The sequence below is a fragment of the Epinephelus fuscoguttatus genome, linkage group LG9, assembly GCF_011397635.1.
Source record: "Epinephelus fuscoguttatus linkage group LG9, E.fuscoguttatus.final_Chr_v1".
NCBI lineage: Eukaryota > Metazoa > Chordata > Actinopteri > Perciformes > Serranidae > Epinephelus > Epinephelus fuscoguttatus.
This window is the reverse complement of record NC_064760.1, coordinates 39,794,336-39,866,424: the sequence shown is the minus strand read 5'-3', so window position 1 is coordinate 39,866,424 and position 72,089 is coordinate 39,794,336.

Below are 72,089 nucleotides of genomic sequence, written 5' to 3'. Positions count from 1 at the left end.
TAATTCATTTGATTGATTTTGATTTGAAAGTTTATTTTGAACATTAAAAAAAGAAAAGAAAGCAACAACAACAGACAATGAAAAGATTGTTCAAAAAGGAGTGGAAAGAAGTCGAAATGTCATAAGAAAGAAACTGATAATTTGCAGACACTTAATAGCACCATTAATTAGTGCCAACATTTTGTTTTGTTGGAGGAAATGGTCCCTGTTAAAGATAATGGGCCTAACTGACAGCTTTGCTGCTGGAAATGTGGAAATTAGCCTATCATGTCTACACTTCATGGTGTTTGAGGGATTTTCCTTTTTGTTTTTTAAAGAGGGAGACTAGGTATATTTCTGCACAGCTGTTGATTTCTAACAGAGCTCAATATCAGGATGATTTTATTCAGATTATCAATTTGGTGTTGATATGATTTAATTGTGGCATCAGCTTCAAGCTTTATTGTAGAATATATAACGTTATGACAAAGAAGACCAATTTATCAGACGCAATGATGTTAGACGATAATTGTAATACACGCAATTCATCTGCGCAGCATTGATTTCATGGGATTCAACGGTATGATCAGTGTCAGACGTACAGGTACAGGTACTGTAGCTGCTTGAACCAGTGATGAGTCATTTAACCTACACATCATTTTATTTGCTACCTTGTTTTGTCTTGATTTTTCCCTCTCTCCTCCTCTATTTCTTCTTTCCTGACCCGTTTTATTCTTCTTCTCTATTATGTGATTTCATTGATGTTTTGACAGGGGAATTTCTTTGATAAGCTTTTAGTGGCTTCTGACCTCTCCTGCACTTTTCTTTTTTTAATCTTGTAAATGTTATACTGTCTGTTTTTAACATTATGTGCAAATAAACTAATCTAAACTAAAACTAAACATTATTCATCCCGTTATGCGTTGCCACGCATGTTTCCTCCTCCTGCTAATCTCTGATCCTCAGATGAGAAATACTTTTTTCCCCTCACATACGGCACTCTGTGAGGACGCTCAGTGACGCTCAGTGACGCTGTGCTTCTCTCATGATTGTGATTGGTCCGCTGCGTGCGCGTTCACGGCTCTTGATAAAGCAACACTGGGTTGAGTTACCGAGTTGATATCCAGCGCCGTGGTACCGATTATCCTGATTGCCATTGTTAGGGTTAGTCAACCCAGGATAGGTCTGGGTAACCCAGGAAAGGTTGATCTCGCTTCGTGATACAGGCCCCCAGGTGACAGTCCTCTGTCGTTTTCAAAACACACTTGTGTCACGCACTCCAAAAGAAACTTGTTGAAACTTTAAACAATAATTTACTGTACAAAACGGGGGAAACAAACGTTGACGAAAACGGTTCCATAATTCATATTAAATTCAAAAGATAACGAAAAAACAGCTGCAAGTTAGAGGGAATAGTGATAAAGTGGTAAAACTTGGCATTGATCCGCAGCCTCAGACGGATGCGCTCAAGCCTGCCATGCGCACAAGCGCCGTTGGTAGGCTATACTATATTTTCACATTTTAACAATGCAATTTAAAAGTTTTGATTTTTATTGATGACCTACATTTACCAACAACAAAAAGACTACATTTAGCACCAAAACAATATGTAAAAAAAGTAAATAAAAAAACGAATATCGAAAACCAAATTTTCATAACGAATACCATAGAAATGAATATTCGAATATCCGAATATTTGGGTACAGCCCTAATCGTCAGTGGTGGTACAGGACAGGTAGCCATTCCAGAGTCAGGGAGCAGCAAAAGAAAAAAGCTCAGCTTTGGCACCTTTGCCTTTTGAGGCATGACTGAGGGAGTAGGAGGAGTTGTTGAGAGGGAAAGGATGTGGAATTAGCAAATCTGTAATGTATTTTGGAGCTTATCCATTTTGGCCTTTTAAAACAAATAACAGAATTTTAATATCAATTCTGTATTTCAGTGCTAAGCGGTGCAGGGGAACCAGAACAGAACTGATGTGTTGCCATGTCTTTGTTCCAGTTAAGTTGCCAGCAGCTGTATTTTGGTCCATTCGGAGCCTAGACAGGATGGAATGGGTCACCCCAGTGTACAGGGAATTACAATAAGCAATCAAGCCAAGAAGTGATGAAAGCATGGATGACTGTTTCCAGTCCTGAGGACATAATCAGTTGTACAAGCTGTGACTAATTACCCTAAACCTAATGTCCATTATGACCAATACAAGAATAATAACTCCTGATCCACTTTGGAAAGAAGAAGGGTGGAGATGGTGTGCTAGTTGAAGAAACAATAATCTCATGTGTTTCTAATGTTAAAAATGATAAATGTTTGGATATATCACAGAAAAGCCATGTTGGCGCTGACACATTGGTTCCTTTTTCAAGAAAAAAGCTGATATCAAGTGTTAATTTTGTTGACGAAAACTATGAAGAAAGTTTTTCATCAACCTTTTTTTCCATGATGAAACTGACATGATGTTGAGCTAAAAATAGATCTTGATCTTAAAAACTAAGACAAAATGTGTTTCAGTTTTTGCTGATGACACGTAATGAAAATGTTTGTGGAGGATTATTAGACAATGAAAGCTGTGCTTGTATTTTTCTTCAAATGCTGCATGAGCAACAGGCCGGCAAACTCCAGTTAATAGCCGGTGCCAGGATGTTTTGCTAGCCAGCAAAAACACTTTCACTGCAGCAGCGCCAGTCGTTGGTGCAAGTTGTGAGCTGTAACTGAGCAGTTAATAATCAGCCATGTGTGTCTGACTGTGGATGGTGGAAGAGTTGAATGGATTCGTGGAGTTAGTTGCAGCGGTGGCTGTTAGCAGAAGCTCCCCTTGTTAGCTGATGAACAGCAGCAGAGCAAGCAGCGGCCTGCTGCCTGTCTTCAGAGCTGATCCCCGCTGGACTCCACTCAGTGCCAGACTGTCTCAGGAAGGTTTATGGTTTGATTCTGTTTGACAGGCAGGTAGGAGGCTCAGATATCTGTGATTGTAGCTGTGCTGTAAGTAAACCGTCTGAACTCGGCAGAGTTTTCTCCTGTATCTGAAAGTTTAGTTGTAGAATTCTTTCTTAATGTTGCAGATTAAGAAAAATTCAGGCTTTGATGTAGTTATTTTCCTGCTTCCTTACAGTGAGATTGATAATTCAGGGTTTACAATGAACCTGGGTACAAGTCCTAGTTGTCTCAGATTGGTTATTTGTGGTGTCAAAGTTTTTTAAGAGCACAAATATATAGATGTTAGGCCTTAACTCAAGATCACAAAGTGTGTGCTCGTAAGTCACCTCTTAAACTTGTCAGAAATTGCTGGAGAAATGACAGTGTGCAAGTGTGTAGAAATGATTTGTAGTTGTAGAAAAAAATTGTCTAAATTAAATTTTTATACAACCTGTCACCTTAATTCTAATTTCTAACACATGAATTAGCCTTACTGGATTAGTTTAAAGATTAAAAAAAGAAAGAAAGAAACATATAGAAAACATAATGACTAAAAGTTGACTAAAATGACATGAATTTTTGTAGACTAAAACTATAAAGGATAATAATGACTATAATGTGATTAAAACTAATAAACATTTTAATCTCAAGACTAAGACTAAAATACACTGTATCCTTATTAATCCCTAGGAGGCATTCTCCCCCAATGGTCAAATATAAGCCTGCACCTTAAGTTTAAACCAAACATCAGCTGATTGATATCAGTTCTACAGCAATTTATGAAACATTAATTGGTTTCTAACAGCTTCGAACCACTGTTGGATTTATTTATCTGTGTTCAGACGCTATAACTACATGCAGCATATTGCCAGAATATCAGGCCAGGCATTCCACATATGTCTGAAGCATAAATGCATTAATTAAAACCAAAATATGTAGTGATAATTAATGAGCTTCAAGATGCTCCAAAAATATGCATCCTAAACACATGACTTGGCACAAAAGATGAAGGAGAGTGATGTCTCTCAACTTTGGCTATCAGAAATAATCAGTTTTATATTAAATAACAGATTTTAATTTGAATTAAATCCACCTCAGGGCACCATCTACCAAAATGGAAAAAAATGAAAGCCTATTAATTAATTCAGTCTCAATTCTGAAGGTTCTTGACTCGTGGACAGTGACCATAATGCAGCATACATTCACAGACCATATAATAAGGCTCTTTATGTATGGGAAGTTTAGTAAACTAATTACACATACAACTACTAACTGCTAACATACAAATGAATAGATGTGATGATGAATGAACACAATAAATACAGCAATGAACACCAAACACACCAGATAAATAACCGGAGATATCTTGGCAATCTCTAAGGGGATGAAAACTTTGAATTGACCAATTAAATTTAATGAATGCACCGTTCAGCTGCTGAGACTTTGGGAAGCACAAGGGAAAAGTAATGCAATTCAATATTATTTCTACTTTAATGGGAGATCCTACTTATGACTTCTACTTAAGATTCAGCTGCTGGTTACACAACCCACCAGCCAGGATAAATGTTGTCATTGTATGAGTCTTTAAACCACAGGTACGTTACATTTGCATGTTATGATGTAGCAGATACTTAAGTTTTCACAACATTGTCATTGATGTGTGGTTATGTTTAGGCACAAAAACCACTTGGTCATGGTTTGGAAAAGACCATGTTTTGGCTTAAAATACCCAGTTTTGTGGGCACTATGCCTGCTGAAAACGCAGTGATATCTACAGTAGGTACAAAACAATCACTTTTTGTTCCAGTATTACCAGTAGACAAACAGCCACAGGTTGCTAAAAAACATTAATGTTGGGTTCCTAAAAAGCAGCTGGAAACACAGCATTGACATGAGAAATCACAACAGGCTTTGTTGTTTGTTGTTTTCCAACACTGGTCTGCAGCCTTTTGCCGAGGTGACAAGCCATATATGTTTGTCTTCAATTTTACCATACTCCTTGTTTTCAAGTGCCTCTTTGGAACAGCAGCTCTTTTTACACAGATGACATGATATAGTGTTGCTACAAAGTCCCTTCTTTATGCCTGCTTTGCATTTTACACAGAACCAAACAAATTGCATCATCATTGCACTCCAATGTGTGATTTTAAATAGCGGCATCGCAGAACCAAAAGAGGTGTGAAGTCAAATGCAACAGTGTTGGCCTCTCAAGTGACATACACTGGGACGGTAAGAAGCTTCTGGACCTCGTTGTTTTTAGTTTTGTGGACATGTTTGGCTCTCTTTTAGTTAGCAGCTAACTGCTACTTACTGCTTTCTGAATCTCCCAAGATGGTAATAGACCTGCATTTGTATAGCGCCTTTCTAGTCATCTGACCACTCACAGCGCTATTTACACTACGAGTCACATTCACCTAGTCACAAACACATTCATACACTGGTGACCCAGGCTACCATACAAGGTGCCACCTGCTTTTTTAGTTTTTAACACACTCACACACCGATGGAAGCATCGGGAGCAATTTGGGGTTTAGTATTTTGCTCAAGGATACTTCACCATGCAGACTGGAGGAGCCACGGATCAAACCACTGATCTTCCGATTAGTGGCTCTACCTCTGAGCCACAGCCGCTCAGATGGGTTGCATGTACAGCAGGTTGTTAAAATGTCACACCTGTCCTGCCCATGGTCCCGTCCTATTGGCTGTCCTACTCATACAGACACTGTTTTGGCGCTGTTACTTCCTCCTGTGGCGTCTCAAAGGCAAGACAACTCTGTCCCCCATTCCGCAATCGTACCTTATATACAGAACAGCAAGGTGGCATAAAGGCATGATATTCCCAACTTGAACAGGCAGTGTAAAAGGGGCTAGAGTTACAAGGTGGAAAAAAGAGGCAGCCACTTCTTATCTGGAGCTCGTGGGCATCCTCTTGCATTCTCAGGTCTCTCCCACGTTGCTGGAGTGATGGCAGCAGTGTTTAACAGATATGGTTGAATTCTGAGATTTTGTTTTCGGGGTTTCTTTCTTTCTTTCAAATTTGGCTGAATGCTGGCATAGATTCAGTAAAATTCTGGGCCCATCTGCATAGGCAATGGGTCAGAAGAGTAGAAAAGCAGCAGAGAAGAGATCTTGAGGAGTAATGAGAGCAACAAGATGATCTTTGGCCTTCCTCTTACTTCATAGTCTTCAGTCAAGAAGGTGCAGGGTCTGAGGCCAAATAGTGAGAATCTTCGATCAATGAAAGTCACCTATCTGATTCTTTACCTTTTAACCTTCTTTTACAGAAAAAATATAGTCCGTTTCACATCTATGATTCTTTCATATTTGAATGTTTGGCTTCCTCAGTTGCTGAAAGATATCTTCCACTGATATCTTCCACTGAATAAAACCTGATCCAACCAAATAAATGAATTACAGAGACACATAGATAATAAAAGATGAATATAGATCATGTTTATGACACATGAGGTCTGGAGGATCTCCTCTCAGACCTGGATCAGGACATCAGTGAGCTCCTAGACAGTCTTGGCGGTGCCGGATGCACCAATACATAACGTTCCATAGGTGCACAACTGGATTAAGGTCAGGGGAACGACAGGACCAGTCAATGGCATCAATGCCTTTGTCATCCAGGAACTGCCTACACACTCTAGGCTGCGGCTATAGGAGCGCTGCGGCGCTTCTGCAGGTGGAGCAGCTTATATTGATTTGAATGGCCACGATTAGCTCCAGCACCCGCGCATTGGCCAGCTCGCGCACGCGACGGATCCAGTGGGTTGCCATAAATGGGACTGTCCCAGAGGCATTCAACGACACAACTTCTTTTTGAAGCTGTGTAAAATGCTCTGATTCAGGGTGCCGTACTTGAAAATCGTGAGAGAGGGAAGCAGTAATTTGTGTCTGTTTGTGCGTAATTAATTTGAGTCTTACCTTTTGTTTTCTTTTCGTATTGCGTATTTTGTATTGTTTTGCATATCTGTAACTGTGTATGTGAGTGAGAGAGAGTTTTAAAAGAATATTTTGTCTGCACATGATTTAAAATCATAAAATAGCCCTGCAGAGGCAGATCAGTACGTTAGTCATTTTTCTTTTGATTACTGAGATGTTTAACCACTAATACTTAGCCGTATTTTAAGTGTAACCCTTCACCATAACATACAACTAGTGTTTTTATCAGTAAAAATCAGGGCTGGACTGGCATTTTTGGCCATGGTGGTGGCCCACTATGATTGGTGATATGCCATACGTACACACTGCGCTGTTACCAAAATTAAAATAAATCTCAGTTGTACTCTACGTGCCCTGGAAGAGAGTACCAAGGCTAGAAAATCATTGTGCTCATTCACTTCTCATATATCCATCAGTGGTTTATCCATCAGTGTACGTTAGTAGGCTGTACCTATTTGAATATGTATTGAAAACTGAAATAAAAAAAAACACAAATACATGTTACCTTGGGGTCTGTGTCTGTGTTAAAGGAATGTGAACAACAGGACAGGTGAAGTAGTATACTTTGATGAGTACAGTGTTATCATAGCTGAAGAACTATCATCCCTTTGACTCTGAGAAAATTCTCAGGACAGCCAGCTTGTTTTAAATTCCTGGTTATCACCTTCCACAGAAATGAGCTTTTGTCCTTCCTGGGCCACCTTAGTTTCACTGAGAAAATAGTTCCTCAGGGCTGCTCTCTTATTTTTCCATTATTAGATGTGACCTTCTCTCAGCCTCCCTTTGCTGATTCATTTTTTTTAATGACAAAGGTCGATTTCTGTTTTTTCTTTTCAACAGTTGAAATAGCACATTTATTTTCTTTTTTTTTACGTTGACTTTCATAATGTGGAGGCAGAGTGGTGTTTTCATGGATGCAGTCTGGTTAAAGTAGAGAGTCTTTTACTTTCTGGCCTTGTGAGCTCTCAGTACTTAAGCATTCTTCTGCCCTGATCACAATTAATCCCATCTCTGCTGCACGTTGCATTCAAGGTCATCTGTGGAAAAAGGGGCATATCAGTTAGCTGAGACGTGAAAACATTGTTTACTAAGTATTAACCACAGGTGTTAATTTGTGCTCCCTGTGTGGCCTTACACCCAGTTGTCATTAATAATTTTACAGAGTTGTAGTATTGTATTTGAAGAAAATGTTATGTAACTTTGGATTTTAAATGGAATCATTTATTTGTGAAGGGTGCTTCATGTTGAAGGTCATTGTTACAATGTTTGCTCTGTAAGTTTCTGTCATAAATAATACAAGCCTAGAGGAGATACTTTGCAGGGATCATGAATATTAATATTGGTGTATCTCATTAATCCATTGTGAATCAGAGGCATGTCCCTGCTTCCACGTTAACCTCTCCTTTAATACATGGGTTGTTTGTGGGTGCAACAGGTGCAGTCCATCTCCTTCCAAGTATTCTGGGGATCACAGTAAATAGCTTGATCCCACAAAGCATTTTAGCATTTAGTATTTTAGCCAGACCCAGCATGCACCTGTTATTCACATTGATGTTTGATTTGGGTCACTTAGTATGCGTGAGGGCTGGTGCATTAAGTTAGTGATCGATGTATTTTTTTGTTTTTACCAAGATGATACAAAAATGGTAAACTCAACCACAAACCTGCTAATCTTGCAAACTACCAGACCAGTCACTAATATTTTGTGTGCATTTTATGACTGTATGCTCAAGGATCTCTGGTGGTTGGACAAAACCTTTTTTACTGACTGTTTTATACCATCATTGACTGCTGACTCCTCACTCCTTTTAACTGGTCAGTAGTGGCCAAAAACCCACAAAATCATGTAGCAGAGCATAGAGTGAAAGACATTTACGGAAACTGTATTGGCTTGAAATAATAAGCCTTACCATCTTTGCAGGATACATTTTTGCCTTTATTATGGCTAAAAAATTGACATCCATCGTCAGTTTGGTTGCTTCCCGGTCCCCTTCTCTGGCAAGCATGAGTCCGGGGTGGTTGTCCAAGCCGCCCCATCATGTAGCAGAGGGGCAATGTACATGAAAATGTAAGATAGTAGAAGGGGCAAGCAGGCAGTGGCAGGTACTCCTCTTCAGGGCTGCCTCCCCCCCCGCCTTCACAGGGGTACCAGGGCTGTGGAGGCCAAATTTTTGCAATGTTTTTAGACAGAGGAAGGTGGGATGGAAGCTGTGGAAGGTTGGCCTCCTCTCGGTGCCTTTCTTCAGCGTAGGTTTGGAGTGGTTGGCCAAGTCACCTCCATCACATAGCAAAGGGAAAAGCAGTCAAAGGTCGGCTGCTTCCCAGCCCCTTCTCTGGCGAGCATGTGTTTAGGGAGGCTGTCCAAGCCACCTCCATCGCATCCAATGTTTGATCTCATTTTGAACCAGAGCATCTGCAGATTAATGCCATACCAGATATGTTATGATCCACTAGAGTTAAGCACATTATGAGTTGAAAAAAAAAAAAGTTTTGTTATTATTGCCGCTATCTTGTTTGTAAGGGAGCTGTGAGGGACAATTCCATTGGGTGCAGCTGTGCCACCTGCATTGTCTCGAGTGGCCTTTGTGGCCAGGCTGCCTTAGCTCACGACAGGGATGGAATCAAAATGAACATTCCTGAGGGAGTACAATTTCTTTTGTTTCTGCTCTGAAACAGGTCTATAAAAACTTTGGATGCTGCTGCACAGGAGAGGGAGTGTGAGGTCCAGAAACAGCGGAGGTCAGCCATTATTAACCACCTGTACTGGACTATTTACTGAATAGTCTCTCTAATCAGTGACAAAACATTTTCATTGTACTATGGATGACAGTTTCAGGTGCCTCATGGAGAGAGTGAAAGGGGCAATAAGCGGAAATTCATCATTTCTAGATTGAAGGAATTAAAAAATTGCTATGTGGAGAACTAGAGGTGTAATTTCATCTGGAGTATAGCATGACGTCACACACCCTCTCTCTGTGTTGATCTCCAGCCCCTTGTTTACAAGCCGGCTCGGCTGCGCGTTCATGTACGTTTATGTGGACCCCCCCCCAGCTAACATTTGCAATTAGCATTGTAAAATGTAGCCAGACTAAAACATCACTCTCATTCACGGAGAAGAGTAGGAACATTAGCGTTAGCATTAGCCGGGATCCAGCAATGTTTCTAGCCGAGTTGGCTGCCACCGGCTACTGGAGTAATTTACAGCTATGGAGCGCTTCTACCAGCTCTTCTAGTCACTGAGCCTCACCTCCATCTCAGCAAATATATTACATTTATTACAGGTACCATCATCATTGAAGTAGGCAGGGGAATAGCTAAACACAGCAGAGACCAAGAGTGAGTGAAAGACATCGCTAACTGCGAAACTAAGTTTAGACGAGGCAGGTGGGGTGTGGGGGTGGAGAGCAGAGGTAGAGGGAGGAGTGGCTCATGACACACTTTGTTTTGGTCTACAGGCAGTGCACAACAGCAAACCTAGCGGTGAAACGATTTCGCTTTTTGGCCCTTTAAGGACTTTGGTGCTTCACAGTGGCTATGTACAGTATGCACAAAAATTCTGGTTTTTGCCCTTACTCTGAAAAATGCAATATTCCTACTAAGCTGTTTACTAAGCTAATGAAAATGAATATTCTACTTATATTCCTGTTTATATATAGCTGTGCAGACTTTGATTCGTGTTTTTAGTTTGTGTGATTCAGTTTGTCTGTGCCATTTTATGGTCCCTCAGTATATTTACATGACATTTAAGAAAACTGATTCATTGTGTTAGTCTGACTAAAACCAGACTTTTAAAATACATGTAAGCATGTTAGTCCAGCTGAAATGGTACTAAATTAAATTTCTAAAAGTCGGACTAACACAACCAGATAATGCAATTGGAAGTCTAATGCATGTATACAGTCAATTGGACCCAAACTGACCGAGGCACTCTGAGCATGCTTAACAGTTTCAGCCCTGGGCTTTGACCTGGAAGTTGAATAGCATTAAATGCATAATAGAAAAAGTAAAGCAAACAACATATACTAAATTTACAGAGCTTTAAAGTTGTCCACCATGCTAGCTAACTTTAGCTAACTTGTTTATTGACTGTTTGGTCTGTAATGTAAGAGGGCAAACGGAAAAAGGTCCAATACTAACATGCTGAAAAGGGGCATATCACCACCTATCGTAGCAGAGGCGAACATACTTTGGTCAATAAATCCGGTGTCAGACACTGATGAAAAAAATGGTATGATGCATGGCCGGTTGCTATTATTGTTTAATGGTGCCCAGCAGTATCACTTGGAAATATGGTGGGACAACAACTAAAGTTTAGATGGCAGAAGTCCAAGTGGAGTGGGTGGGAGGGGTGGCAGATGGGTTCAACAACGACCGACTTTCACCCAAGAGGCTGGTGTTTGCTTCCTGTAAGATTATAAAGCCAAACCCTGTCCTTTTTTCTTAAACTCAACCATGTGCATGTACAATTGAATCTGTGGTGCTCAAAGCGTAAAAAAATAATAAATAAAAATCAACAGCAAAATGTCTTTGCAGAATTGGTGCCCAATACAGAGGAGGTGACTGGATAACCCGCAGAATTAACTGTGTGCAATGTCCATGGAGAGATTAGAAAGAGTTGGGGCAATTCATCTGATATTTGAAGACAGTGTAGGCCTCTGGAAAAGTGATAAAGAACTTCATCCCTCAGCCTTCAACACTTGCTCTCATTCAATAGTACTATTATCATTCTACCGACACTCTTATTTGAGTGTGTGTCTGCACATAGTATGCTTGTTTGTGTGCTTGCTCTGATTGTGGCTGCTTATCAGTGGTCCCTGGCCTGTCCTTGTCCTCTGCTGTCATGACTGTGGCCTGCTGACCACTAGCCTGGGACGAGCTACGTGCATGTTCATGCATTGAAACAGCCCGTGTCCACCAGGCTCCACCCCTGTGTGTTGCCAGTGGTTACAAAAGCGCAGTCCTGTTGAATTGATGGTCTAATTAACAGCCCAGCCTCTGTCCATACTTTTATCTCTTATCTGTCCTGATAAGGAAATGGCTGCCTTATCAACTCGCAACATCCCTACCTTCCAAGGTTTGGAGAGGAAAGCCATTGTTGGCAGATAGCCACAGTACACAAATGAAAATAGAGCTGTTGGTAATGTTACAGCCGTATAAACAGGGAAGAGAAATAGAGAAGCAGATCGCTATTCAGGGCAAATCATCTCAGAACAAATGCTAATGGAAAAAGCTAGCAATCCCAGAGCTGTAGAGTGAGTGTGGTGTTACAATACCACAAACATTTGTTATACATGATCAGTGTGTATCTCTCTGTGTACTTGCCAGAGCTTGAAAATAGTCTTTGGGGTTTAATGGTGTACTCCTGTGATGTAGCGCTGCGGAGGTGGATTCAAAAAACAAAATGGTCAGATTAGAACTAGCAGTGACCAGCTCCAGAAACCCTGGATCCTCCAATGCAACAGGCATGGGGGTAGCTGTCCTAGGGCCCATCCTCGGTGCTGAAACATTTTAACTTGACCTGCAACTTGTTTTCTTTATTAGTTCCTCAAAACAAGCCCGTCTGACAAACATATATAGGCTTGTTTGGATCAACAACTTAGACATAATCATATGCTATGCAATATGCGTGTCATTTTACACATGTAAATTTTAAAATGACTTAGTCACAAGGGCCCCCTGAGAAAGCTCTGCCCCCACTGTGCTGAAATTCTAGCTCCGCCTCTGATAAGGCCATCTTGGGCTGGTTTTATAACAGAGGCTCTGTGATATGCGCTTGTAGTCTCCATGCAAGGTCGGATTAAGCAGGTTAGGGGCCCTGGGGCAAAAATGAGCTCTTAGCCCCTACTGACCACACACATGGGTGTTGTCCCAACACACTTTTTCACTTTTTCCTAAGAGGTTTAGAAACCAGTCTTCTATGCTGCAAAGACTACTTACCCCTGGTTTGTGTGTGTCAGTTAGTTTGTGATAATTTGATAAAAGACAATTTTTGTTTGAGTACAGTTCATGCACCATGTTAGTGTAATAGATGAAATAATCATATTCTTGATGTTAGCTTCCCTTAGCTTTTATCCACATGAAGCTTTAGAGGCTGATCCAGGAGAGCTGTAATGTTAGCAAATGCTTGCTGATATGACGTTGACCACATAAAGATTTGTTTTGTGTTAAAAGAGGTAAAGTTTAAACATTCCAACAAAAACAGCTTTCGTGACATACCAGACCCCAAAACCTAATCAGTTCTTTCTGTGGTGGAAACACAAAACACAAAAAAATTGAATGTTATCTAATGCATACCTGCTGAGAATGAAACCAGGCAAAACCGAAGGTTAAATCTCTGTACAATGTCAGGTCTGAGGTTGGCAGGGTTTCAAAATTTTGTTTCAAAATTCAATTGTAGATGTCTGAGATTGGAGTTTTGTCCAGTCAAATCTATCATGGAAACATCCTGAATTTGAGTTATAACTTAAAATTCGTTTTAAGATATCTACAGTGGAGCTAAGACTAGGCATATCTTACTTTGGAGATAATGTCTCGGTCCCCCCAGGATGTTGCCATGTTGTGATAGTAACAGTGAACGCAAATTAAGCCAGTCTCTCTTTATGCTGCACAACCTTGCAATTTTGTCTAATCATCGGGACATTACCACAGATTTGACCATTTAAAAGGGTAAAATTAGGGTGACCATATTTTGATTTCCAAAAAAGAGGACACTCGGCTGGCCACGACATAGCCTACTTAAATGATACTCACAGTTTACTCAAAGATGCCTTATCATTTTAATATATTTAAAATTTATATGTATGGATAGAAAATTCAGTTATATTATAAAATAATATCTCTCAAAGACAGAAATTCAGATAGGCCCCAATAGGGGACACATACACACACTAGAGGGTGGCGATCTGAGCCCAACGGTACCTGACGGGTCGGCCAGGTTTGGTCGAAAATGTAGCTATAAATTGTATTCGGGCTCGGGTCAGATTCGGTCAGCTTTCAGTGAAAATGTAGTGTCAAAATAAATTAAATCCTATTGTCTGTCCTGTTTATTACTTGGGCACTGTTATTTACGTGACAACACCTGAACATAACACACACAGACACACATTGGCTGTTTGTTTCAACCTCTCTCCTCGCTGGAAGCCTTGGACCTCCAGCCGCCCGCCTCCGCCTTGATTAAACCATGAAAATAAAATAAAAGAGGGAGACAGGTTTTTCCTATTTTATCTTATTTTGTTTAGAAGCGTCGGACCTCCCGCCTCCTGCTCCTGTCTCAAACACGGAGGTCTCCCTCTCCGCAGCTGAGCACCCACGGCGCACGCCTGGCCTGTTAAATAGCCTGTAACAACTGTGTGACACAAACTCAGTGCTTTGGTCATTATTGTCGGGTTATTAATGTCGGGCTCGGTTCAGGTTCGGACAGAAATATGCTGCCCGTGCCGCACTCTAACACACACACACAAACACATAAAACCCCCCCGGACGCCCCGGACGGGACCTGAAAAGTGGACATGTCCGGGCAAAAGAGGACGTTTGGTCAGCCTAGTAAAATATAATTTCATTGTAGAGCTGCATGCAGCGTATTGATTCACACAGCCCTTCTCTCTATCTCTGTCTATCGTGATTCGTGAGACTACTGCTGCAGGATCGCAACTCTGTGGCTGGACAGAGTCACACACACAGTGACAGGGCTAACTGTTAGCATCACACAGCTAACATTGCCCATCGGTTATCAACAGGTTTCATGACAGAGTTGAGCCTTTTTGGTGTCAGTGTGAGATTAACAGCTTGGTGTTGAATGTTACCCATTGATTTAGAGCTTCTGCAGAAATACCACAATATGAAGAGTAGGCTGGTTATGAGATCACATTGTGGTGTGTTAGCTCATGCTAACCGAGCCGAGAGACCAGGAGGGGAGCAGCTCAAGGATATGTGCTCTCAGTGCTGCATCGAATGGCAGCAACAGCTAATCAGCAGTAGGCATGTGCCGGTATGAGATTTTGACGGTATAATAACCATGGGCAAAAATACCACGGTAATCGGTATTACCGCGGTAATAATAATAATAATAATAATAATAATAATGATAATTAAAAAAAAACAGGTGTTGTCCTATTTTCGTGCTCTACACTTTAAAATGGTAGGCTAATATTCGTTTGACCATTCATGAGCGACAACACGTACCAGGCATCTCCTGTCAGTGTAACACATCATCACACCAGTTTAAATGTGTAATATAGACCCGTTAAAAGTAATAGAGCCGTTTCTTAACTTCACGATGGTCACTCCGCCCAGCAGCTCGTTGAGCTCCTCGTCGTTGCGGACAGCCAGCTGCCGGTGAAGGGGGATGATACGGGTCTTCTTGTTGTCGCAGGCAGCGTTTCCAGCCAACTCCAGGATCTCAGCGGTCAGATACTCCAGCACAGCTGCCAGGTAGACGGGGGCAACGGCACTGACATGCTCTGCATAGTTTCCTTTGTGCAGCAGCCTGTGAACACTGCCGACTGGGAACTGGAGCCCAGCACAGGAGGAGCGGGTCTTTGCCTTGGCTCTGGGGGTTCTTCTGATAGCCTAAATGCTTCCACACCACCGACTTCGTCCTTTTCGCCGGTGGGAAAAGTTCAGCTTCGCCTCCTCCAGCCATGTTTGCAGTTTGCACGTGAGTGGATTTACACTGATTACTGACATATTGACTGACTGACTGAGGCTGCCCCCCCCCAATAATTGTGCTAACTGCAGCGGCTGCACATGCATGATTTCAGAGTGTGTGCCAGTTAAAATGTACGACTTGCACAGAGTTATTTCTGAGTTTGAGTTCCTGAAGTTCCCATTTATGAAACGTAGCGTAGGTTACACCGTCGGCCTTTACCGTCGGAACGGAAAATGGGCGGTTAGTGACACCGTGACATTCTTTTACCGTGGTAAACCGTGACGCTGGTAACCGGCACATGCCTAATCAGCAGCGATCAGCTTTTTCTTTTTTTTATTAATGTGTTGCTATCGTCATTAAATGCAGCCCTGTATTTGTCACATCTGATGAACAGTAGCCTTAAAGCTTTCTGAAACTCAATAACATGCTCAATGTATTAACATTAACCTCAATATTAGAAATGTTACCATACCAGAAATGAAGGAAAGCAGTGCACCCACAGAGATTTAATAAATGATGCGTGGGCAGGGCCAGCCTGTATTCATTCAGAACTCATTAAAGCCACCACTTTGTCAGTGACTTTTGTGTCCAACACAAGACACAAAAAGGCACCTGTCATGGCAGTGTGATAGACCACCAGGCGGCTTCAGTGTAGGGCTGCAACGATTCGTCGACGTTGTCGACAAAAATCAATAATAGAAATAGTCGACAATGAATTCCATTGTCGACAATTGTCGCCAGATGTGTTTTTCCAACGGAGTGAGGCATCCCACTTCATTACAATCTCTGCCGAGAGTCGCACATGCGCAATAGCGTCTCTGCCGAGCAGTAACGTATACATAAATGGCGGCGTCCTATACAGCAGCATTTTAGCCTGGATACGGCGAATAAAAAGATTACTTGCAAGGTTTGCAAAGCAGACCTTGCGTATCACGGCAGCACCTCGGTGATGCACGAACATTTAAAGAGAAAGCACGTCGGACAGTTGAACGAAACGGAGTCTGACTCGCCTCGGTAAGATTCAAGTAACATTCAAGCCAATACGTTTTGTTTTTGATGTACATTGTACATTTTATAAGCGTATTTTCGCTTTAAAAGAGAGCTTTAATGTTATGCCTGACTGTGCCTGACAAAAGTATTTTAAATTAAATGCATGCAGTCCGAAGAAGAGAGCCACCATGGACCCTCTCAGCTGGTGGAGAGAAAATGAGGAGCATTTTCCCACACTGTCAAACCTAGCAAGATCTCTTCTGTGCATTCCTGCAACATCTACCCTGGCAGAGCGAATCTTCTCAGCAGCAGCAAATATCTGCTCCCAGAAGAGAGCAAGCCTCTGAGACCATGTGGATATGCTGACTTTCCTTAGTATGAATAAACTGAACGACATAGCCTGAGCCTCATGTTGATTTTAAACCTGGTCTGTCCACCATGACAGGTTTGTGTCCAGGTTGTATCACACAGTCCATGTTTACAACTTGAATTTGGACAACTCTGAATGCTTTATTTTCAGCTGTGTATCTACAAACGTCAGTCGTTAAAACCATTAGATTTCAGACTGTTGAGAATTGTAAAGTTCTTTTGCAACAGACTGTGCAGTTGACCACTGAATGTACGTCACAAAATGCACTTAATATTTGTTTTGCTTACTGTTTTACTGCTGATAATGTGCCTGCCCTTGGTTTACAGGAAAAAATGTTTACTTGATTTTAATTTATTATTTATTTTTTATAAAACACATTTGCCTGTCCTTAAAAAATGGACAGAGGTTTATTTATTTATGGATTTATGTCTATACTGACCGAGCACTGTGCCTAATTGGTTTTAGATAGGACATTTTTATTTACTTTTTGTATGAACCGGCCTATCAGCAGCAAAGTTGAATAAAAGATGCATTTTTCATTGAAGTACCCATCTTTCTTGTGTTTATTATCATTTGCCACATAATTAAAGCAACCTCATGCTAAATTTAAGAAAAATTTAATAATTATCTGATTAGTCGACTAATTGTTTCAATAGTCGGCGACTAGTCGACTATTAAAATAGTCGTTAGTTGCAGCCCTACTTCAGTGTGAAACATAATATAAGGAGCTGAAAAGTTCCAATGTGGTGGGTCAGAGGTGTGATGGTTGGGTCCAATAAACCCCAGACTTTGATCAAGGAACTCACTGTTTGCCTCCTGTGTGAGTTTTAAGCCAAATTATGTTGTTTTTTTTAGGGCTGTAGTCAACCAAAGAAAGTCTTGGTTGACTAAGGTCGCACATAATCTTCAACTAATCATTTAGTCGTGGGGAAAAAAAAAAAATCTGCACATTATGTTTACTTCTGCGGTGGTGTGTCTGGGTCACTCTGCAGTTACACCTCCAAACATTTCCCCCACCAATACAACATGCTAACGTTAACAGCACAAGTCTATGGCATTTTACATTGTATAAATTAGCCTAGTGTCTAGTGATGTTTTCCTCTACGAATATAAAACCAGGGACAACAGCAACATTTTAGAAAGGTAACTGTAATAATTTGGCTCCATTACAACTCACAGCATTCAGCGATAAAACAACTGTCTTATACTAAACACGTTTTCCAAGCAAATACAACATGCTAACGTTATTAGCGGCAGCCTATGACATACATTGCATCCATTAGCCTAGCGACGAGCGGAGATTTCCTCTGCTCATATGAAGCCAGGATAAATCCCGAAGTATAAATCCCTGAAGGATAAATCACACACAGGACTTAAAATGCTATTTTAGTGGAGGCTTTACTGTCTTCACAATTTATTGTTTCTCATCTGTGAAATACAAGTAAATATAAGCTTCTTTTCCACTGAGGGAAATGGTGTCAGCTTACAGAAACAGACAGGAGGTCTGCGTCACCGCGACGCTGAGCGTGAGGGTGGGCAAGTTCAACTTTGTCAACAACTTTTTCACAGGTAACTTAGCCTGTCCCTCCGCCGCAGGAAATAATGGATTAATCCCGGAAAGCTGTTGATGTAGCACTTTTCTCCTTTTGAAAGTAACATGGCGATTATTCAACCAATGAGAATTTGGTCGGACGAGAGGATAGCGACCAAATAATTGACTAGTCGACCAGGAGACTACAGCCCTAGTTTTTTTTTTCTTAACCTTACTACCTGCTTGTTTGCAGAAGGAAATAAATGCAAATATGAGGTGTTGAACCAACATTGTAAGTTAATTTTAAAAAAGACTGTCTGCATCTAACAAGCAGAAACTGTACATTTCCTGTGAAAATTGAAGTGTATGTTGAAAGGGCTCAATGCATGTAATGGGCTCAACTTGACACGGAGGCTTGAAAGGTCAACAACAGATGCAGGAGAATACCTAGTGTGTCATATTTAGGCATGAAAGACCATAGACAAAGCAGCCATATTCGACAAGTTTGGAAGAGAATGCATTGGCAGGGCTTGACATTAGCGCTTACCTGGGGCAAGTAAACTGTGCTAGGGGAAATAGAATGCCTCATGCACTTGTGCGATCAGGCACATGAAAAATAAATGTGCAGTATAATCTGAAAATGATTTGCGCTTTGTTTAGCTGCAGCGGAGGTTCTCCAGCTGAACTGCAAGGCTGTCTCATCACCAACAGAGGAAGACTGACAGCACAAAAAAGGTTTTGAGGTGGGAAATAAGATGGACAGATTTCCCTGAATATGGATCCCTGTTCCCATTCACACATGAACCCATGCAGGAAATGTGCCTGAATGTTTTATTGCTTCAGCGGCCTGCACATCACATCTTAATCTAGCATCTTTGGGATGAAGAGGAAAAGCATGCTCACAGCAAGGCTGTCCAACAAACTGCAATCAAATCTACATGGTGCAAGATTTGTGCACAACATTGCCAGTATCATACGCCCAGATTAATTCATGCTGTTCTAAAGGCCAGAAACAGTGTAACACACTGCTGAGTCTAATGTGTATACCTAATAAACTGATAACTCAGTTGTAACCTTATTTTTAAATGCTGGGTTAGCTAATTACCACACCACTGTTCCCTCCAGCCCTCCTCTCTGTTTCAGAGTCATCTGCAGCACTGTGTTGTGTTGTTGGGAACCTGCTATCAGCTGGATGCTGCCGCTGCCTTTTATCCTCAGAATACACAGTTGTGTGACAGCAAAGAGAGATTTGGGTCTGACATCAGTGTTATCTACCTCCACCACAACACAGGCCAGAGATTACACTGGTTCACATGGACATCCTGCAGAGATGTCTGAGCGTCAGTTTACTGAGCCAGACATTCATGCTGGACCTGCAGGTCTGAGGCTGGCAGAGACAGTCATGCAGTTCAGTCACTGTATCCTTTTATTGTTAAAGAATATATTTTACCATCTCTAACACAAGTCTTTATTCTTTTTTTTTTCTTTTTTTTTTTTTACAAATATTGCATGCTATTATTTATTTAGGAAATTACATATTTTACACACTGAGCCTGTGTAAATACACATTGTTGAATACACTGTGACTGGAATCTATTTGATGTGTCAGTTCTTTTCTATAACATTTCTTTTTACAGATTGTGTTTACCTTTGCAATTTAACTAAAAGCAGTAAGAAAAGATGTGGTGGATCATATTGCTGTGGCCTGTGCATTTGTTGACATACGGAGGTAGTATGAAAACATTTTGCAGTTATTTATCTTTGAGCTTCGTGCCCTGTTCAAGGATGTCAGCACAGCAAATGTTTTGTAGGAGAATATGTCAGATGTCCTACAAACACAGGTTTGCCATTGGGTCTCTGTCTATTTTCTATATCATATGCAAACATGCACAAACTGCAAACCTTTTGCTTTATTCAACACTTTATTATTTTGTAATTGTTAGTATTTGCTCTTAAATGCCTAGATTTTTTTTTATTATTATTTTAAATCTGTTGCTAAAATGTATATGTGAAATGTACAAATATTAGCTGAAATAAATATGTAATAGATTACTCGTAGATAATATGCTACTGTTTAACCGGCTGTTGTTAAGCCATTTAAAATCTCATTTTCAACTTGGTTGCCAGAAAAAGGGTTGGCACTGTATGTTTCTGCAAACTACACATAAGTTACATTTGTACATTATTGTGTAGCAGATATGTTTATTCTCAACATTGCTGTGGTGAAAAGTGGTTAGGTTTAGACACAAAAACCACTTGATTATGGATATGAAAAGATCATGTTTTGGCCTAAAATACAAAGTCTGCAGGAAAAGCAGGGACAGGTCAGTTAAAGACATCCAGGTTTGGTAGCTCAGATGCTGCTGGGAAACATGCAGGTTCCATGGCTCAAACAGCACTGGGAAATTTAGCAATGTGTTGGTACAAAGCACGCAGGCTTGGTTCCACAAATGCTGGTGGAAATGCTGCGAAGGGTTGCCGAAAACAACCTATGGTGTAGTTTGTTGGTCTCGTGGACTGCAGCTTGGCAGGCGTCTTGCCAAGGTGACATGTCATTCACCCTCCCCTCCACCTCCCGATGACAAAGTCAGCTCATATACTTTGTCACTTTAGAAATGTTGATATGATACTTATGAAATGTAAGAAGGTAACATATTCATCGTTTTCAGAAATGTACAATACAAAAAAAAAAAATCTGGCCACTGGGCTGTCACCGAAGAATGTGTGAGTCATACCTTAAGCATTAACCTTTAAACCATGCCCAAAACTTGTATTTATTTTTCTATCAACCAATGAACTGTCCTGACATTTCACTGTGACATTAGAGCTCAACTGGGAACCTGTCCCTGCCTGCGTCTCTCTGCTGCTGCTCGCAGAATTCACCTGATAAAATAATGCATTAAATTCAAACACAACACAAACACATCACTTAGGCATATGTTTTTACTACTTTTTCCTATGCATAACGTTATCGTCATCCATACATTAGTTTCCTAGTTTCGAGTTTTCTCCTGGTTTTCATCACATTTGTGATGAGGAGCTTTTTTTGGAATATAAGAAACCTGGTTATTAAAACCCCCTATAAACATAATCATAACAATATCCAGTCTGATTGTGTGGCTGCAGGTGTGTCTTCCTTCTTCAGTATCACAGACTCATTTCTGTGCCTGAGTTAGCTCAGCAGTTAAGAATAGACACAGCTGGTTTCTGACTACCTGAACCCTGCAGGATTTAGCTTCTCCATCTGATGGTAATGAAAAACAAGAGTGACAATGCAATTTGTGATGGAAATTATTGAAGTCATGTCCATGTTATTTATGTAGCCTAATATCACAAATCATAAATTGGCCTCAAGGGACTTTACAATCTCTACAGCATAGGATTCACTTTGTCCTTGGAATCAAAAAAATCCCCCAGAAAAATCTTTCCAAAGGATAAAGAAATGGAAGACACTTAAAGGGAAAGTGCACCCACAAATTAAAATTCAGCCATTATCTACTCACCCATATGCTGAGGGAGGCTCAGGTGAAGTTTTAGAGTCCTCACAGCACTTGCATAGGTCCAAGGAGAGAGGGGGTAGTAACACAACTCTACCTAACGGAGGCTGACGGCGCCCCAGATTCAAACGTCCAAAAACACATCATTGAAACCACAAAATATCTCCATACTGCTCATCTGTAGTGATCACTGTCCTGAAGCCCCGACATAAAAAGATGTCATTTGAGCTCTGTTTTTAGCCCCTCTTCCCTTGGATTTCCGGAAGTGTTGTGAGGACTCTAAAATTTCACCTGAGCCTCCCTCAGCATATGGATGAGTAGATAATGGCTGAATTTTCATTTTTGGGTGCACTATCCCTTTAAAGGTGCGAACACACCAAACCGACATCAAAGAACTAGCAACAATGAAAGCCAACTGTTGCGTCATCTGCGTCGCCTCACATCGCCCTGGCTCCACTTCACTCAGCTGCTCGACAAACCCACTGCTTCATCCCACTTTAACCTGAATAACAAACCAGGGCTCGGTGCTCCGGTTGGATTCAAACGGAGAGCTGGGACTAGCTGGGAGGCTAGCGGAGGCTAACTGGCTGTGCTTCCCTCCGGTCATGTTGCAACTAACACTCTGCTAGCCGCTCCCAGCTAGCCCAGGTTTGTTATTCAGGTTAAAGTGGGAAGAGGCAGCAGGTCTGTCGGGCAGCTGAGTGAAGTGGAGCCTGAGGAGGAAGGACCAGTTAGCCCTGGTTTCACTTCAGGCAGATTCACTCGCTACAGGGGCGAGGTAATAAAACCTGAACAGCCTCTCTCTCACCGTCAAGCTCCGCCGCCGATTCAACATGCAAAATCAGCCAAAAAGCCGCCGACGCCGAAGTGCCGACGGTGCAGGACACACAAAAACTAGGGCGACAGATGCTCACTGACAGCCGACCATCGGCTTGGTGTGTCAGGGCCTTAAGGAAGCCTAACAGAGGAGGGATCCCTCCCCTGGACAGAATAACCAACCAAGAATAACTAACCAAGAAAAATTACAGTTTAGACAACCAGTATGACCAAAATATAGATAAACTGTAAACATATATGAAGAATGGTTGCAGAGAGATGTAGCTGTGCTTGTGGGACATAAATGAAAAGAGGCTTAGAGGAAAAAATTACATTTCTCATTGGCAGGACAAACATGGACTATAGTGCAAGACTTAATAGGTTCATTTAAATGGAGATGGACAACCTGAAGTATACAAAGATTAAGCATCTAACTGGAAGTAAAGGCAGAAAGGATTTAAAGGCCTCAACAGAATGAGACTGATGTCTGTAGGGAGGTTATTCCAGAGGACGATGACCTGATAGGAAAAGGCCCAGTGGCCTGCTGACTTCTTTTAACTGTGCAGACAGACAGAAGCCATGCATTCTGAGAGCAGAGAATCCTGATTCTGATTGCAGTATATCATTTGTAAGAGGGGGCACACTCTTTTACAATTTTGTAGGTCATCAGAAGCACCTTAGTCTGATCTGACATGGAGCCAATAAACGGAAACTAAAACTGGTGTAATGTGGTCATATTTTCTAGTGTTAGCTATGATTCTAGCTGCAGTATTCTGAACCATTTAAAGACTTCTAGTACAATCACATTGCAGGCCTGACAACAAGACTTCATAATAATACAGTCTTAATAATAATAATAATAATAATAATAACTAGAACTGCAAGCAGTTATGAACGGGGGCCAAGCCTCCCTGCGCAACTCGGCCCCCGGGTGTCGCGGAGCCCTTGGAAGTCGGCCCGACCAAACATCACTAAGCTTTATGGCTGGCCTCAGGAGCGACTCTGCATCACGCTCACCAAATTTCATGCGAATCTGATCAACTCTCATGTCACTTGATGTTTCTCTGTTTATAGCGCCCCCTACCGGTTAATTTGTGGCAAATTTGGCCCAGAGCCTCTGGTTGACCTCTGAAACAAGTGACTTGAGTTTGATGTTGATAGCTTTTACTTTGACAAAAATATGCAACGGTATGTGTTTTTTAGCCAGCAGAAAAAAAAATGTTTATTTTTAAGTACCTCATTTTTTGGAGTAGCAAAATTCTTTTGATAACTTTTGATCAGGCCAGTCTGGAGATTGTATGTGTAAAGTTTCGTGCAGATGGAGCTTAAACGCTAGGAGGAGTTTGAAAAATTAGGTTTTTGACTTACTAAGGGACATATGCAGTGGGAGTGGGCGTGGCCTATGTCAGAAGATGCAACTCTATTTAGGGAACACGTGGATATAAAGTTTATGAAGATGTGTTTTAAAATGTGGAAGTTACAGGCCAAAACGCGTTTGCCTCCGTTATAGCGCCACTTAGTGGAGTAGACACACAATTTTTGGTATGGTTGGTCTGTGTGCTATTCTATATATACCCTGTGAATTTCAAAGCCCTCAGTATAAAAATAAATGTTTGTTGTTGATCTTGTAATAAGCCACGCCCACTTTGACCAGTCGTGATAAACTTGAAGTTATGGCCTCAGGAGTGACCCAGCATCATACTCACCAAATGTCGTACAAATCTGTGCTGCCATTTGAGAGATATAAATTTCCCATATTTGCAGCGCCCCCTAGTGGCCAACATTAGTCAAATTTGGCTCATACCCTCAGAGTCACATGCCAAGCAAGGATCTCAGATTTAGTGTTGTTAGCATTTATTTTGACTGAGATATGCAACAGTTCGCGTTTTTGTAGGTAGCTAGCTTTTATAGGTAGCTAGCTTTTGATAACTTTAGATCAGGTCCAGCTGACGACTGTCTGTGCCAAGTTTCACGCCGATCGGACAAAATCCCAAGGAGGAGTTTTAGAAAAGCAGGTTTTCCAGTTTTCATGATTTTGTGAAAAAAAATTATAGGCGGAAATGGGCGTGGCCCAGCCCAGGTGATTCAGCACTATTCAGGGAATCTGGGGATATGAGGCTGTTGAATGTGTGACATACAGTGTGGGAGTTATAGCCCAAAACGCGTTGACCTTGGTTATAGCGCCCCCTGCTGACGGACCTATGTCATTTTTTGTGTCTGAGGTACGTGCAGGGGTCTGGACCAACCCTCCAAATGGCACCACCCTCCCTTGCACGGTTTAGCCTGCAGCATCACTTTTACCAACGGAAAAATAAAAATATAGAAAAACTATAATAATAATAATAAAAACCCGAACAAAAACAATAGGGTTCCCAGCACCGCTGTTCCTGGGAACCGCGTATGCTTGCATTCGCGGTTCCCAGGCCCCGCGGGCTTGGCCCCCTAATAATAATAATACATTTTATGTATAAAGCGCTTTTCAAAGTTCTCAAAGTCACTTTACAGAAATGGTTAAAACACAAAAAACAATTTTCAGCAAAAGATATCGAAGACAAAGAGGAATAGCAATGGGATTGAAGAAACAAATAAATAAATAAATGAATAAAAGTAGCTAAACATTAAAAGCAGAACGGAACAGGTGAGTTTTGAGTAGTGATTTGAATGATGGGAGGTCAGTGCAGTCACGGATGTGTTTTGGGAGGGAGTTCCAGAGGGTGGGGGCAGCAATGGAAAAGGTTCTGTCCCCCCAGGTTCTGTGCTTGGTCTTGGGGACAGTGAGAAGATTGGCACTGGAAGAGCGGAGGCTGCAGGAAGGGGTGTAAGGGTGGAGCAGGTCTGTGAGGTAAGATGGGGCCTGGTTGTGGAGGGCTTTATGGGTGAGTAGGAGGAGTTTGAAGTGGATGCGTTGTGGAACAGGGAGCCAGTGGAGGTTCTGAAGGACAGGGGTGATGTGGTCGCGGGAGCGGGTGTGAGTGAGGAGGCGGGCGGCAGAGTTTTGGATGTATTGGAGTTTATTGAGGAGTTTGGAGGTTGTGCCATAAAGGATGCTATTGCAATAGTCAAGGCGGGATGTAATGAAGGCGTGGATCGGGGCTTCGGCAGCATTGCGAGAGAGTGAGGGGCGGAGGCGAGAAATATTTTTAAGGTGAAAGAAGGCTGTTTTAGTGACTTGTTTGATGTGTTGGTCAAAGGAGAGGTTGCTGTCGAAGATGATACCAAGGTTGGGGCAGTGAGAGGAGGGGGACAGAGTGGAGTTGTCGATGGTGAGGTGGAAGTCTTTGGCTGTTGGGTGAGGGAATTTGGACCAATTAGGATCATGTCTGATTAGTCACAGTTGAGTTTAAGAAAGTTTGCTTGCATCCAGGATTTAATTTCGGAGAGACAGTTTGACAGGGTGGAGTGGGTTAAATGGGTGATGGATTTAGTGGAGATGTATAGCTGGATATCGTCAGCGTAGCAGTGAAAACAGAGACCATGACGACGGATGATTTGATCAAGGGGGAGGAGGTAGAGGATGAAGAGGAAAGGACCAAGCACCGAACCCTGGGGGATGCCTTGGGACACGGGGGCAGTTGAGGAGGAGCAGTTGTTGATGAAGATAAATTGTTGTCTGTCAGTGAGATAGGAATGTAGCCAGGTGAGGACATTGTCAGTGATGTTGAGGAGGGTTTGCAGGTGGGAGAGTAGGATGGAGTGGTTGATGGTGTCAAAGGCGGTGGTGAGATCAAGGAGGATGAGGATGGAGAGTAGGCCGGAGTCTGAGGAGAGGAGGAGGTCGTTTGTGACTTTAAGGAGGGCAGTTTAGGTGCTGTGTTGTGTGCGGAATCCAGATTGAAATTGTTCGAAGAGGTCATTATTGTTGAGGTGGGATTTGATTTGTGAGGCAACGACATGTTCAAGGATTTTTGAGAGGAATGGGAGGTTGGAAATGGGCCGGAAATTGCTCATGATGTCAGGGTTGAGACCGGGTTTTTTAATGATGGGGGTGACTGCAGCCAGTTTGAGTGAAGGAGGGGCAGAGGCAGAGCTGAGGGAGGAGTTGACAATTTTGGAGACAAGCGGGGAGATGGTGGGGAAGCAGTGCTTAGCAATGGCGGATGGGATGGGATCTAGCATGCAGGTGGAAGTTTTCATGGTTGAAATGATTTTAGACAGCTCAGCTGGGGAGACAGGTGCAAATTTGGAGAGGGGCAGGGTGATAAGATGGGTGGAGGGGGGTATGGGGGGTGGTTAGAGAACTATAGATGATATCAATTTTGGATTGGAAAAATGAGAGGAAGGAATTGCATTTTTCAACGGTGAATGAGTTTGAAATATTGTCACTGGGATTAAGGAGTTTGTTTACGGTGGAAAAAAGAGTCTTTTGGTTATTGGAGCTGGTGTGAATGAGGTTGGAGTAGTAGGTAGAGTGGGCAGTATTGAGGGCGGCTTTGAACTGTCGGAGGTGGTCTGTGTAGGCTTGGCGATGAACTGTTAAACCAGTCTTTTTATGTAGTCTTTCAAGCTGATGCTTGTGGGAATTCATTTGGCGGAGTTCAGGGGTGTACCAGGGGGCTGAGTGTGTGAATGGGACAGATTTGGTTTTGATGGGGGCCAGTTGATCAAGACGGGAGGAGAGAGTGTTGTTGTAGAAGTTGACAAGCTCATTGGGGTCATCAGACAGCGGGGGAGGGAAGGTAGACAGAGTGTTGGAAAGAGAAGCTGAGAAATCTTGAGGGGAGATGGATTTGAGGTTTCTGAATGATATTATGCATTTGTCCTTGGGGAGGGGGGTGGGGAGATGGATGTCCATGATGACAGTCAAGTGGTCGGAGATGTGGAGATTGATGCAGGAGAGTTGTTGGATGGTGAGGCCGGTGGAGCAGACTAAGTCCAATGTGTGGCCATGATTGTGAGTGGGGAAGCTGACATGTTGAGTGAGATTGAGGCAGTCCAGTAGATCAAGAAATTCAGAGGCATGTTTGCAGTTAATGTTATCAATGTGGTAGTTGAAGTCGCCGAGGAGAAGAACAGAAGTTGAGATGGCTGAGAGCTGTGTAACAAAATCAGAGAAGTCAGAGGGGAAAGATGGATTGGGCTTGGGAGGCGGGTAAATAACAGTAGTGACCAGGGGAGCAGGGCCGGGGAGTTTAAAAGCAATGTGTTCGAACGACTGAAAGGAGGGAGTGGATATGATGGTGATTCTGCAGAGGAAGTCTAGGTTGTTGTCAGTAATGAATTCATTTAAGATGAGTGCTTTGTTGTTGAGTGAACGGGTGTTTAGTAGTACCAGTTTGAGGAAATGCTGCTGTGTGACTGCCTGTGAGGAATCGGGGAGCTGGCGGAGGTTGGGATTGGACCGTTTGACTTGTTTTATTGAGAGGTTACATTTGTTCAGTTGAACCTGTTATAGGGACGGAGGGCTCTGACTGAGATGATAGACTGAATGGGGAGAGCAGCAGCAGGTGGGGACAGTGACAGAGCAGCAGCAGGAGGGGACAGTGACACCTGGGGCCTGTAGGGGGAGCTATGGCAGGAGGAGATACCCAGAGATGACACCAGAGAGCAAGACGGTGTATGGGTAAACACTATCAGTCAGTCACGTGGGTAGCTTTGCACAGCGTGCTGTGAATTGGCAGCTAACATTTGGCTGCCCAGCTTATTGGGATGAAAACCGTCACTTTTTAAAAAGGACTCTCAGCCCGACTGTAGGAGCCAGGTGTGGAGGGAAAGGATTCTGCTGAAGATTTCCACTCCGCAGCCGAGAGGAGAGAGCGACCCGCTGATGAATACTGATTTTCCACAGGTGTTGAGATACTGAAGAAGTTTGTTGAACTCAGCTTTGGTGATTTCTGACTGTCGGCGGGATGCATCCATGCAACCAACATGGATAATAATTCTGTGGACAGACGGTGGTAGTGAGTGTAGCAGGTCGGGGAGTCCTGCCAAGATAACAGAGACTGTGGCTCCGGGGAAACAGTGCGTTACCGCATTGAAGAAACGGATGTTTCTGGTGATGGAGTCACCAACTATCAGGGTGGTCGGAGGAAATAGGGGGCGCGGAGATGGTGACAGTGGACTCACTGGGTGGGTGATGGGAGAGTGGATTTTGAAGAAGGCTTAACAGGCGATGGTGAGGTGGAAAGTGATGGACGGGCAGAGGGCTGGACAGGAGCACAGTGCGGTGCCGGTGTAAACTGTGGTAAGGAAAGATGGCGAGACCCGAGGGAAGAGGAGCGCTCAGGATTTACTGGAGGGGGGATCCGAGTTGGCGGTTTGTTTTTGGACTGCTGGGTAGATGGCGGTGACGGTGGGGCTTCTCCAGCTAAGAGAGGGAAGTCATGCAGATTGAGGATATTATATCTGTTCTCCAGCTGGATGCTATGATGCTGTGCATGGGGGGGGGGGGGGCATCTCTTGCCGCGAGGAGCAACCAGGGACCAGGATGCAGGCTCGCATGGAGTGGAGCTGGGCAGGAACTTGGGCTTGGCCCCCTGTTGTATCCAGGTGTCATCCAGGTTGGTGTTCAGAGAAGGGACAGCAGCGGCTGGACCGGGAGCGGTGACGTCAAACGCCGGGTGAGAGGCAGCATCAGTGACAGGACAGGTGGCAGATGAAGACTCAGATTGTGCAGAACCGAAGATGATGGTATCCATTTGCAGCTCAGCTTCACGGATCTGATGTAGCGAGGATATACGTTGTTCCAGCTCAGTGATCCTGTTGGCGAGGCGGGTGCAGCTGACACAGCCGGGTGGAGAGGTGAGTGGAGCCATAGCTTGAATGTAGTAACTGAGGATAGAGAGAAAAGGGGAGGCCAGTACAAGTGCTAAAAGTGCTTAGTTCAGGCTTGATGATGTGGGTAGCAGGTAGGGGCTAGAGGCAGCTAGCAGGGAGGGCACGAGGACTTGCACACAGGGGCTCCAACTGGAGCCCACAGCGACAAAGCTGCTTAGCAGAAGTGACACACAGAAAGCACAGCACAGGGCAGGACATCCGCAGCGGGACTTATCGGCACGGGCCCTACACTTGGGCCCGGTGCGGAGATCAGGCTTCAGGCTGTGGAAGAGGTGTTAAGAAGCATCTTGACACCCGGAGAGTCCTCGGCTGGATATGCTCCAGCTGGTGGTGGCTAGCAGCCTGGCTAAAAACAAGGCTAGCACTTGTTGGTGCGGCTATGTTGCACAGCTCGGGCGGTCTGGTTAAAATCTTACGTTTTGTCAGGCCAATGTTTAAAATCCACGGACCGGATAAATGATACACTATTTAAAAAGTAATGTCTAAAACATGAGCCATAAGAGCATTGTAGAATTTGTTAAAAAATCAGTTTTTTAGGAGTCGTACAGATGGAGGACTGAGAAATGCCACGCATGCGCATTACATAAGTCTCCTCGATGATACAAAGGCATGGATTAGGATTGAGTTTATTGTTGCTGATTAAAGCAACGGTAACTTTTATAAAAATAACTTTGTGCCATATTTGCTGAAACTGTCACTATATTCTTAAAGCACATGAGACAGATAGTCTGTGAAAATTATCATGCCCCACCTCCTCCTTCTGCCTCTAATGGCATTTGCTAAAGTAAGACTGCAACCGAGGAGTCTCCAAAACAGCTGTCAATTATGTCAATCGTTCCCTGAACTGTTGTTCCAGGTGGTGGGTAGTACTTGGTACTCCTGTTTAACTTTATCCAACATGGTGGCCGGTCACAAACTTTCTCATTTTACAGCTAATTAGCACACTAAAACACATCTCTGAAAGCATTTAAGGTGAGAAACAGGCAATACAGTGACAGACTCATTCCTGGTGTTGACATGTATGATGATGTTGCAACAGCTGGTGGTGGTGGGTGCCTGGATTCTCTGCCTCTCCCTATGTGATGCCATTACCCTTAGATTAGCGTTAATGAAGCTAACACTGCTAATGAAGCTAACACTGCTAATGCATCTAACACTGTTAATGAAGCTAACACTGATAATGAAGGTAACACTGCTGATGAAGCTAACACTGTTAATGAACCTAAGAGTTAAAGTCAGAGAATCTGGCCCTGGGAAATCAGTACACAGTGGTAATCTATAATGCTAGCAGGGGTAGAGGAAGGACACAGGCTACACTATTGTATCTTGATCGTTATGTTCTGTCCTTTACCAGCATACTTCTTCTTTTACTTCTTTACTATTTTGACGGACTACAGCCTACACACATGATAGAGACCTGAGATTAGGTGTCTTCAGATAGTATATCTGGGTTTGTCGTAAAGCTGTATCCACGTTAATCCAAACTCTCCCCCTTAACCAAAAACCCCCCCCCTGAAAAACAGATCATAACCAAGACCAGTGTTTCCTCTAGGATTTTTTTCAGCAGCGGGGGCAGACTCTCTGGGGAGCCGTGGCGGCGTAAACAAATGACACTTGACTGCGGATTTTACTTTTACAACCTATTTATTGAATGGCCAGTTGAAAATGGCTTTTTAAAGGCTGAATGAAAAAATAAAAAAAATAAATAAAACTATAAAATTAAATAAATAAAAATAAAAACAATAAATAATAATTTCTTGATGGGGCTGTAGAATCAATGGCAAAATTTGCACCCAGGCTCAGAACAATTCATTTTTCTGGGTTTTTTATAGAAGAGCTCTAAGGCCCTGTTGTACGGAAATTCTCTGAGAAGTGGCCCGCTGATGCTCAGCAGCATACATGCTGCAAGGTGATCCACCTGCAGCCTGTTTCTCAAGTCAGTCTTCACCTACAAATAGAAACAATAATGAGATTGTTTCTCTCAATTTCCTACACCCTAATCATCTTAAAATTGTTTCTAGTTTGTGTCTGATGATATATTATTAAATGTCTTACCCTATTCATCGTTGAAAAATCCCTCTCACAGTTCACACTTGAGATGGGAACCGTCAGGGCAATGGCTGCAAGCTGGCTCATGGAGGGATACAGCTGTGCCCACTTGTCATTCTGGGATGACAGTTTTTCCATTGTTGTTACTTGGTCCATATCCTGCAACACATTAAACACAGTGGGACGACATGTCATTAAATAGGTTCCTCCATCATCTTTCTGCTGAACTCCCCCATTAATTTGGACCTAACATTTTACCTTAAAAGCTCCTGTGAGTAAATGCTGCTTGTAGGATGATCATTCCTGCAGCAGAGTGGTTTCAGGCTGCTGCTGCAGGAATTTTTTGGACAGGGTCTTGAGGTCTTCAGTGACGACAGCATCATCTTCTTTAAGTGCCTTGGGTCCCAGCACATGGAAAGATCCAATTATCCCCAGGTTTTGAAATCTCCTGTCCAGGCTGTCCAGGAGACCATCCAGATATGGCCCCATTACCTAAACATGGTACAAAAAAGAAAATGAGTACTGAGTTTGATTAATTGAAACCTTTACACAGGGAGATAAGCTAAGAGTTAGGTCTCCTTCCCAGAAGTACCCTGTAATACAAAATACGATGAAAATAAAATAACACAATAACAATGATAACATACATAGGTGAAAGGTGACAAGTAAACAGGACAGAAAATACAATTACTCAAAATATTTCAAGGTAGCTTATCAACACTGAACTACTCCACTAACTTAGTTATAAATTTAATTACCTGTGTCCTGAACCGGGACCAGAGCATGTCTCTGGTGTACTCCACCTGGCCTCTGCCTCTCCTTCCCCTCTCCTCTTCATGACTGATTTCAAAGGCCCCTAATCCTGCAGGGTCATCCAGGTCATTGTGGAGCCGGGCCAAGAATGATCCAAGCAGCTGTGCATCACCAACATCCCTGATGGCTCTCAGGCATGCCATTGTCACTGGGACCTAAAAGGCAGCCACAAAAATTATTTTTCTTGAATGCAAAATGTCATGCTTTAATGGTCTAACTGGTTCTACTCTCTTATTAAGAGAGAAACATGTTAAAGTAATAGATTAATGGACCTGCTCTTTTATTGCCAAGAAGTTGACATTTTCCTTCTGGAAAACTTTGGACAGGCGAGCCAGATGTGGCAACACATCAGCCTGGAGATAGACTGCAGCAACAAAGCGGTAGGTGGAGCAGAATCCATAGAGACCCTTGGCTACTGGACACTTGTTGATTTCTGTCTCCTCCGCCAAGACACCCAGTACTGCACTGAGGTTTCTTTGCAGAGTGCTGACTGCCAGGTGCTGAGATAGCCAGCGTGTGTCCTTCACTGAAGGTAGCCATGTAAGGAACCTCAGATGAGGCATCTCTACATGCCAGGGTGAGGCGATGGGCAGCACAGGCAACTGGCAGCAACTAGGGAAAGGCATCCTGCAACTGCTTTGCTACACCATGCAACCTTCCTGTTACTTCCTGTAAAACACGAAGTAAAAAAACTCTGCTTGCAAGCGAGTTCATACCAGTCATCACAGCAGCTCCATCTGTTCCTAATCCATACAGTTTTTCGGTTGGGACTTTTTTTTTGTTCAGCACTTCCTTTGTGGCTGCTACAATGCTGTCTGCCTTCCCATCAGTAACATGCACAAGGTCAAGAAACTGGCTGTAGAGTTGGCCTTCTGTGTTCATATATCTGAAAAACATTTTTAAAAAAAGACATCTTCAACATATGTGTATTACTGATTCAGTCAATAATTATTGTCCTCTCAACTTAATAATACCTGACATGCAGATCTAGCTGCCTCTTCACAGAGACATCTGTGCTCTCATCTACTTCCAGTCCGATAGCCACAGAGGACTGAATGTCTCTGAGGATTGGCTCCTCCACCACTGAAGCCAAGATCTCCAACATTTCATCTACTATTATATGAGACCAGTAGTCGGTAGTTTTTCCAATTTAAAAATAAAATATATTAAATATAGTTTTGAGATTGAGGCAAGCTGAGGCAACTTGCAGTGATGATATGCAAATGTAAACAATACACAGTAGCATGATAATTATTTACCTTCAGCTTTTTGAAATAGTCACATCCTAGCAATTCGGCTAGCTCAAGCAGAGCTGGATAATTTGTGTGATGTGCTTGCTCTCGTTTGGTTAAATAGTAGAGGCATTTAACCCCCCCCTCAATGATTGCCTCATGCTCCAGTACAATGACTGGATCAAAGGCAGCCACAACAGAGGAACCTTTGCAGAGCAGGCACAAATATGTTATTGCAAGACAAAGCAGGTTGTACTTAAGATGATCTGCTCCATCAATTTAAATGACTTCTATTCATTCACCTTGTGCCAGTAAGGCCTGTGACCTCACACTCTGTGTGTGGTGCTCCGTACTCATGTGCTTGACAGCCTGCCTCAATGAATGGCCGCTTCCCCATTCCTCTTTTTGGTGCCTGCTTATGCTGCTGACATAAGCGGCAGAACATTCCTATAGGGACAGAGTGAGGTGGCATTACTGATCATTGCTCTTACAATGGAAATAAACTGAATTTATTTATGATTTTATTTTTTATTTATTTAACAGAAATGTTGACATGTATATTATGCAAAAAAATAAGAAAGGAAAAAAAAGGTTCATCAACACTCACCATTATCAGTGTGGTAGAGCCATGAGTGGAACCAGCTATTTTTTTCAACCCATTTAGGGTCCCAGCCTGATCGCCTGTGCTTCCCTTTAGTTTTTTCTCCTCTACTCTCATCTTTCTCTCCTGCACCATCACTTTGCTCTCCTGCTCCTTCACTCAGCTCTCCCCCTACTGTACTCTGCTCTCCTTCACTTTGTTCCACTGCTCCTCCCTGTCTAATATTATTTGTCTTATATGATTACATAAAACATTAACGTTAGATAATTTACACTCACATCACATCTGATTACAATTGTGAACACAATTTTTTGCCTAACCATCATCATTTATGAGTCAGTAAAAGGCTAATGATACCTGACTAGCATCATCTTCATCAGGTGTCTTTCTCTTCTTCGAAAAATATTTGAACAAGCTCATCTGAAAATGCAGTCAGCAGTTACATCATGGCGTGTAGATATTAGCTTAATGCTATCAGTTAGTTTACTCACGTTAGCGACACTGAGTTTGCACCGGGCCCAATTAACTTAAGCTACCGATATGTTACGTAACGTTAGCTGGCCATCAATATTTTGCGATTGTCTGTGTAACTTGTAAAATCTATTATGAGTTATCTTAGGCTAATAAGTCTACCTTTTCTCCGGTAGGTCGCTGCCCTATTTTCCAATATGACACTCCTCTGACCTGGTGCCTGGGTGCTTGGCGTGATGTCACTGTCAAGGCCTCTCTCTCGCCAGTAATTAACGTTGCCAAAGAGTAGATACTGAGCAAGATAGTTATCTGTAGTTTACCTTAGTACTCGCGAGTACCTGACCCAGTGCAGGACTCCGCTGTGAAGGTGGAGACATGCGGCGGTGGTGTATTTGCGGCAATAAAAAAAAAAAAAAATCAATCAATCAATTTGAAGGAGCGGCAGCTAGGATTTAGGAATGGCAGCCCGCCACTCCTAAATGAATGTAGAGGAAACACTGAAGACACTTGTGACCATGTAAATGTACTGAAAATGTCAATACTGTCTGGGATTAAGAATATTGGTAGGGACCATAGATGGTATAAGAGAAGTGGACATAGCCACTGTGATGTCAACCACTGGTTTGTGGATACCGTTTTGAAGAGTTAAGTTTGGCATTGTGGCTGCCCCCATCTTGGTTTTTAGAGCCAGAAGTGACTATAAGGGTAGATCTCACTGAGAACCCAAGAACACCGTCTGAACATGAAACCAGTTCAGTTCTGTGTACTGCACCTAACTTTGAACTTAAGAGCATTTTAACCAAAAATGAACAGGTTCAGAACCTGAAAATTAGGTTATCATGTGGGACCAAAAAAGTAGCCGGTTTACCTTTACCTAGTGGGCATGCCATTTTGGAAAGACAAGGCTACAATGGTTAAGTCAAGTGAGAAACTCTCAGGTAAAAAAGAGTGTGCAGTGGTCTCATCAACAGTTACTTGTTCTTTTGGCAAAAACAAATGTTGTTATGGGAGAACAAAAGTTTGCAGGTAATATACGTAATACACAGTTTTGCTACTGTTTACTTCAGTTGTACATTGTGCAACATCCTCCTTTGATGACACATCTTTGACTACAGTGGTTCTATGCAAAACTGATCGAAACATGGGCTGATTTGCGAGATAGCATGAAGGTTCCAAGAATCCTGAACAGAACTGGTTCAAGAACCAGAGCTAATTTGTTGGAAAATGGGTATAAATGGGACCATAAGTTGCAAAATGAACATTGTGCTGTTTAAAAAAAAAAAAAACACACTTGAAACTAGCGATTGAAACCAAAAGCTCAGTAGTAAATTTGTTACTGAGGTAATTAAACGGAGTGAGATTAGGGTCATTTTCTTACAGATTTCTACATTCAGACATATTTTTGCAACCACTAGAGATGCCCTGTGCTGGCAATCAGAAAGAATACATGTTTAGGGCTTTACTTTTCAGACCTGGAGATGAACCCTTGGTAGTGACAATACATCAGCACCTTAACATGTTTCCAGTCCATACCCATCTCTAAGTCCACGCCATCAAAAATCTGAATCTGAAATCCTCAGATAGTGAAGGAATGACCAGCCTCTCTCCCCCTTTGACAGGCTAGTACTTGTTTCCTTTGTTGGTTGGATTGGTTTGGTTGGGCAAAAGGATTGGAATTGGTTAGGGTTAGGGAAAGAATGCCTGGCTAATAGGCTTGTGCCAGTTTGAAAATTTCCCAACCAGTTTGATTTAAAGCCAAATATCTAACTGAACCGATATATGGAATTATATACCTAATTTTACAACTGGGGGGCGCATTTGAGCTATTTTTCCCAATAAAAGCCCATTATAGGTGTAATGCGCTTCCAATCCACTAGGTGACAGTAATGCTGTATTAACCGCCAATACACACAAGGTTACACAAGAAGAAGAAGATGCAGAAGGACACCAAGAAACCTTCCTCTGACTCAGCTCTCTCAGTGGAGACACGGCAGTTGAGAGGGCCGAGCAAGAGGACGTTCCTACTACAGGAACGTCCTCTTGCCCCCAAATAGTACCAGGAACTTCTTCAGTGGAAACGGGTTACTAGGGCAACAAACTGAATGACTGCTGACTCCCTCGCACTTTTCCCGCCCCCAATGAAATTTGATCTCTTCCAGCAGCAGCAGACATCTGAGCAGAGCGGAGCTGGGAGTCCCTCTGAAGCCTCTGAGACAAACTATACAAAACACTTGTAGGCTCCTCCACTTCATTTATAAACAAACATAAACCTTATTAAGTTGTCATAATGCATGTTACAATGCAAGATAAGTTGAATATAGTCCCTTGACATGGCGCCGATGTAAAAAGCTTTTTTTTTTTTCCTCTTTCTCCTCCGGTTTATCCGGTTGACGTGAATTAAACCGGGTGGAGCTCTTAAACCGGACCGAACCGGTTAAACCGGAAATCCATGGCTGCATGGGTAACTCATCACTCGAGTGCTGATGTATTTCTGTATTTTCCTGAAATCAACACAGTAAGTGGACCAACGTTGGGTGGAAACCAGTTTAAAAGCCTGTTCTAGATAAAACCCAGTGTCTTAATAGTTGCTAAAAAAGTTTGCAGCTTGTACCACCCAGCCTGCAAATCCAGGCTCATTTTCCAAAAGTAGGAGTGATTGGAAGCAGTGGAAGGTCACATTGGCACACTGTTCCACTTTGCTGACACAATTAAACAATGATAGGCAGGCTGAGCTAAAAAACTTGCCACTTTCCCTGAGATACATTTCCCTTTCTCTCTTTCTCACTCCCCTTTCAAATAGGCTGAAATGAATTGCCAAGTTATTAAAAAGGAAAATGGTTCAGAACGCTAAGATAGCATCTGTGGCTTTTTTCTCTGGGAAGCGGAGACTGCATGTGAGGGTGCGAGAGAGATTAACCCTTTCTCATAAATTCTCATTAGAAGTCACTAATCTGTTCTTTTTGTGTTAAAGGAGGGCTGTGTGTATGCAGCGCTTTGATAAGAAGGAGAATATAGCATGTCAGTCAGTGTGAAGAGAATGTGACACAGGCAGACACATGACAAAAACACATGCACATACACACAAGCTTCACTTACACCTGTTAGGATTAAAATTCGGCCTTCACACGGAGGCACCAAAATACTGGGGTCAACACATTAGGCCTCACCAAGGGACACCAAATATTAAACATTAAATCACCTTGTGGGGCATCATTCCCGTAAAGGGAAAAATGATAGCTAAGATTAATGCCTGAAGAATTTCAGAGTTCTTGACACAGCAGAGGTTGACTATTCATTCACTCTTGTGCAACATTAAACATACAGCAGGCATGATTCCAAAGAATTATTTTATTCACAAACTAGCAATGCAAACCAAAACACACAAATTCTAACTAAATATACACACACACTGTGTGTGTGTGTGTGTGTGTGTGTGTGAGGGTGGGGGTGGGCGGGGGGTGCGAGAGAGAAAAGAGAAAGACAAAGGCGGGTGTGGTGATCAAGGAGCCGTTTGGCCTACAAAGGTGTGAGCTGCTCAGCAGCTGGAGCAAGAGAGTGAAGGCTTGGAGGGAGCAGACCTTCTACAGGGTTTGGTGACATCACAGAGAGGCATGTCACTGTAACAGTACTGTCCAATCAAGTTGTGAGACTTGTGTCTCACTGAGGTGTGAGGTGAGATCTCCTGTGGAGATGGGTGTCAAATAGCTGTCTTTGTTTGGAGAACAAAGAGTATGCAGAGGAAAAAGCCTTTAAATATCCAGTGATGATTTTACCAAATGATAAATCATCTGTGGTCCTGTGAATCCCAACATCCCCCCTTTGGTCAGAGGATTGCACTTGATGTGTGATCCTGAGGGCAAACACATCTTCAGTCCACAGTTGAAAAAGTTCATTTGTCAGTCCATACACATTATAACATCTGGGAAGTTTGTTAACCAACTGGACATTTGTTGGTACTAGCTATCTCGGCTAAGCAAGAATAGTCTCTAAGTACAAAACAAAACCTTCAGGTTACAGAACTCCAGATAAACAACAATGACACTGGCATGGAGTAAAATAACTAGGGATGTCCCGATCCAGCTTTTTCACTTCTGATCCGATACCGATATTACAGCCTTGAGTTTTGGCCGATACCGATACCGATCCGATCCAAGCGCGTATTATACATATTCACTTATTTTGTTGTCAGTCATGTTAGAAAAGGTTTGATCAAGCAATATTACTCTAACAAGAACAACTACATAATCGGGTTAGTTAGAATGATCCACAGCAGTTGGTATGAGAAACTGACCTGTTTATTGTTAACAGGGTTAAATAAACAAACTTTAAATTTGAACATTAACATTAAATAAAAAAATATAGCTGGTTTGCCTTGGCTCCTTTGGCCCCTTAATAAATAGAAAATAAATCAACACAAGAAATCTTTAAAATGTCTAACAATGAAATTAAAATAGCAGCAAGACTCCACACACTTGTGCTTTGGCCCCCCAATAAATAAAAAATAGTAATTAACACTACAAGACATTGTTGACATTTAACAAACAATGCAGCCTTTCCTTTTCAGTTATTTTAGTAGTGTTTTTGTAGTCCATCCATGGCTCCAATTTCACTAATTGTGCCCAAAACAGTGCCATCGGTGCTCTTTACTTAAACAGGTAAACAGGTAATATCACTCTCAAAAAATCAGAGCAGAAAACAAATAGTCAGTTAACTAAGTTGACTGCTACTCTTCCTACCCTCTGTGTGTGTCTGCCGTCTGCATGCTGGCCTGGTGGATTGATAGTAAGACCTGGAGCGGATCACTGGAATGGACTGCTTTGACTCACGAAGTGCTGGGCTGGCCGGAAAACCTGGAGTGGATACTGTGAAAAACTGGATTGGAGTTCTTGGATCGGCATTTTTCCATACAGTCCAATCTGATGCCGATGCCCATTTTTTGCTAGTATCGGCGGCCGATTCGGATCGGGACATCCCTAAAAATAACTAACTCACCATATTAACTGAAAATACCATTAACATCCACTGTGTCTCTGGTAAATAAACCACTTCTTTCCACTGCTTCCTATGGCCAGATGCCATATGCCAGATGTTGCCAGTGGTGGAAGTAAGTCACACACGCAGCCAGAAAGAAAGACATGCTCACACATATTCACCCGCTACAATTACTGATAATTTCACGTTTTTGTATTTTAAAAAGAAGTGCATAAGCTGTAGTTTATGTGCACCTGAGAGTAAGAAAGGCAAAGATGTAGTAAAACATGGATGATTTAATACTCCGTAGCTCTGAACTAATCAAGTCAAACCAACATCACTTGCTAACACAACAAAAACAAAGAACAGTTCTGACTCTTCCATACCTGCCGACATCAGGCTGTGAAAAAGCGGGAGATTTTCTAGGGTATTGTCAAATGACCTACCCTTAACACCCTTGCCCCCATACAACCCTACACTACAGATTAACATATTAAGTACAAGGATGTGAAAGTAAAATGACTCTTAAAGGGGAACTAATGTTTTTTACAACCTGGGCCCTATTTCTACATAACAGAAAGGAGCGTCTGTGCTGACCTTTATGTTCCTCTGCCTGTTGCTGCTCCCTCTCTCTCCTTGTCTGCTCTTCAATTTCATGAGCTCTGCCTCCGTGTACGTCTGTGTACTCCGTGTTCAAATAAATAGGGGCGGTCATCAAATTCAAATGGCTCATCCAGATCCAGTTGGTCAAAACTGGGTAAAAATTCAGCCATGACTACTCAAAACAGAGTAACTCTTCGCGTTTGTAAGGTCACTCCAGTGGTTACTTCCTGCAACAACTCAAATCTCGCAAGACGTGAGATTTCAGAGCCAGACGTTCACTCTCTGAGTGTTTTGACTTGCCACAACAAACACGTCCAGACTTTTACCCGATTTTGACCAACTGGATCTGGATGGACCGTATTTATTTGTACACAGAGTACATGGATGTACACGGAAGCAGAGCTCATTGAAACTGAAGAGCGGACGAGGAGAGAGAGGGAGCAGTGTTACTTCGGTAGCACATATACTAAAATTGCAACAGGCAGAGGAACATGTCCGAATCCAGCTAAAGGTAAACACAGACGTTCATTTCCGTTATGTTGTTGGATAATTATACTAACAATCCGAGCCTATCTGTGTGGAAAAAATGCACTTTTAGTGGACGTATTTTGACGTTGTTTGACGTTGTCTGAGTGCCCTATAATTTAATATAGCACGCGCTCACGGGCTGCAGGCAGGTCAGCTCTAGCTTCATACTGGAGAAATGTCACATATTGAACATCCTATCACTCATTTAGACAAAAGTAGATCGGAAAATAGGGCCCAGGTTGAAAAAACAATAGTTTCCCTTTAATCAGTATCAAATCCATAGTTAACTGTAAGAGAGAGGGAGCTTATGAAGCCTAGTGTTAGTGTGTAATTCTCTGGTGTATCAGCAAAGTGTATAAACAACACTGCAGAGTGGAGTCTCTACTGACAGAGACAAATGGTGACAGCTGACTGATATGAATGGGTTGACTGCCCATTGGCAGGTCCATGTTACATCTGGTGAATTAACTGTTTATGTCGCCATGCTGCATTTTCATAAACACATCCAGGTGCCGTCTCACTGTCTCACGATAGTGCTCTACACTGGGTTGCCAGGTAACAACACAAGTAATCGCTAACCATAGCTTCACATGGCTAGCAATTATTAATAACTTTGACAACAGAGTTATGTAGTTACACAAAATGCATGATATCTTATTTTTTGCTGATATCCGATATGTGGATATATCACAATTTATGTGGCTGATAACTGATACCAATATTGATACATCTACTTTTTCCCTACCTTGTTTTAGTGATCATCAAGTCTATTCTGCAGTCGAATTTGCATCATATTATGCATGCATGTTTTATGGTGAGGGCCCACCAGCAGGTGGAGACATGCTTTTCAGTGTATTTAATAGTCATTATTAATTGTGCAAAATAACAAAATAAAAAAAGCAAGTTGACTATCCATTCACATATGTACACTGAACAAAAATATAAACGCAACACTTTTGTTTTTGCCCCCATTTTTCATGAGCTGGACTCAAAGATCTGAAACTTTTTCTACATACACATAAGACCATTTCCCTCAAATATTGTTCACAAATCTGTCTAAATCTGTGTTAGTGAGCACTTCTCCTTTGCCGAGATAATCCATCCCACCTCACAGGTGTGGCATATCAAGATGCTGATTAGACAGCATGAGTATTGCATAGTTGTGCCTTAGGCTGGCCACAATAAAAGGCCACTCTGAAATGTGCAGTTTTATCACACAGCACAGTGCCACAGATGTTGCAAGTTTTGAGGGAGCGCGCAATTGGCATGCTGACTGCAGGAATGTCCACCAGAGCTGTTGCCCGTGAATTGAATGTTCATTTCTCTACCATAAGCCGTCTCCAAAGGCGTTTCAGACAATTTGGCAGTACATCCAACCGGCCTCACAACCGCAGACCACGTGTAACCACACCAGCCCAGGACCTCCACATCCAGCATGTTCACCTCCGAGATCGTCTCAGACCAGCCACCCGGACAGCTGCTGCAACAATCAGTTTGCATAACCAAAGAATTTCTGCACAAACTGTCAGAAACCGTCTCAGGGAAGCTCATCTGCATGCTGCACGTTGGAGAGGTGTTCTCTTCACGGATGAATCCCAGTTTTCACTGTTCAGGGCAGATGGCAGACAGCGTGTGTGGCGTCGTGTGGGTGAGCGGTTTGCTGATGTCAACGTTGTGGATCGAGTGGCCCATGGTGGCGGTGGGGATATGGTATGGGCAGGCGTATGTTATGGACAACGAACACAGGTGCATTTTATTGATGGCATTTTGAATGCACAGAGATACCATGACGAGATCCTGAGGCCCATTGTTGTGCCATTCATCCACGACCATCACCTCATGTTGCAGCATGATAATGCAAGGCCCCATGTTGCAAGGATCTGTACACAATTCCTGGAAGCTGAAAACATCCCAGGTCTTGCATGGCCTGCATACTCACCGGACATGTCACCCATTGAGCATGTTTGGGATGCTCTGGATCGGCGGATACGACAGCGTGTTCCAGTTCCTGCCAATATCCAGCAACTTCGCACAGCCATTGAAGAGGAGTGGACCAACACCAACAGGCCACAATCAACAACCTGATCAACTCTATGTGAAGGAGATGTGTTGCACTGCGTGAGGCAAATGGTGGTCACACCAGATACTGACTGGTTTTCTGACCCCTCCCACCCAGATCCCCCCAATGAAGCAAAACTGCACATTTCAGAGTGGCCTTTTATTGTGGCCAGCCTAAGGCACACCTGTGCAATAATCATACTGTCTAATCAGCATCTTGATATGCCACACCTGTGAGGTGGGATGGATCATCTCGGCAAAGGAGAAGTGCTCACTAACACAGATTTAGACAGATTTGTGAACAGTATTTCTGAGAAATGGTCTTATGTGTATGTACAAAAAGTTTTAGATCTTTGAGTTCAGCTCACGAAAAATGGGAGCAAAAACAAAAGTGTTGCGTTTATATTTTTGTACAGTGTATATATGTGTGTGTGTGTGTGTGTGTGTGTGTGTGTGTGTGTGTTATTAAAGTTATTGGCTGGGAGTTCCTGCAGGCAGAAGCCTTCCCACTCCTCCGTTTAGCTCCTTTGCTGCTTCCAGCAGTAGGATCAGCACCTTGGAGAGCACAGTGGTGCACAGCCCACAGTCCTGACAGAGGAACCTCCTGCTTTTTGGATTTCACATAAACACAGCTGAAAACACAAAGTGCGCAGAAGTACTGAGTAATCTTGTGTTGTGCTCAGTGAAATGGAACCTTTGTTTTCAAGGTTGGGACATTTATCCAAAAGAATGAGTGAAGGAACAAGGTGACCCAGAGGTATCTCAGTTCCTTTTTATATTGTCATTTCCATAAATTCTCAAATAAAATCTGTATTCAAATAATGGCAAATATAGTCTTAAATAAAGTTGTGTGTTAGAACAAAAAGTAGCTCCAGCACACAACTCCTCCTGAAATCTTAAATTGCTGCTTTTACATTTCTGGTCATGTACGGTCCTCCCTCAGCTTTTTTTTTTTTTTTTTTTTTTTTTTTAATTCTCAGTCTTCTTTTCATTTTTGCTCTCTCATATTCCATCCACGTCCCTCTTTCCTTCTCTTCCACAATCTCTTCACTTTGTTGTTGGCATATGTGCTTGCAGGCTTCTTAAAAAGAGCCACATGCCACCTTTGTGCCAAATATGGGTATCAATCCAGGTGAGGCATGCATAAGTGCACACAAATAGAAATAGAAGTAACTTTCCCTAAATTCTCGAATTGTTATTTGAACAGGTTTTTATTCCCAGGTTGCCAAACACTTTGTCACGTCATATGGCATCTCATAGCAGCGTACACATTCTGACGTGGTAAATGTTGTGAAAGAGTTGCAGTAGGTGTAACTGCCTGTTTAATTCCCATCAAGCGTGATATAATTTTGCAAACAGCCTAAATGATTTACCTTCTAAAAATAAATAGCACCGAGGCAAAAAAAAGATGTAGGAGCTATAAGTCAAAAAGTCTGGTAACCACTGAAAGTTTAAGCTTTATTTATAAACTCATTATGCTATGAAAGATTAATCTGGAAAGTAACTTCTAAAGCTATAATCTTTTTGTTCGTTTTGATAATAAACACGTTCCTTTGCAACACATACATTTCTCTTTCTTCATTTTGTGATCGCAACACCAAGCCCCCTCGCTCCGGAAAAGATTTCAGATTTCAGGCACGCAAATCTTCCGTGCTCGACATTTCAGGCACAAAATTTTTTTTTGCTTTAACCCCTGTAAGGGTCGCCAAAGTGTCATGGTGGGGTAATGAGGCCCTCTTCATTCTACGAGGTGCAAGAAAACTTTAAAAATGAATACAGTGGGCCTTTATCCCAGGATTTCATTTATTTATGTGAAGAACACTAAATGAAAATGTTACTTTTGAAGTTTAGATTATTATTCAAGATACAAACTTTAAAATACATCTCACAGGATCAAGGCACAGTAAAGAACTGAACCCAAGCTATATTCACTGAGCGTTCATTCGCTGAACAACCTTGTCTTGCTTTAGAAAAGTACACAGTGAAAAACAAAACAAAGAGCTAATAGAACAATGACAAAGTGTCATGGTGAAGAAAACACTGACTTTGTCTAAAAAAAAAAAAGCCCATTATGAATGATTTTATTTAAACTTTTTATACAATTCTATGTCTATATTACAGTATGCATTTTTTTTTATCATCTCTGATGCAATATCTACAAGAAATACTCTGATAAAAATTCATTCAAGTCTCGCTATCATTTTTTTTAATTAACTAATTTATTGTTTTTTTGTTCATTTTTGTGGTTATTTGTACAGTTCATCAGTTGTTCTGTACTGTTATTGTTCTGCATTAAATATAATATGAACTTTATATGAAATATGTCACTTAGTCAGGGGTCGTCAGTTAACTCAGTGAAAGAAAAGGGGTCCCTTCTCCTGCCCTTTTCCTGCCAGAGGAAAAATATTGGAAACCACTGGTGTATGCAACAAAACTGTTTAAGTTTATAAAAACATTATGTTTTAGATTAAGATAAGTGTAAGGTTTAAGATAAGTACTTCTATAAAATACATATTATTATGTTAATACAGTGGTGACCTTTGGTCTCACAACAGGGCACAGCAGTCTTCTGGGTCATAGTCATGTTTTATTTGACCCATCCACCACACCTCCCTCCAACCCTACGGACTTTTTTGTGATTTATACTACATCATTTGTTCTTAGCATGTAGTATTGCGGTAGTTTATACTAATGCAAGACCACAGTTGTTCCCTAACCACTTGTCTACTGTTACCATAGTGATGAAGGTCCCCTTACCTTAATAAGTAGATAATTCACTGAGTGTTTTTGTGCCTAAACCTGACAAAACCTTAACCAGTTCCAGAAGGCACCAGCCCATTCTCATTCAGAACTTGTCACATACCTCCACTTTATTAGTTATCTGGGAATTGGACGCCAACGCACAAAGGCACCCTTCACAGCAGTATAATGCGCACCAGGTGGCAGCAGTTGTTGAAGCAGCGGCCATCAAATGAAGTTGTCAAATATTGGCGCTATGTCAGTGGATGTCCACATAAGAATCCGTTGCACCAAAGCACCTTACAAGGCAGTTTGAACCACAAAGGCCTGCTTTGTTACGCTGCTGGTAATAATGTAATATAAGGGCAGGTGGAAGGGGAGGTGGATGGGACCAACAAACCCTGGGCTTTCATGTGGGAGCCTGCTGTTCATTTCCAAACCATGATGTTTCTTTTTACACCTAACCACATGCCTCCATTGCACCAGGAAATAAATGTAAATGTTTTACCAATGCTGTAAGGTTTTTTGAAAAGACTGTATTCATCTGACGAGCAGAAACTGTACACTTCTGTAAAAACAGAAAGGTAATTTGAAAAGACCCAGGAGAAAACCTTGTGCGTCATATGTAGACATGAAAGCCCGCAGACAAAGTGGTAATGTATGACAAGTTGGGATGAGAAGGAGGCCCAGACAAATGATGGGGCAGAATACACTTGTGTTCTAAAGTACATGGACAAACAATGCATCTTTCTGTCTTCTTTTATCTTCAAATGCATATGCAATAAGGAGAGAGGTACACTAGCAAAAACTCCTGCAAATGATTCAAATTCTCAGCCTGGTGTGTATAAATCTGAATGCATCACATACATATGCACCTGGAATCTCCATACCTCACCTCTGATAACTGTCCATGCACTCACAGTTGTTGTTTTTTTTTTAAATCTCTGTCCGAAAAAATGTGCTGCGATCTAACCAGATCAGGTCGGGTGCATCCATATGTCCCTTTTATTCTGAATCCAGAGGAGCATTAAACAACATGACAACGTGCTTGGAGCTTTCTCTGTCGGGTCACCCTCCCTCCTCTACCTCTGATCATCAGCGGACATGATCGGCCATGTCCAGGCCTGTGTGCCACCACTGACCCTGCCAGCATCGTGTCCAGCCTCTGCGGGGCCTGGCAGATGCAGGCGTGGGCCGGCTGGCGTGGCACATATGCTGCATGTCTCTGAGGCCATATGGACATCAACATCCACAGCATGCCCTCCCCCCCTTCTTGCTCCATCACTTCACCCCCACCACCTGCTTTTCCTTCTTCCCTCAGTCCTTTCCACCTTCTTTGATCCCCACCACTCCTTCCATCACATTTCCTCTCTTTCTTCCCGTTTCCTCTTTTCCACCTCACATCTCAGAATCCTTTCTTAACATGTCAGACATCTCCACTCATGTCTCCAGCTGTACAGAACACACACAGAAAATACAAACAGACAGAAGGGAGAGAGATGTGAAAGGAGAGATAAAAGCATTGCCTTTTATTTGACTCTGTGGGAGTCGCTGCTTGTTGTATGTGTGTTCTCCTTTGAGCTGTGGGAGAAAAGAGAGAATGAGCCCACCAGGACATAAAGGCTCCAAAACGCTCCTCATAATAGCAGTTTGGATGCGGGAGAATGAGGCACGATTCACCAGAACAGAAGCAGCAAAAAACACAATCCTCCTGGAATAAATGGAGAGAAAAGAGAAGCAGCATTTGTACTTTGAATTTAAAAATAGCCTTTCCCAGCCTGGAAGGAGTGAAATTCCAAAAGCTTTTGAAAACAGGGTAAAAAAATAAATTGGTTTGATAAACATCAGTTTTGAACAAGACCTGTCTCATTTTTGAAATTATGCAGCTAAAATATGATCACTTACTCAGTGTCACAGGTGCAGTAGGATGGAGTATATAAGCTGTCTTGCCTGGACTTACATCCATTCTATGTCCAACACACATGGTCAATATGCTGTGGCTTAATATGGCTTTAAAAACACTAAATGTGTATGAAAAATGTCAATATAAGGAACACAAGAGAGGATTCACCATGTTTACACTATGGGTCTGACAACTATTGAAAGTTCTGTAGCAGACATCATTTGTACTAGTTTAGTCACTGTGTCTTATTATAGGGCTTCAGTTTAGCCCATTCTCAATCCAAAGTCAGCAGATACCACAACTAGGTCATTGATTTCTGCATCAACATCCTTTTGTGGCCATATGATATGCTGTTGGATGGCATTGGATCAAAACAACAACGTAATTTAAGGACCTAGATGGTCCCTATAGAGCAGGCAGAAGGGGAGGTGGATGGGTCCATCAACACTTGACTTTCACCCAGAAGGCCGCTGTTCACTTCCTGTATGAGTGTTGAGCCAATCAATTATGTTTTTTTTTCTTAATCTAACCACATGCTTTTGTTGCACAGTGAAATAGACATAAATACAAGGTGTTTATCTGGCATTGTAACTTTATTTTGAAAAAGACCGTATGCATCTGATGAGCAGAAACTGTACATTTCCTGAATTTCAAGGAGGCTGTGCCATCAAATCCCGCTTTGGGGCTTTTCCAGTGTCAAGGAACCTTTAAACTCTTCCAAGGACAGAGTCCTTACTTCAGAGAATTTGCAAGGATGCGTGTGTGTATCCTTAGCGGGTATAAAGTACCCACAATTCTTTGCGCATGATTTGCCAGAATTGAAGGCGGGGTCTCCTTAATGAAAGCTGCCCTAGTGGAGCTCAGTGGAATTTCGATAAATATGTCATTTATTTGGATAGATATCTCCAGGAGTTTCTATCATACAAGCATGAAAAAAATATTGACAGAAACCGTAAATGCTGTATGGTAGGTAACTGGACTAGCTTGCGTTTCTTGAAGACATTTTGCACAGGATACCTCGCACGTAATATGTAAATTCGAAAGCCCACTGAGCAAATGGTAATATGTGACGACTTGGGATGAGAATGTGTTGTTCAGTTATGTTTTGAATTGTGTCTCTCCTTTTTTTCTTCTGACTGTTGATTGGAAGGTTTAGACAATTATGTATCAATTACTACAAGGTTCATACAGACATTACAAAATGAAATTCAAGTATTTCAAGTACTTTTTTTTCTTTTCTTAAAGCCATTTTCTTTATTTAAAATTAAACAAAGCCCCAATAAACATAAAACCAAGCTGTTAAAATGAATCCATGTTCTCGAAATGAGTGGAACCCAAATGATTATGATAGATAGGGATGCACGGATAACTATCGGGCCGATAACCAGGAAATTATTACGTCATTCCGATAAGTCCGATATCATGACGAATAGCCCTGATAACATATATAATTTTGTCAGCACGGCAGTGCCCAGCTCCCACTATGACACCTGGATGGCCTGCAGTGAATGCTGCGTTCAAGTGACGTCGGCATAATCAGAAAAACTCAAAATTCAAGAATACCCTCTCATGTTGGAAAACAACTTGTTAACTCAGTCATAATTTCACACAGACGCGCACACTCTCTCTCTCACACACACACAGACGCGCACACCCTCTCTCACACTAGTGTTGCACGGTATACTGGTACCAACGGTAGACCGCGGCACTAAGACTCCACAGTACATATGATACCATAATGTTGGAGTACCGTAGTACTACGGTACCTCACGGTACCACTACTGTGGTACCATGGGTCCCAATTTTGGTACCGTGACAACACTATCTCACACACACACAGACGCGCTCTCTCTGACTAGAACCATAAGCCAAAATTCTTTAAACCTATTTTTTTGTAACTATGGAATGCACTTTTCAGTTTGTTTACACAGACAAGTCTAACTTGTTCAGTGCAATCATTTTCTATATATATTTATTTTTTTGAACTTCTGGAATGAACTATTTCAGTTTGTAATCCCGATGCATGTATTTGCATCAGTTCAAGGGGCCTTTATTTTTATATCAGTAAGTAATGCACCTTATTTAAATTGATGTTCATTTGAGATATCAAATAGTTTTTTGTTTGATATCTTTTCGAAAATGTTTGAGATGCTTGCCAATAGTTTTTCATTGGAAAAAATAAATATCACGATCTTAGGTATATATATATGTACACACACACTGTATATGTGTGTGTGTTATCAGTTATCAGTATCGGCCTATAGGAGCTGAAAGTTATCGATTATTGGTATCGGTTTAAAAGAAAAGTTATCGTGCATCCCTAATGATAGAGCACACCACATATTGTGTTTTCACGTATAGTACCAGTCAAAAGTTTAGACATACCTTCCCATTCACTTAAACGAGAGTGAGCAACCAAACTTTTGATTGGTACTGCCAAAAGATAGAAAAACAGATAACTGGTTACTCTGTGTTGTAGAGTGTAGATCAAAAATGTATCGGGTGCGCTTGGAAAAAAAGGAGGGAACTCCAAAATACTGCAAGCAGGAAAAGAATCCAGGCACTCCAAACAAAAATGAGAATGAGGAAAGAAAGATTAGATTAAAAAGCCTTTAATATAATGGCCAACTCATTAAAAAGCCAACATGTTTCGACCACTGTTGGTCTTCATCAGGGCTGGAGAAAACAGCTTGGTATTGATTGGTACTGTTTATAAAGAGTTCACACAATGTTCAGTCATCATAATTAGTGTAAAGTCATGGAAATCCATTTCTCAAAATGTGTATGAACCCTGGAGAAGAATTACTCAGTATTGCTGGCCCATAGACAGCCACCCACTCTGAGTACAGAGGTCTAATTGAATCCCTCTCTGACAACAGGTTCAAGTTATAAATTGAAATACTTTCTTTCCAATTTCAGCAGAGAGCAGTAAATGACTTGGAGGGAAGAGTGATATTAGCTCATGTTGATTGATGGTTGGAGTTGTACAAGTTAGCTGCTCTCACCTCACACTATTAAGCCTCACTTCAGAAGCTCAGCTCATTTACATTACACGTGCTGTGATCTAATGTTGGATTTTTTTTTTCATCCGTCCAAACAGTCACTCTTTATGAGTTAATAAAAGTGGGCTTCCTGACGACACAGCAGTCCACAGCTCTCCATACTGGCTGCTGTAGAAATGACATCAGTGTCAGAATAAGCTCCTCATCAGCACTATCTGATCGTCTTTTAAATGGACTGATTCGGAATCATAATGTCACTGGGTGAATGTAATGGTGGACATCAGTCCTCACTCTTTCCGTCTTTTTTCTCTCCCTTTTCCCTTTTACAATCTCTGTACTGCTGTGCTGCTGGCCTCCTAAAAAAGAGTGCCTCACAGACTTTCTGGATCCCAGCGCTGGCCTTTTATCACTGTGGGGGACATGGGGTTTGGATAAACCCGTCTTTGCTGGAGAGTCCTCCCGAGTAATTTGAAATGACTTTTACCATCTTTATAGTAAAAGTGTCAGAACTGACACTCTCCAGCTAAGATACCAGGTCTCTCCCAGCTCTGAGAGTCAGAGGTGCTTTATAGATGACCAAATTAACAGCAGGATGGAGGATGCTTGAGTGACTTCTGGGTCAGCTTCAGCTGGATACATAGGACAAACATCAGTGAGAGTACTTATTCCAAATGAACACAAATAGAACACAGGAATACTTCACAATACAATAGGACCAAGACTGGAGTTTCTTTTGGGAGACTAATACATTATGTCACACAGGATGTAGAAAATAATGGACAAAGCCACCATGACACCTACTGGTTTGTGGACTCCCATTTTGAAGCCTTGAGTTCAGCATTTTGGCCGTTGCCATCTTGGTTTTTTGGAGCCAGTAGTGACCATATTTGGACAAGAGAGTGGAGCTAACCTGTTAGCTTAGTCCTGAGCAATGCTCCAGCGCCTCCTGGGATATCCTGAGGTGTTCCCAGGCCAGACAAATGACAAATGTAATCCCCCCAGCATGTTCTGGATCTGCCCTGGGGCGTCCTACATATTGGATGTGCCCAAAACACTACCTGATCAGATCCCCGAACCACATCAACTGAACTCTTTTGATGCAAAGGAGCAGCGGCTCTACTCCGAGCTCCCTCCGGATGTCTGAGCTCCTTACCCTATCTCTAAGGCTTAGCCCAACCACCCTTCGGAGGAAACTAAGGCTGCTTGAATCCGCAGCCTCATTCTTTTAGTCATTACCCAGAGCTCATGACCATAGGTCCCCACAATCTCTGGCGGTACTGCTTCGTTCTGTCTGTATCCATTCACTTTTAGAAAACGCACAGAAGAGAGAAGGCTCCATCCATGTCCATATATGTATCTAACGAGCATAAACAAGCCTTTAGAGAGACTTCCAGTACAAAGACGTTTTAAGGTGACCACAGTGTTACAATTGACTTCCATTAACTCAAAACAAACTGAAAACCTCACAGCTACTGCTGCGCTTTTACTCCATTAATCTGGGGTTACACCATGGTAACGTTGCCTAACCAACATTGTGGCTGTAGAAGTGGCTTGCCAATGGAGGGCACCCACCTGACACTCAAACTGGCCATGCCCTTAAATATGGGTAACTCTAAGCCTTTCAAACTTTTAAACATGTAAGTTATACAAGTTTTAAAAGTTATATAAAAAGTGGCAAAACACAAGCTTATCAGACCCCACTTGTGAATTTTGAAGCTTTGAAAATGTTTAAGTATCATAAACATGCTTGCCACAGAGCTTATTTTCTGCAATGACCCAAAGTCCAATAGAAAACTACCACAGAAACAGAAAAATGTCAACCCTCTTTACCAACCGACACACACAGACACACTCAGACACACACAGACACGCGTGCGCACAAACACTAACACACTCTTTCCCTCTTCTTTCACACTCTGGTGATAACAACATGGTTTGCCAGACCTATTGAATATTACATTTTGATAGTCAAGTTGTTAGAAATCTGATGTAGCCAAGTGAAGAAGGTCCTGAGTTAGGACTCTTGATTAACATTGCGCTTTCATGGGTGTTTTATGATCTTAATATATGACTGGTTGAAATCACAATTAATGAACCATAGTGATGTTAAACAATGTGACTTTGTATGCATAAATATCAATTCTCTATAGTCAGAAGACAGGAACCATCACCCTGGTAAAAGTTTCAAAAACAAAGGAATTGAATATTCATTACATTTTCAGGAAGCATCTTCTCGACCCCCAAAACTCCGCCTGTGGTGACCAATTGACAAAAACAGCCTCACTGACTTCTATCCCCAAACCCTGTCACCTTAAAATAAAGCCAGAAAGGTTATGTTTAATCTTTCAGAATTATAAGCTTCTTATGTAAAATTCTAATCTGAAAAGTGGCTGAAGCTGTTAGATAAATTTAGTGGGGAATGGAGCAGAAATATGAAGTAGTATAAAATAGATATACTCAATAACATAAGTGCCTCAAAATGTTACTAATGTTTACGGTAAATGTCCATAGTTCCTATCCACCATGCTATGAATTATTACACCTTCATGGGCCAAATTGTTACTCTTACAATGTACAAGCTGATTTATTGCTACAAAGAACAAAGAGTTGGAATTTAAGGAATGATCAAACTGATTTAAAGCTTCATTAAGTGCATTTCTTTTTTTAAACATCTCTGCATGAACTGGGAACATCAAATGAGCTTTTTAGGCTTTGTAATTTTGTTGTATCACAAATAGTACTGGTTTGTGACATAAATCTATGAGAGATGTGTATACTGCAATGCATCTACCAGAAAATATTAAGGGATGATTTAGCCACATTTTGCGTTGATATTCAGTGTTGATGGTAAGTTTTTCTGGGTTTTTCACCATTAGCTCTGTCAGCACGGTTGCTGTTGTTAGCGTTGTTGGCACTGTTAGCACCATTAGCTGTTAGCTGCTGGCTCAGTCCCCTCCGCGTGGAGAGCTGCATGCAGACAATCCAGCCTCTGACTCTGAATCATAGATATGCCCTCAGTGTCCTGTACAGCAGTCCTTTAAGCTTGCTGACTCTGATTTAAAGGAGCTATATGCAGAGGTGGAAAGAGTACTGAATATTTGTACTCAAGTACAAGTACTGTTACATTGCTTAAATTGTACTCAATTACAAGTAAAAGTACTGGTGTTTAAAAAATACTTAAGTAAAAGTACAAAGTACTCTTCTCAAAAACTACTCAGAGTATTAATTACTTTTAACCGATGGATGTTTTATTGCGTCGTCAATAGCAGGCATTCGATTTGATTCATCTGTATAAAATATCAAAAACAGCTCACCTTATACAGTGAAATTACTGCAATGATATGCCTATTATGAGGCAAGAGTGCAAGAGTGTAAACACATGGCACACACATGAATACATGGGGCTCACTGACTCCACAAGAGTCACAGCTTTCCAGTCAGCCCCAAATTATCCAACTGTAATACTGTTTAAGGACCCCAATATGCAGGAATAATAAAATAGAAGAGGCGAAATTACATAAATACCGCATGCAAAATAACCGCATGGGTTTTGCACAAAACTGCAAGGGATTAGAGTGAAGTGGATGTGTCTGTAAAGGGCTAACGCTTATCATACGAAAACATCTTCATTCAGGTATCTTTAAGTAAGAGAACAAGGGACCCCTTGCTTGTGCCCTGTTTTCCATGCTAAACGTTAACCTAAATTTGGAGCACTATTTACCCCCCTTACCGACAAGCTAACATTCATTCATTCATCTTCTAACCGCTTCATCCTCTTGAGGGTCGCGGGGGGGCTGGAGCCTATCCCAGCTACATCGGGCGAGAGGCAGGGTACACCCTGGACAGGTCGCCAGACTATCACAGGGCTGACACATAGAGACAAACAACCATTCACGCACACATTCACACCTACGGACAATTTAGAGTTATCAATTAACCTAGTCTGTGGGAGGAAGCCGGAGTGCCCACACTGACACGGGGAGAACATGCAAACTCCGCACAGAAGGGCTCCCATGCCCGGGATCGAACCGGCAACCCTCTTGCTGTGAGGCGAGAGTGCTAACCACCACACCACCGTGCCGCCCAAAGCTAACATGACATGGTTAATTTTCATGGTTAATGTTTCATATGACATAACGTCACTCTAGCACAAAATATAGGCCTGCTGAATGTAGGCCTGTGAGTATTAAATGACTACAGATTTAATTTATTGTAATGACGGTGGTTGTCCAAATATTAAGCTAAAACATTTCTAAGAATTGTAGCTCAATTATGCACGCACGCACGCGCACACGTTAGCTAGCTCCATCTTATTTTAATATCAGGCAAACCAATGACAGTGACGATATCTTTGCAGACTTATCTTAGCCAAACTAATAACCAGTGCTTAATTTGTAAAATTAGAGGTAGGGGAACACTTTGGGCCTCTGAGAGAGCAGTGTTCCCCCACTCCCAAAAGTGGGGAACACTTTTTTAAGCAGCACCCGAGCCGCCTCACTGCGTGACCCCAAATGGAATGGTTGTGACATCTAGTGTTGTCACGGTACCAAAATTGGGACCCACAGTACGATACCAGTGACAGTATCACGGTTCTGAGTAGTATCAAGATACCACAGCAAAAATGAGGCAGATGTGCCTTTTGTCATTTATAAAGAGATAAATCACTTTTCTATAATACATCAATGATATTTCAATGGAATAAATTACTTATTGACTTATTCATACTTCAAAAACAGCATCAATAAGTGATTAACATAGGGGGGATCAAAATAAAATAAAATAAAATCAAAATCAACCAGCCACCCTCCTCCCCTGACAAGTAAAGAACAGTCCCTTCATAAGTAAAGAACAGTCCCTAAAGTGCGGTAAGGTTTGTGGGCCGTTACCTGACACAAAGACAGAAATGTGAATGGCTCGTTTCTCCTCTGACACGTCACATACCTGTGTGCCTGTGTGCCTCGGTTGTCCAGGTACTACTGGGCAGTCATGACGCCAACAAAAGAGGAAATTACTGGAACTGGAGTCGGACTTTTCTGTCGCCGGTAAGCTGTTATCTTGCGGTGCGGAGCTCACGGGATTTGTGCAGAGCGCATCAACACTCACCCTTGGCTTTTTTGTCTCCAAATCTTCAGTCCATAAATTAGTCTCTACTCCGCTGTGTAGGTATGTTACCGCCAGACACCTGTGCCTGCTGCAGCGGAGTTGTCTTTTCCTTACATCATAGATCAATTGGCACGGTTGCGATCGGACAGCCATTTTGGCTACAAAGATGTAGATGAAAGGTTTGAATATTAATTCAAATTGTGGCCATACTCAGTAGCAACTTATGATTTTAAAAGTAGCGAAGTAGATTACATGGTGTAAATTGTACTCAAATAGGAGTAAAATTACACACTTGAAAAAAATACTCATAAAAGCACAAGTACCCAAAAAATCTACTTAATTACAGTAACGTGAGTATTTGTAATTCGTTACTTCCACCCCTGGCTCTATGTAAGAAATCTAAAGCAAATAGTCGTAAAATCCTCCTAATATGTCACAGAGACTAAGGAATAATGTTCATATAACATACTGATCTCACCAACAACTCATCTGTTTTGGCCTGTTGCACCACCCACCGCTGTCTACCAGTCACACAGTCAGTAGAGTCTCAGCATCAGTTACAGTTACGACTGAATGACAGCAGCACGGCAAGCAGTGTTAGCAGTGTCCCAGTACATAGCATTAGCAGCCGGCTCCTCCTCCGCTGTATCCCAGCAGCAGCATTAGCAGTGTCCCAGTACATAGCATTAGCAGCTGGCTCCTCCTCAGCTGTATCCCGGCAGCAGCGTTAGCAGCAGAGAAGCCGGACTTGCTTGAATGGTCCGCTGGAAAACCGAAGATCAAGGATGCGGTGATGCGGCCCTGCCACGGCAGCCGCCCGTGGGCAAACAGATCAGTCTCCAGCGTGCCACTGACCAGCAACCTCGAATCTGTAGGAGAGGGGGGGCGGACACGACTCGCGGCAGTATTTTGAATTTGAGTGCAGTAACCGTTTTGGCCACATTCTTATATACAGCGCCTTTAAGCTTTATGGCAGGTCAGGTGTCACACACAGGTCCTCAGTTGGTCCACTGGGGAGGCTGGATAAATGAATGATTGTCACTGATATTTATTTACTTTATTCTTTTAAAGTTTTATGTCAGTGTTATTATTCTATTTAGAGTTGTTTCTATTGACATATTAAGTTCATATAGAGACTTGTTGCTGTTATAAATGTGGCTGTTTCCTTCCTAGAAATAATATTTTAGTACATTAACAATATAGATAAACTCTTACAATATTCCATAGATAGATAAATAAATGAATAAACAAATAAATAAATAAATAAATAAATAAATAAATAAGGTAATAAATATTTTTCAGCAATTAAAAAAATATCAGTAAGAGTGTTAATTAATTGCTGGATCAATAAGGACTATTCATAAGAGTACTCGTATCAATACAGTCTTATTGATACTGTGACAGCCCCTCTGCTTGGTGCTCTTTGACTGCAAACCTGTAGGAGTAATCAGCAGCATGGGACACACCTGGGCCTGCTGTGTTAATGCGTATGAGCCAGAGCTGCAGTCTGGATGTTTTTTTACTCATCCACTTGCTTTACTACTGACTTTAAAGATACCTCCCATCTAAACGATGGACTTGTTGTGATTATTTTGTGGTAAATGAATGACTTTATTTGTTTGGTAAACCGTGAGTCTTCTGTTTTTGTCACAGTCGTGTGGCTGGGCTGTGGCAATACTGGTTGTCACACAGTCAGCCACTGTCCTCAGTCCCTCTCTCCCTTCAGCCACACTCATTTTGTCAGCTCCCTTCACTGCATGGCATTGTCCTTCTGTCCGTCTGTCCAGCAGATGCTCTCAAACTCCCCTACCTGTTTCAGTCCCCTACCATCTCAGATCCAGCCGCTTCCTCCTGCCCTGCAGAAATCCCTTTCCTGCCTTTGTTTCTTTTATCTAAGGGATCCCCATTGGCTGACGCCATGGCAATCAGCTCCTCCTCATGGGGTCACACATTACACAATGATGACATACCTGATAAACACACATTACATGATACATCACACATTACATCGCACATTACATTACAAGATGCCTTTTCCATCACCTGCCTCCCATTTCCCTAATCAGCCTGGGAGTATATTTACCAGCTCATTTCCACCCACAGTTGGCCAGATTATGATGTTACCCTCTGAAGCTCAGATCTACTTAGCTCTATACTACTGTGTATGCAAAAAATAAATAAATGGAAAAACCTAATTGATATTAACAATTTTACCATTGAGACTATAGGACAACATTTATAAGCCATTCACATGACAAAAATAAAAAATAGCCAAAATATAAATCATAATAAAATGGTCATTTGACTCAGTTGCGTGAGGTCATCCTATCAGCCCTGGCCAAGTGATGAGCTATATCTTTTCCTCTTTTAACTGCACCCTATTTATGTTCTTGTTATTCTGTGATGTCAACCAGTCTTTGGAAAAGCACTACATAAAAATAAACACGTCTCTTAGATATTATAGCCCTGCTATTATTTAGAAAGAAAGGACAATAATTACATAGATATAAAATCGTATATAAAATTTTATCTGTTGTAATTAAGTAGAGATATATTTTAGGTGACATTGTCCACTCTCACTGAGGACCCTCATCATGTGAATTATCTTTATGAGGCTAATGATCAAAGTTTGTTCTATGAGTGCGAAATTGGTTTGCTCTGAAACACCATTGTTGCATCGCTGAATTAAAGTGTAAGGTTGTAAGGACATTAGGAGGAGGGATAATCATGTGTTCTCCTCTGTGTCACACACAAAGTCGGTCTCAAAAAGTTACAATGTCTGACAAAACAATCTGTTTATAAGCTTAATGTCATCATGACATCTCTCTTTTTGCACCCAACAACTCTGTCTGATTGGCATGTTCCGCCTTGTCCTAACAGGTAAGAACACCTCTAGAGTGCTAATAAAGTTTGGACAGGAGTCATTGCCTGGTGCCTACCATGCAATAACAGACTTTGAAAAGACTAAGAAAGATAACAATCTGACACCCTCTCACATTTTAAAAGACTGGGGATCTTGCAAGGTCACTATTTGTAAGGGTACACCTAGATTCCTTTTCTGATAATTTCCCATCCTGCTCCTGGTGGAAAATATTACACAAAACTCCCATTAAGAAATATAACATATTAATAATTCCTCACATGTCAGCAAAAACCTACTTTACAAAGAGAAGATAAAAGGCTTCATATGTCAACAGTATTCTTGTCAATTCAGCATCAATATAATTGACAAATTGTGCATTTTTTTTGCCTCAACTTGCTACCAGCCTCAGGAAAATAAGTTCTGGTTGGTGGATCAGATACGCACTGAACTAAACACAGACTTCCTTTTACATACCGGCTACCCGATTTGCTGCTTCTTGTTTGGTGCTTGCGAGAGCAAAGCTATCTCAGCTAATAAACGTTGATATTTGGTTGAATTTAGGTCGTGACATCAGGTGCCCAAAATTCAATGTAAAGACAGCATCCAATGCCAATGTCAGTTTGAAGTAGCATGCCGATACTACGCTTGCTGTTGATATTTTGTTGGTTTTAGGTTGTGCTGTTAAATAACCAAAATCCAACGTCTTCCAACTCATGCCAATGTCATCATGACACAGAACATTGACATTTAGTCATAAGGTATGGAGAACAAAACCTTACGATTGCAAAACATCACAATGTTAATGTTCATACAACGCAAAATTCTAACATTGTTAGACATTGAAAATATCATCAACCTGATTTTCATTCCGACCAAAATTTAATGTCTGCTGGATGTGAGACTACAATTTCTTTTTGACATCAGATTGATGTCTGGTCTCAGCTGGTAGTTGACATAGACATTACCTTGGGCAATGAGGACCACCTGAGGCTGCCACTGTCTGGGCCTACCTTTCAGCAACTCGACTTTGGATGAGCTGTAAATCATAATCCTCATAAAAGAAGAGGCATGAGGAAAAGTCAACACTGCTATAAGTTTATTAAATATCCTGCATACAACAACATGATAATAACAATCATCCAGAATGTTTGAAATATGAAACTGCATAAATCTTGTCTGTCAAATGTAACAGTCCAATGTCATTCTGATGGCGTATCAATCAAACATTTATTTGTCACATAGAATTATACAAGGCACCATGCCATCAGCTCCTTTATGTGCACTGTAATTTAATCCTTTTTTTTTTGCATTTCCTTACACTGTTGGCTGCTGCTGCTTTATATTTGTTCTGAATGGTTCTGGTAATCCATGGTTTCTGGTTGTGAAATAACTTAACCATCCACACATCCCGACCTGTACAAGATGGCCATGTGGTTGCTTCTCTCAAAGACAGCGACTGCAGAAACAGGGCAGCACCTCCCATTCCCAACGTAACACCAGTCTGTATTCACCATGAAGCACACAAGTCCTCTAGATTGGCATATAGAAAAAGAATATCTTGGTTAGATGGTGCTGTCCAGGATTTAGCCAAGTTTGAGTGAATCAAAGGATATTACAGTTCCTGATATCCCATTGGAAACTGATGTTGCACGCCTGGACAACAGGTAACAGGTTGCTTCCTTGATGTTTACTGATTTTTAGCAGCTAGTTAATATAAGTCAGCGGGAGGAGAGTTTACTCATTGTTGAGTTGATTTCCTCATCCCGATGAGTGACTCAGCCACATGCCACCACTGTCCAAAGCCAACCACAAAAAGCACCAACAACACTTGTAAAGTACACATAAGAGCATAAATTTAACAAAAAATGTAGCAGATCTGGCAGAGGGGTGAATGAAAAACGTCTGCACCTACGTCAGTAAACGTGACATCCGGTGCCAGCTGGGATTGGTTGTTGACAATGTTCATGTCACTGAACTTCACTATTTAAATGAATCAAGGCTTTAATCTTACAATAATATTAAACATGTTTGTTTTTGTAAGAACATCTAGATGAGAAAAAGACTGACATAAAACATCTTGGACTGAGTTTTATGACCACCATATACCAAACGATTGGGATCACAGGGGTGCGCACCAACTTTGGTAAAACTCCCGTGATGTTATTATGGAAATTTGTCTGCAACAGTGAAAACACTTGAAAATTCATTTGGTGTAAAGCTGGCATAAATAATTAAAGCTGATGATTTGCTTTTACTTGGTCTCATAAGTAGGACCAAAAAAAAGGAATATTTGGCCAGTTTTCCCAGTCTGAGATGTGTGATAAATACAGGCCCTGGGCAGCGGTTGAAACAGCTGAAATATTTTGGCCAAGATGTTGGTTGAATGGAATGATATCACCATCCCTTGTGATACAATACCCTGGAGTGTATACACAGGAGTTTGTTTCTTTTACATCAGAAAAGAGCTGTGTTTTGTCAGGAATGAAACAGAACAGATCAAAGTCAATCTATAAATGAGCAGGTGAATAAAATGAAGGTAACTGGAGTTTCTCTCTTCTCATGAAGTCTTTCAAAAAGCAGCTGTCTGTCAGCGATTAACCCACACAGAAGTCACACAGAAAACAAAGTGCTACAATTTCTTCATTACTGTTGTGATCACACATGCTGGGCATTGACAATCCAGAAAGACAGAAAAAGACAGACGTTCCCTGTTTAATTGCAGCCTGTTCACAGTGTGTGACAGAGAAATTCACTTTACTTTCATTTCTAGAACCCGACTGTAGTTTAACAAGTGAAGACACAGTTGACAGTTTGCAGCGCACAGTGGATAATGTGGCGTGAGGTTTTGTGAAAATTAGTTCTTTACCTTGAAACAGCTGCAGCCCCTTCGGCAGATGATGGGACACTGATTCTTGTATTCAGTGTAAGCAGCGCACACACACACACACACACACGCACGCATGCACACACGCACGCACGCACGCATTGGATGCTCTGCACCATATGTCCTCTGTGCCCTTGTGTGACCGTGGCTGCACCCCGCTGCTCTTTATGGGTGTAAAGTGGAAATAATTGGCTGGCTTGTCTGGGAGAGGTCAGCGAGATGGAGAATGAAAATGAGAGAGAGCTATCTGGGAAAGGTCAGAGAGAGGGGGAATAGAAATGAGAGAAAGTGGAATATTTAAGGCCAATGGAGTGTGGCTTCCCCCAGGAGAGAGGAGGGAGAGATGGATGGATGGACACGGAGGTGAAAAGCAACCATTCTCACACCTCCACCCTCCCTCCCTGGTTCAGCTCTGTCCCTTTATCTGTTCATCAGGGTCATGCTGTCATGTGGGGAAAAAGTAACACAACATTAGGGAGAGAAGCACACAAACACCTCTGTCCTGCTGACGCGAAGGCATTACTACACTAACGGGCAGTGGAACAAATTTTTCTATTTTATTGAATAGCATTGTTTTTGTGTTCAGACAGGGTGGTAGACCAGATAAAGTTTACACTTGAAGGGTGGATGACCCAAAATACTGAATGCCATCTATCTACTCATGAAGATAGTTTGGGGTTGTCAGAGTGACACAAATTTGGTCTTAGGAAAAATAAAGCTGGGGTTGCAAGTTTTATTTAGTGTCATTGGGCAGAAGTCCTATGACAAACTTAGAGCATTTTATATTTCAAGTGGTCCGAGAGAAAACTTATGCACCTCCTCTTGGCTCTGTTTTAGGGCTTTAGAAAATCTAGCCTGAATCGGAAGATTTTGGCCAATCACAGGTTATGTCAGACAGAGAGGGCATTCCTATTGGCAGTTCTACAAAGGCAGAACGCCCCCTTGGTGACAACCCTGATTCAATGGCAGAGAATCCTGCAGAGAAAGTTGCTACTCCAGCATTGGCAAGAACTGCCTACACTGCAAAGCAACACAAAGAAGGACATTGGACTTAACAAAAGAGAGTCTAAAACAGAGTCTGAAATCAAATGGAAAAAAGACATGTCAATATCTGCAAAGTTTTTCATAAATGGAGAGAAAATATTGCTAACAGTTTAGCCTTATGCTAACCAGATCCATAGTCTCATGGCAACCGCTTAATGTTTACATTCAAAGCTATGTAGCTAACATAAGCGAGAGCCTCCAATCACTGTTTTTCCTTCACCTCACTCCCCGTTGCTATAGACCACATCATTGGGAGGAGAGTAAGCAGCAGCACTGGGGACAGACCCCCGTCATTCAATAAATTAATAATTTATTTGTCACATGGAATAATACAAGGTCGAGCTCCAGTGAGATGTGATCCCGTCAGCTCCTTTCACATGTGCACAGTCTTTTTTTTTTGATCTTCTTACGTTGTTGGCTACTGCTTTATAATTGTCAATGTTTCTGGATGGTTCTGGTGATCCATGTTTTCTGGTTTTGGATTGATTTAAGTGTCCACACATCCCGAACCCTAACAAGACAAGCACATAGTTGCTCCTCCTGAACATGGCGCCGGAGCTTTGCAGCTGTCTCTGAACAGCAGTGATCCACAGCAGGAACAGGACAACACCTCACATTCCTATGGAAGCGAATCGTGACTAATATTTAAATTAAAATGTATTTGCAGAAATGCTTTTTCATTTTAAGATTGTGGCTGCATTATTTGACTCATAAATAAAATTAATCATCAATCATCCTATTTGCATTTTAATTTTCTTCTTCAAGACTGCTCATTCTTTTACTTAATTAAAATGAAAACGAAAAAGTCATTTGAGATTTAATTTTCAAAATATGCCCCAGCAAATAGATACCAAAATTCAATTTGAAATGTAAAATTTGAAAATTAAAATGCATTTACAGAAATGCTTCTTCAAGACTGCACATTTTATGCCATAATCAAAAAGAAAACAAAGAAGACATTGCTATTTCATTTTCGTGGTCTGCCCTGCAAAATAGTGACCATAATTCGAAAATGATTTGGCAATCTGAGCGGCGCAGGAGAGTGACGTCAGGAGCCGCTCTTCTTCAGCTGACCATGGTGCTACCCATCTAATACAGTAGGGGGCGGTGTGCATATTTGATATATGGATGCATCACAGATCATGGCGCTCCGAGATTGTGCTTTCTAAACATCGTAATTTCCCAAAACTGAATAAATACCACACATAGCAACACAAAACTGCTTTGCTAGCTCAATCATGTTGTAACTAAGATATCTGCTGGAAAAAATAATTTTTTCATGGACTGTTCATTGAGGATACAGAGTTAATACGTCCGCTGACTTGACAGTCTTTTAAACTGGTAGCAGGTGCCATGTCTCTCAGTGTTAGTAGGCACTAGGGTTGCTACGGGTTACCTGCAGCTGTGGGCGTAGGTGGTGATCAGTCACATGTAGGTTAGATAGGGGAGTTGATCAGTGTTATGGAACGAGAATCAGGGGAGGCCACACAGTTTTTCAACAATGTCTGTGTGTGTTTCGAGTGAATGGGTTTTCGTTATAATCGTACTATTTTTGTCCTTTTGCATGAGCTCGTTTTAAGTCTTCTTTACACTCGGCTTTTTGAAGGTGTTTTTAACGTTTTTGTAAGTCAATGAGGTGTTCAAAGTGTACCGTGGAGGGCCTCATGTTTGCACACCAACATGAGTTAAAAATGGCTTCGGATTACCTCAACTGGCATTTTTTGTAGTTGGATTGCCAATACACTCAGCTTGAGTTTATACTCTGTGGACATTGTGATTTCCCAAAACTAAATAATAGTCCAGCAACTTTTCCGGAGGAAACCCCGTGACATTGACAAGTTAAATAATTTTCATACATACTGCCTTGGTTTGATTCTAACCCATACAATATGGTTGTCAAATATTGAATCTACTTGTGAAATTAATAAATTATGCACAGCTAAGATTAACTGATATGATATGGAGTACCTATTGACATCAGTGTGTAATAAGCCTGGAGGCCATAGCTAACAATCTGCAGTCAACAAAGACCCTTGTAAACTTGTACACGTTTCATAGATATATTTACACTACTATTAATTCAGCTTTCAGCATGATCTTGATCATGATAGAAATTAAATTGCATCATGCCATCTTGCTGTTCTGCATTAAATTGTTAAGCAAAAAAATATCCATTGATCAAAGGAATTGTTGGACTGTATGTTTATCTATATTATCTATATATATTTAATATCAATAAATCATTGCATACATAAGTAATCATCTTAAATATTTAGGCTAATATAATTTAGATCTGCCCTGTAAAAGTGTGTGTATAGCGCAGGTCCTCTTCACACCTAACACTCATTCAGTGCGCTATACACACACTTTTACAGGGCAGATCTAATTTACAGGGCAGATCTAAATTATATTAGGCAGCTTTGTATGTATGAAAATTATTTAACGTGTCAATATCACAGGGTTTCCCCCGGAAAAGTTCCTGGACTGTGTGGTATTTATTCAGTTTTGGGAAATCACGATGTCTACAAAGTATAAGCTATAAGTACAAGCATAAGCTGCTACCAGTTTAAAAGACTGTCAAGTCAGCGGACGTATTAACTCCGTATCCTCAATGAACAGTCCATGAAAAAATTATTTTTTCCAGCAGATATCTTAGTTACAACATGACTGAGCTAGCAAAGCAGTTTTCTGTTGCTATGTGTGGTATTTATTCAGTTTTGGGAAATTACGATGTTTAGAAAGCACAATCTCAGGGAGCGCCATGATCTGTGATGCATCCATATATCAAATGTGCACACCGCCCCCTACTGTATTAGATGAGTAGCACCATGGTCATCCTGACGTCACTCTCTGCACCGCTCAGATTGCTAAATCAGTTTTGAATTATGGGCACTATTTTGCAGGGCAGACCACGAAAATGAAATAGCAATGTCTTCTTTGTTTTCTTTTTGATTATGGCATAAAATGTGCAGTCTTGAAGAAGAAAATGCAAATGCAATAGGATGATTGATTATTAATTTTATTTATGAGTGAAATAATGCAGCCACATTCTTAAAATGAAAAAGCATTTCTGTAAATGCATTTTAATTTTCAAATTTTACATTTCAAATTGAATTTTGGTATCTATTTGCTGGGGCATATTTTGAAAATTAAATCTCAAATGACTTTTTCGTTTTCATTTTAATTAAGTAAAAGAATGAGCAGTTTGAAGAAGAAAATTAAAATGCAAATAGGATGATTGATGATTAATGTTATTTATGAGTCAAATAATGCAGCCACATTCTTAAAATGAAAAAGCATTTCTGCAAATACATTTTAATTTAAATATTAGTCACGATTCGCTTCCATACATTCCCACTATCACACCAGTCCTTATTCACCGTAAAGCCTTCTTATGCTTATGCTCTTATATTACAGTTCCTGATATCCCATCAGAAATTGGTGCAGTTGTCCAATTTATTTTCCAATACCTGGACAATCACTAGCAGGATGCGAGTTCAATTGGTACCATCTTCTTCATCTTGTCCTTGATGCTTATTGACGTTTACATTTGATAACCTCAACTTGGCTAGCTAGCAGAAATTGACAGAAGGAGAGTTTAGAAACTCGTGAGTTGTTTTCATGAGGAAATGCAGCTTTGCATATCACAGTGTGCACTTCTGACCTGCCATACATACATTTTTGTAGCTCACCCAGTAAATTTCCATTAACCCCACCTCTGCCAGCCTATCACCTGTCCATACATCTCCCACTCCTGCCGGTCCACTACACCCACCTCATCAAGCCGACTCCACTCCCATGTGGCTCATTAGTCCTTGCCACTATAAATACTCAGCTTAACAGACTCTTGCTGCCTGATTGTTCTTTGCCATACTCAAAAAACTTTCCAGTGTTTATCCCCACACTACTGCTGACCTTGCTTTCCCCTGACTCTCCTGCTTCATCTGCTCCCCAGTAAATCACTCAGCCTTCTGTCCTCGACCAATAGCTCTGCTTCCTTCCTGATTTCTATTTGTTTATTCCCCATGGCTGTGTGGAGAGACTGCCAGTCCGCTCTAGGTAGTAAGTTTATCTGTTATGCTGCCTGTGACTTTCTGTGCTGTGGATTACCTTGCCATGTGGCTTCACATTCTGCACCACCGCTGGTCCCTGGACTCCTTGCTAGTTCCGACCAACATTCAGCTCCTCTCAGGTGTATTGTTTTTCTTCGTGAGTTCACCTGGTACCGAACCCTCTACTCATCTGACAATTCCTCCTGTCTGTTTGCTCATGGTACCACTGCAGACCACTGAGCTGTTTGCTGTTGGTGTGGGTCCAGGGGACCACAGCGGCTCATGTGCTCTCAGCTCTGGTGTTCCACATTGATAGTTTTGAGGTAAACTTGTGCCACAAAAGTCTCCAAACTAAGCTATTGACCTTCCCTCTTGTTTCACCTGCCATGTCATTCTGTGTTTGAAAAATGGTTCATTAAAGGTCATTACAAACTGCCCTGCCTGCCTGAGGTGCAGCTTTTGAGTCCAAAACCCACCTGTCACATTGCAGCAGTGATGATTTGGATGTGTCACAAGTGACATGTAATGTAATACTCAACCACCATCTGTTTCTTGGTGTGTATATGAAGCATAACTGTACATTTATGTGCATGTAAAGTTGGCAAGGTTAGAGGCAGCACTGTTTTATGATACCTCAACTAAGGCTGAGCTAAAGGTGCACACCCTGAGCTAAAGCTGAAAATTCAGTTCTTTCTGTCTACCCTAGACGTCAACACTGAAAATGGAAAATCAACACCGTGGAGGGAATTTTGCAAAAGATCTGTTTTCAGTGACCTAAAATGTGGTTTGCATGTCAAACAGCAAAAACACATAGAAAAGCTAAGATTTAAAATATACCCAGATGTTTGTGGAGCAATATGAACAAAATGTCAAAGCAATCCATCCAACATATGTTGAGATGTTTTTGTCTGTAGGCATGGGCGATATGGACTAAAAAATGTATCCTGATAATTTCTGGTATTTATTTTTTATTTTTATTTTTTTTTAAGATTATTTTTATGGGCTTTTTGCCTTTATTGACAGGACAGAGAGTGAAATGGGGAGACAGAGAGAGAGTGGGGACTGACATGCAGCACAGGGCCGTGAGCCGGATTCGAACCCGTGGCCGCTGCAGCGAGGCGATGTCTCTGTACATGGGGCGCCGGCACTATTCACTACTCTACCCACGCCCCATTTCTGGTATTTATTGAGATAATGATAAAAGTGACGATTAAAAAAAATACCAATTCAGCCTCATCTTTTTGACTATAAATCTATCACCACATTCAGTCTGAGCCCTAAAATAATACTAAAGGCTACTAAACTCCAATTAAGTTTAAGTAGTACACCTGTACTGCAAAACTGTTGTGAGTGACACCAATCAAACAAGTCTGAAATGTGATTCAGATTCAACATTTATTCAAACTTTTTGGCACAGAGGCAGTGGCAAAACAGTGCAAACAGCAAAAATAACTTAGCTTATGAAATCAATGGAACAAATTGGTGGTGTTACAGGCCTGGAATTAAGTCATTTTTAGGGCAAGACCACTTTGGCCTTTGATAAATATAAATTTAATGGGGCATCACGGCCAAAATGTGGGGCACCAAAGCCAAAACCAATGGCGCAATAACAATATGTGCTAATTACATTGAATGTAGACAAAACAATATATGTGTTGAAAAACAATACTGAGTTTATTGAAACTGTAAACTGAACATTTGACTTTTCCACAAAATGCTGTGCGATAAATGTTATTAAAATTAAATTAAAATGTGAACAATTCATATTATTCATTGTTACTGTTATGATAAAATAAAGTCTAAATGGACTAAGGAAACTCAAAATTAAACGTTTCAACATCATGCATTTGACAGGAGTATTCACCTAACATAGCCTACATATCTTTAATTATATAAGTATTTATATGTCTCTATGTACAGTACAGGCCAAAAGTTTGGACACACCTTCTCATTCAATGCGTTTTCTTTATTTTCATGACTATTTACATTGTAGATTCTCACTGAAGGCATCAAAACTATGAATGAACACATGTGGAGTTATGTACTTAACAAAAAGGTGAAATAACTGAAAACATGTTTTATATTCTAGTTTCTTCAAAATAGCCACCCTTTGCTCTGATTACTGCTTTGCACACTCTTGGCATTCTCTCCATGAGCTTCAAGAGGTAGTCACCTGAAATGGTTTCCACTTCACAGGTGTGCCTTATCAGGGTTAATTAGTGGAATTTCTTGCTTTATCAATGGGGTTGGGACCATCAGTTGTGTTGTGCAGAAGTCAGGTTAATACACAGCCGACAGCCCTATTGGACAACTGTTAAAATTCATATTATGGCAAGAACCAATCAGCTAACTAAAGAAAAACGAGTGGCCATCATTACTTTAAGAAATGAAGGTCAGTCAGTCCGGAAAATTGCAAAAACTTTAAATGTGTCCCCAAGTGGAGTCGCAAAACCATCAAGCGCTACAACTAAACTGGCACACATGAGGACCGACCCAGGAAAGGAAGACCAAGAGTCACCTCTGCTTCTGAGGATAAGTTCATCCGAGTCACCAGCCTCAGAAATCGCAAGTTAACAGCAGCTCAGATCAGAGACCAGATGAATGCCACACAGAGTTCTAGCAGCAGACCCATCTCTAGAACAACTGTTAAGAGGAGACTGCGAATCAGGCCTTCATGGTCAAATAGCTGCTAGGAAACCACTGCTAAGGAGAGGCAACAAGCAGAAGAGATTTGTTTGGGCCAAGAAACACAAGGAATGGACATTAGACCAGTGGAAATCTGTGCTTTGGTCTGATGAGTCCAAATTTGAGATCTTTGGTTCCAACCACCGTGTCTTAGTGAGACGCAGAAAAGGTGAACGGATGGATTCCACATGCCTGGTTCCCACTGTGAAGCATGGAGGAGGAGGTGTGATGGTGTGGGGGTGTTTTGCTGGTGACACTGTTGGGGATTTATTCAAAATTGAAGGCACACTGAACCAGCATGGCTACCACAGCATCCTGCAGCGACATGCCATCCCATCCGGTTTATGCGTTTAGTTGGACGATCATTTATTTTTCAACAGGACAATGACCCCAAACACACCTCCAGGCTGTGTAAGGGCTATTTGACCAAGAAGGAGAGTGATGGAGTGCTGCGGCAGATGACCTGGCCTCCACAGTCACCGGACCTGAACCCAATGGAGATGGTTTGGGGTGAGCTGGACCGCAGAGTGAAGGCAAAGGGGCCAACAAGTGCTAAACACCTCTGGGAACTCCTTCAAGACTGTTGGAAAACCATTTCAGGTGACTACCTCTTGAAGCTCATGGAGAGAATGCCAAGAGTGTGCAAAGCAGTAATTAGAGCAAAAGGTGGCTATTTTGAAGAAACTAGAATATAAAATATGTTTTCAGTTATTTCACCTTTTTTTGTTAAGTACATAACTCCACATGTGTTCATTCATTGTTTTGATGCCTTCAGTGAGAATCTACAATGTAAATAGTCATGAAAATAAAGAAAACGCATTGAATGAGAAGGTGTGTCCAAACTTTTGGCCTGTACTGTATATTTTTTACATAAATCCCCAATATTTTATTTGCCTTTAAAAAATTCCTCTTCCTTCATTTAATTTGACAGTGTTTATTGTATTGTATTATATGTATTAATTCTCTACAGGATCTTGTATGTTCTTTAATGTGTGTTCAATTTATTAAAAGAAAAAACAAAAAACGTTCTGGTGAACCCTGCAGCAAAGTGAACCCTCTTCCTCAGAGAGGATCTTTGCCTCCCGGTTTGTTCCTTGCGACAGAGCAGAGTGAACCGTCTTTCTATCAGAGGATCTTTGTCCCATGACAGCAGGCAGCTGCTCTCCGTGTCCGCATTTAAAATAACTTTCGCTAGCGATTTGACAGTCACTAGAAGCACGTTATGACCCTTTGTAAAAGTTTATGTGTGGTACCTGTGTTGTACATGAGCTAACGTTAACAGCTAAGGACTGAGAGGCTGTCTGGTATGTGTGTGTGTGTGTGTGTGTTTGTGTGTGTGTGTCTGTCTGTCTCTCTGTCTGAGGAGTGTCAGTACGTTAACTTGATAGCCGTAGCCTTGTTGTTTGTCATGTTAATGTTATCGGCAGCCCTGAATAGCTTGTAAAGCTTTAGCATAGTTAGTTAACACATTTGTTATAAGCCCATGTGTTTACTGCTACAGAGAATTAATAAATCTTTGGTTTATTTGCACAACGTCGCCTCTCTGCCGTCTTTTATCACGCTTGCTAACGCTAAGTTAACTTTACCAGCAGATCTGTATGAGGCACAAACTAAGGCTCGTTTAGGAACGAGCTCCTCACTGTCCGGTGCGTCCGCTCCGTCTTCCGCCATTACATATTGTGGAGTTGGGCTGCGAGTGCGTCGCGTACATCATCAATAGGAATTTATCGTTTTTATCGTGAGATGAAAAATTCATACCGTGGGGAAATTTTTTGACGGTGTATCGCAGACGATAACATATCGCCCATTCCTAGTCTGTACCAAAATGATGTACTGGATAAGCTGCTGACATTGCCGTCTTTGGAGCCACACCACTAGCCTGGCTAAAAACTCTACTTGGGCCTGTGGGCATCGTTTGACCTGCAATTCAGACTGTTACAACAGCAAAATCAACCAAAACCCGAGCCATGGCTGGGGACACAAACAGTATACCGGTTTTAGAAATGGATGTGTTCCATCAAGTTTGTTCTTGCAGCACCCTGATCACCCATAAAGTGCGCAAAAGGTTAGAAAACAGTGATAGGGTGCTTTGGAGACAGTGTTACCTTCAGATCTGGGAATGTTTGACATACACAGTGTAATGACCCTCTGGTCGGTAGAACTGATGAACTAGCCTCGCTCTTGGTGAATGAGTTATAGCTCAAATGTGCCATTGCGTTTCTTTCAAACTGCATTTAATCCAATGTACAAATGTAAGTCAGAATCTGTCTGACATGGCTTCAATTGTCATTGTCAGGATTTGCTGCCATGTATTCTTCCACTTTCAAAAAGCGAGTATCACAGCCGGCACTTTGCTATTCCCCACTCAGCGGCATATTAGCATTAAAACAATTTGAATGGAAATTTCATGTTGCTGTGTTCAATATGAATTGATTTAATCAAGCATGCCTACAAGGCATTAACACACGCTATGAGAAACTTCCAGTGTGGATGGAGAGAGGGCGAGAGAAGCAGAAAGAGTTTCATTTATCATCATCCCACCGTGTTGACCTTGGCCATGTTGTAAAGCCATTTCAGGGAGTGAGAATGAGGAAATAAAAGCCATCAAGCAGCAGTCATTAGGGAACCAAGCCAATAAGAAGCATGTTAATGGACAGACCTACTGGTCCCCAGATGTAACGTTTGCACACAGTCACACACACAGTCTCTTTGAAAGTTCATGGATTCCAAAGGACACACAGAACATGCAGAATGCAGACAATGGCGTGCTTCATGTGGGTTTCAAAGGCAGAACATGACTGAAATGTACAGAATAAAGGAAAGGGTGCAGCAGGGACAGATGGCTTTATGTACTCAGGCCTTCAGCTTTCAGTGACCCTGAACAGCTGCCTACTATGGCTGCTGGAGCTTTTATTTCTGTAATGTGCTTCTTAAGCAACACAGCACATATTAACAATCAAAGTTGAAAGACTACAGCTCTGAAGGGTTAAAATGCAGATAAGGACTTTTTATGTGTTGTTGAA